The 72,089-nt window shown below is 36.8% G+C and overlaps 1 protein-coding gene across 3 annotated transcripts; it reads right to left on the bottom strand.

The window, feature by feature from the left end:
• Window positions 1-12,177: 12,177 nt before the first annotated feature.
• On the bottom strand, window positions 12,178-41,354 carry VSTM2A (V-set and transmembrane domain containing 2A). 3 transcript variants are annotated; one of them, XM_037837568.1, is made up of 5 exons: window positions 40,638-41,354; window positions 38,648-38,814; window positions 37,286-37,336; window positions 34,011-34,347; window positions 12,178-15,469 (listed from the first exon to the last, which is right to left on the bottom strand). In XM_037837568.1, exons 1-5 carry the CDS (start codon window positions 40,714-40,716, stop codon window positions 15,393-15,395), a joined length of 711 nt encoding a protein of 236 aa, XP_037693496.1. In that variant the 5' UTR covers window positions 40,717-41,354; the 3' UTR covers window positions 12,178-15,392. The 3 variants fall into 3 exon arrangements, with proteins under 3 accessions (XP_037693496.1, XP_037693497.1, XP_037693495.1); XM_037837569.1 differs by having other exon boundaries at window positions 12,178-15,607; window positions 40,638-41,353; XM_037837567.1 differs by having other exon boundaries at window positions 12,178-15,347; window positions 40,638-41,327.
• Between the last annotated feature and the right edge of the window lie 30,735 nt (window positions 41,355-72,089).

Here is a 72,089-nt window from a genome sequence, read left to right on the forward strand (position 1 = left end):
CTATCTTACTATAAGAAGCTGGATATAACCAAAATTGGCCTACCTGACATGTACAGGAGACTACATTTTAACCAATAAGTGACCTATACCTCATTATAATACTAAAAATCACGCCCATCATATTAAGGCCACCATTTTCTTACATATATTTTTTGACTAAGCATGTAATCAATTTGTGTACACTCAATAATTAGATCATCTCTAACTTTGCCATCTCAAGCCATTGAACTCCTAAAACCTGCCCATCTTTTTTTAATGCAATTTTTATTGAGATATAGTCACATACAAGATAATCATCCAAAGCGTCCAATTAAGGGTTCACAGTACCATCATATAGTTGTGCATTCATCACCACTATCAATTTTTGAACATTTTCATTATTCAAAAAAAAAATGAAAATAAGAATAAAATTAAAAATAAAAAGAACTCCAAAAATATCCCATACCCTACTACCCCCCCTATTATTTATTTTTTGTCTTCACTTTCTTACTCATCTGTCCATATACTGGATAAAGGGAGTGTCAGTCTCAAGGTTTTCACAATTACACATCTTCAAGAATCAATACTGGATTGCAGTTCAACAGATTCAGGTATTTCCCTCTAGCTGTTCTAATACACTAAAAACTTAACAAGGATATCTATATAATGCATAAGAATAACCTCCAGAATGATATCTCAACTCTATTTGAAATCCCTCAGTCACCGAAACTTTATTTTGCTTCATTTCTCTTCCCCCTTTTGGTCCAAGAAGGCTTTCTCAATCCTGTGATGCCGGGACCAGGCTCATCCCCAGGTGTCATGTCCCACATTGCCAGGGAGATTTACATCCCTGGGAGTCATGTCCCATGTAGAGGGGAGGGCAGTAAGTCTACCTGCAGAGTTGGCTTAGAATGAGACTGCCCATCTTTTGATACTATAAAACTGCAGGTCAGAGAGACAGATTTTTAGGCTGATAGGCCATCAGAGCTCCTCCTTTGTGCTTAGCAATAAACTCTTTCTCCCTTTGAAATCCTGGTGTCACAGGAATTAGTCATTTGAGTGCATTGGACAGAAAACCCCCTGCTTTTTATCAGTGTGAAAAGTGCTGTTTTTTGTCTATCAATATTTCATCTTTTACCATATCATAGCCACTAATCCTAAAATAGGTCAGTTTACACTCTCATGCTTTTCAGCTGGTAATTATATTACTTCCAAATTACAATAATTGTATTCTTCTCCTCAATTTTGTTTCTTATTTCTGTCTTTTGCACTGGCTAGATCATCAGATCAATGATAAATTGCTAAACAAAAAAATCAGGCAGAACTTCTGGGGAAGACGGCAGAGCAGGGAGAGTCAGAAATCACTCCTCCTCCAAAACAGCTAGTGTACAAGCAGGAACTATCTGAAACAACTGTGCTTGGGCTCTGGAGGCCAGGGGAGCACAGCATGGCATCCAGGGAGGAGCAGGAGAAAGAGGCTAAGAAACTACAGTAAAGAACCGTGAGTATCTTCATTTCATGGCAGCTGCTGACGTCCACCCCCCACTCTTGAGGTGGACTGCCTCACGGTCTGGTCCCTGGCTGGCTTCTGTGAATGGAGAAAGATGTGGAAGTCCTCTTCCACAAGAAAAGGGAGGAGCATGGCTAAGCACTAATCATGGCTTTTGATAGGTGAACTCAGATTGCTGGGTCCTGCTGTGACCGCCTGTTTCAGCCTACCTCACCACGGCCATTGTTTCAACCCTAGCTCCAGTTGGGGTAGAGGCGGTAAGGTTTACAGACACAGTACCTCCTTAGGGCTGTGTGGAAATGTTTGCTGAAGAGCACCATTTTCTGGGCAGGCCAGGAAAGTGCAGCTTAGGAGAGTCACCAAAAAAGCTTCAAGGGTCTTTCCTGACCCTCTTCTGAGGGCTTTTGGAACTGGTGTGTGCCCCCTTGGTGGGTCGCTGGTCCTGTTTAGAATGGGAAATATCGACTTGGGAAAGTCCTCTCTGGGGAGCCCTTACTCCCAGAATTTGCTCTTTAGGCAAAAATAGGTAGAAGCAACAAAAGGAGTATCTATCTATCTATCTATCTATCTATCTATCTATCTATCTATATAGATAGATAGATAGAGGTAATACAAAAACAAATGAACAGATCAATATTCCCAGAGAAGAAGGAGAGGAAATGAAGCTTTCTCCTTGGGGTGAAATAATTGCAAAAATTATGCATCCTTAAAAATTGTACCACATATCCAGGACAAGAATCAGACAAAGAGCTGGAAAATACTGATTATTTAAACACAGGGGACTCTCTAAATGGTTAGAATAATTTGGACCAAGTGTCAAAAAAGAGCCTTAACACAAAGCCAATCAACAACAAAACTGTGGGCAACAAAGAGAAACTGACTTTCATAGTAAACTCATCAAAATAATCAGATGCCTAGACATCAACAAAATATTATAAGCCATACTAAGAAACAAGACAATATGGCTCAGGGTAAGGATAAAATTAAAACTTTGGAGGACACACAGAATATGAAACAACTTATCAATGATGTTCAAACAAATCTAAATCAATTCTAAGTGATGGAAAATATGGCAAAAGAAATAAAGGATATTAAGAAGACACTGGGTGAGCATAAAGAAGAATTTGAAAGCATAAAAAGAAACATCACAGAAATTATGGGATTGAAAGGCAAAATAGAAAAGATTAAGAATACACTAGTGACAAACAACAACAGATTTGAACAGGCAGAAGAAAGAATCAGCAAACTAGAAGACAGGACAATCAAAATCTTACAAACAGAAGAACAAGAGAAAAGAATGGAAAAAATTGAGCAAGGTCTCAAACAAATATGTGCATCATGGGTGTCCCAGAAGAAGAGATGGGAAAAGGGGCAGAAGAATAGTTGAGAAAACAATGGCTGAAAATTTCCCAACTCTTATGAAAGACATAAATATATATGTACAAGAAGCACAACATACTCAAAACAGATAAATCCTAGTGGACCTACCCTAAGACATACTAATCAGAGTGTCAAATGCCAAAGATAACAAGAGAGCTCTGAAAGCAGCAAGAGAAAGGCAATCTGTCACATACAAGAGATCCTCAGTAAGACTAAGTACTGATTTTTTTGTGGTTTGATGTATTTAAAGTACTGAAAAAGAAAATCTGCCAGCCAAGAATTCTTTACCTAGCAAAACTGTCCTTCAAAAATGAGGGAGAGTTTAAAATATTCACAGATAAACAGAAACTGAGAGAGTTCATCAATAAGAGACCTACCCTTCAATGAATACTGAAGGGAGTTTTGCAGGATGAAAGGAAGTGACATGAGAGAGAGGTTTGGAGTAGAGTGTAGAAATGATGGTTATCAGTAACAGTAAATAGGGAGACAAAAATAAAATATGACACACAAAAATAAAAGGATAAAATAATTGAAGTAAGTACTGCTTTAACTAATAACATTGACTGCTAATGGATTAAACTCCTCAAAATAAAAGACACAGATTGGAAGAATGGATAAAAAAAACTATGATCCACATATATGCTGTCTACAAGGGACTCACCTTAGACCGAAAGACACAAATAGGTTGAAAGTGAAGGTTGTGAAAAGATATTCCACACAAACAGTAACCAAATAAGAGCTTAGGTATCTATACCAATATCAGGCAAAATAGAATTTAAATGCAACAAGAAGAAATCACAATCATAAATGTTTATGCACCTAACTACGGTGCCCCAAAATATATGGGGAAAACACTGGCAAACTGAAGGGAGAAATAAATGTCTCTACAATAATAGTTGGAGACTTCAGTACACCACTCTCATCAACAGGTAGAAATCTAGACAGAGAATCAATAAAGAAACAGAAACTTGAATAATATGATAAATGAACTAGATCTAACAGACATATACAAAACATGACTCCCCAAAACAGCAGGATATACATTCTTCTCAAGTGCTCATGGATCATTCTCCAGGTTACACCACGTTTGGTCACAAAACAAGTCTCAATAAATTTTAAAAGACTGAAATTATACAAAGCACTTTCTCTGATCATAATGGAGTGATTTCCATAATGGAAATCAATAACAGGCAGAGAACTGGAAAATTCACAAATATATGGAAGTTAAACAATGCATTCTTAAACGATCAGACGGTCAAAGAAGAAATTATAAGAAAAATCAATAAATATCTTGAGATGAATGAAAACAAGAACACAACATATCAGAACTTATGGGATGCAGTGAAGGCAGTGCTGGGAGGGAAATTAATAGCCCTAAATGTCTACATTAAAAAGAAGAAAGAACTAAAATCAAAGACCTTACTGCACACCTGGAAGAACTAGAAAAAGAGCAGCAAACTAATCCTATAGCAAACAGAAGGAAGGAAATAATGAAGATTAGGGCCCAAATAAATGAAATCAACAATAAAAAACAATAGAGAGAATTAACAAAACCGAAAGTTGGTACTATGAGATCAGTAAATTGACAGACCCTTAGCTAGACTGACAAATTAAAAAAGAGAGAAGACGTAAATAAGTAAAATCAGAAATGAGAGTGGGTTCATTACTATTGACCCCACAGAAATAAAAAGGATCATAAGAGGATACTATGAACATTATGCCAACAAATTAGATAACGTATATGGAATAGACAATTTCCTTGAAAAACATGAAGAACCTACACTGAATCCACAAGAAATAGCAAACCTCAACAGACAATTACAAGCAAAGAGATTAAAACAGTCATCAACAACCTCACAACAAAGAAAAGCCCAGGATCAGATGGTTTCACAGGTATCTTCTACCAACCATTCCAAGAATAAGTAATATCAATATGCTCAAAGTCTTCCAAAAAAGTGTAAGTATGAACAAAAAAGAAAAATCCAGGATCTTGGTTATATTTCTAACCTTAATGATAATGTTTACAATGTTTAAATGTGGTTCGTTGTTATTTTGAGATGGATATCCTTCATCTTATTGAAAAAGTATCCTTCAAATGCAAGTTCACTAAATTTGTGTTTAAAAAGTTTTGAACTTTATCAAATACCATTTGTCATCTACAGAGGTGATCACTAGTTTGTTAACCGTATTACAATCTTGCATTGTCTTATTTCATCTTACACACAGGACTGGGCTCAGTAACTTGGGCTTGCCCTCACTGAGGCTTCTGTGATTACTGCACCTGCTGAGTGCCCAACCTATCAAAAGTAGAAACCAGTGCTGAGTCCGCAATATGATAGTTCTCAAGAGACCAGCAAACCACCTAATAGAAGTTGGTTACATTGGATTCTTTCTATCATGGAGAGAGGGGTCATTAGTTCTGTCTGGCATATGCAGGCATTCTACCTATGGGTTTTCTTCCCTCTGGTAATGATTTCCAGTACCATTATCCTAACATTGACTCTGATTAAGGAACTCATCCCATGGAAGTGTGGTGAAGGGCTCATAGCTATAGAATTCACTCATGTTCTCACATACCCCATCACCTGGAAGCAGGTAGCCTGATAAAATAAATGGAATCACTTACTAAATACTCACTTATACCCTCATTGGTTTCAACACCCAGAAAGAAAGAGGCTCTATGGATATGATTTTAATCATCATCAGATAAGTGGTGCAGCTTTTTTTTTTTTTTTTTTTAGCCGTAATACACGGATGTTGGAGTGGCTCCTCACACTATTATACACAATTGCCTAGTCATGGAAATTTTGTTTTCTGTTCCCTTCAAACTGCTAGTTTGAAGATCTTAGTTTTCAAGGAGGAACTCCTCCAACAGGTAACACAACAATGGTTTCACTGAATTGGAAGTTGAGATTGACACCAGGCTGCTTTGAGCTTTTCGTGCCACTGAAGCTTCTGTATGTCACCAGAGAAATGAACATTATATTCTTGTATAACTTTTAGTGTCTCATCTCTTGTTATAAGTCTTAAAAACTTCTTTGATTTCTTTGTTTTTTTTTCTTAAGTATATCAGAGTTTTGTCCATTGTTATTACTTGTTCAAACAACTGTCTCTTATATTTTGTTCTTTAAGGATTTTCTATTATCTAATTCATGACTTTCTGCTTTTATCTTTATTATTTCTTCTTATATTCTCATTCATTTAAGTGGTAATTTTACCTTCTCAGGTTGAAAATATAATTTATAGAATTTATTTTTTTATAAAACTTTTAAGAGCATCCATCTTTCTCAAATTCAGATTTATGAGCACTGAGAATTGGTCTCATTGTTATTGCTTTATTTCATTTTTGTGAGGCTGAATATTGTAATGTGTGTGGGCTATCCTTGTCTTGAAAAATTGTGATTTTCCCACATGGGATGCACGGTTGCCTGGTGCCCCATCTTTAAAAAAATCTGAGGTGTTTTTCTTTTGCTTACTGATTCAAGTTTTTTTTTTTTTTTTTTTTTTTTTTTTTTAATGTAAGGATATTGATTTTGGCCTATCATTTATGTTGAAGTGTTTTTACCCTTAGTTCATCTTTTGATTTTGAATCTTTACCTACATAAATTTTAAATTTTAGGCTGTCATTTTCTCTTTTCTAACTTAAAATTTATCTCACTTGAATTTTTTTCCAAATACTTAATAAATTATTCTATGGTCACTTATGGAACAATTCTTTACCCAGTAATTTAAAATGCTGACTTTATCACATACTTCCTCATCTACACATTATATATGTACGGATACATACACACATGATTTTGGTTGTCAGGAAATCTGCTGTTAGCTATTTCAAATCAAGTTTTACATGTCCTCTGAATATCTTAAAAAGAAAGGAATTTTCTGGTTACAGAGTCATCCATCTATCAGATTTGAACTTTTCCTTTCATGGATAACTAATTCCTCATGATATTATAATGTGATCTCACGAGTGAGGATTGACAGTATGGAAGGATCAGGGAAACTGAGGGTGCAAACTTTAAATGACAGTTACTTATACCTTCAGGCTCTTCTCAGATGCTTTCTTACTTCTACTGGATGGCCAAATGTTATGAGATGCCTGATTTTATGGCTAACACCAAGTGTTAGGGATTGAATTATGTCCGCCTACCCCCAAAAGACAGGTTCAAATTCTAACCCCCAGTCCATGCGAACTTATTTGTAAAAAGGCTCTCTGAAGATGTCATTAGGTAAGATAAGGTCAGACTAGATTAGGGTGGGCCCTTATTCCAGTATGGCTGCTGTCCATATAAGGAGAGGACATTCAGACACAGACAGAGGGACAGAGACAGAGAGAGAGGAGGGCACGTGATGGAAGCAGAGATTAATTATGCCAAAACAAGCCAAGGAATGCTCCCAGCCACCCAACAGAAGCAGGGGAGAGGCTTGGCAGAATGGCCCTGATGGCACTTTGGTTTTGTACTTCCAGCCTCCAGAACCATGAGGTAGAAAATCCCCATTGTTTAAGCCAACTAGGTGGTGGTAATTGGTTGCAGCAACTCTGGCAAACAAAGACACCAAGTCACATGGATGCACGGTTGCCTGGTGTCCCATCTTTATTTGATCTACCAGGGAGCAGTGGTAAACTGTTTCTTAAAAGTAGAAGAGTTACTTGTTACAGAAGTCATGGCTTTCCTACAAAACTCTGGTAACTTTCACAGTGATCTTCCTGTCAGTATTTTCAGCAGGCCCCATATGGTATCGTGAAAGTTAACCAGAAACTTTGAACACCATCGGACCATGAGGATTATAACGGTCAAAGAGCAGAGCTGCTTTCAGTATCACCAGCACAAGATAAAAATGGCCTTCTCTTTCTCTGGATTACTCTCAAACCTGGCAAACTTCCAGTTCACTCAATGAGTCAAAGCTCTAAACCTGACTGTTGTGTGTATTATTAAGAAATCCAAACAGGCCTATGAAGCATGTGTCTCTTTCTCAGTGTTAGGAAGTTCAAGGCGTTTCCCCATTTTGGAAGGGGTTTTCCAGCATGCTGCAGATACTGATTCAATTTTGCCTATTTTGGAACTTTGTTTAGATGGAATCCTACTGGATGTATTTCTTGATGTCTTTAATTATGATTATCTTTCATCCATAATGTTGTAAGTAGCCCTTATTTGTTCATTCTTTTTGCTGTCCAGTATTCCCTTTTATCAGTATACCATTTATCTATACATTCTACTACTAATGGTCATTGTGTTCTTTCCAATTATGGGATTATTAAATTGCCACTGTGATCATTTTTTTGTATGGTAAATAGATGAGGGTTATTGGGTATCACTGTCTTTTTAAAGGAATAATATTCAAAATATACCAATTAAGTATGTTTGCTACAATTAAAAAAAATCCTTTACCACAGTGAGGAAGGACCTCTCTGTTCTTAGTTTCCTAAGAGTTTTTAAATAAAAAATGGATGCTGGAATTTCATCAAATTCATTTCTTTCATCTCCTGAAATGTAGATATGCTTTTCTATTTTATTCTGTTAGTGGTTCTTGTAGCAGGAACTGTTATGGCCACATAGAGTGGATCTTAGCACTTCAGTGTGTTCAAACAAATTTCTAGCTGTACACATCTGCAGTTCTTTCCCTGAGGGCTGTCTTGGAAGCTACAGAAGGCTGTCCTGCCCCTGCACAGGGCAGGCTTGAAGTGTCTAGGAATTAAATCCCTGACCACCCTCACTCCTCTTTTAGCACCAGATACCCTCAATCAACAACTGGCAGGAATTGGTATTTAAACACTCCAGCGTCTCCTTTGGCGGAGGATTACTCTGAGGTATGTGTTTTATACCATTTGTGGGGTGGAATTACACTCCAGTTTCCCTCAGTGGTAGCTCACTTGAGAATGCACTCTCCTTTATTAACTGTCTTCTCTTCGTCTAACTTCCCCCTCCCCTACTGGTGGTTGCTGCACCTTCCAGTTAAATTAGAATCAAATCCTTGTCTCAGTGCCTGTTTCTGAGGGAATCCAATCTAAAAGAGTTGTACATGATATATTGTTGATTTTTTGTTTGTTTGCTATCTTTAGAGGATATTTGTGCCTATATTCCTGGGTTAAATTGGCCTATAAATGCCTTTCACTGTCATTGTCAGGTTTGCTCTCAAGATGATGCAAGTCTCATAAAATGGGTTGGAGAGACTGCTATATATTTTTCTATTCATTGAAACAGTTTGGGAAAGATTGGAATGATTACTTCCTTGAATGTTTAAAGGGATGTTTAAAGCCATCCGGAGCTCCAGAGTTTTTCTAGAGTTTATCTTATATTTCATTGTGATAGAATAGAAAAGTACCAAATTATTAACTGAATGGCAGGAGCCAGGATCTCTACTAATTTGCTCCAGTAAGTATATTTGGACCACAGCTACAATTACATTCAGCACCTAATTATGCTTATGATCATCCAGAATCAAGGATCACTGCTTCCTGTTCTACCAAAGACAGAGGTAAATTCTTCATGTGTGATTCTGATGATGTCCCTTATTTCTTCAGGGATGAGGCATTGCTTTTTATGACTATTTTGATATGGAGAAGAAACTCTAGGCCCTTCCTACACTAATAGTCACTACTTTACAGGACAGGGAACCAATGTAGAATCTCTTCCATTGCTAAAGGCCTATATTTCAACTGTTTTTTGGTTCTCAATGAGCCAATAATGGACTCAGATCCCCTTAAGTCTTAGACTAGGGCAGTTCAGTGACATTCTGTGACTCCAGGAAATAGTATTAGCTCCTAGCCATTGTCTGATAACACAGCAAGGACTGGGTATTTATCTTTCTTTGATGCACACTCTGGCAAATGGCCTCAGTTCCCTTTTGGGAAGTCTGGGGGTAATAGTCCCAGTGTGCACTTGACATGTTATTTTTGGGACCTCCCTTAGTGGCACCCTGCAATGAAGGGATGCTGAGTCCATGAGCTGACTCTGGTGGTGGAATTGGATGGGTGGCACGTGTGATGACACTGTCATGGCTCAGAACTCTATTTTTAAGAAATGGGGGATTTTTTTAAGGTTATACAAATCAAGTGTGACCTCAAGAAGGTGGCCTTCCTATTTCCTTCCTAGAGACCCCATGATCAGTGAATCATTCAAAACTGGGTTGGAGTGTTCCAATCACCTTTCTGTTGTTTGCTTCCCATTACAATCACCAGCCATGCATTTCCTTCTGGGATGAAATGTCAGTACTTGACCTCTGCCATCACCTATCTCCACTGAAAGTAGAGATCTTGTTTAACCTTCAGTGTCTTCTACTACTTCTCAGGTATTCAAAGACAGCCATGGAGGTGGTCTTCACATATGGTGGCATGTTACTTTACAATGCATTTCTCAAAGTTATGAAGAAGGAACTGTCTTCTGGACCTCATTGGTTGTAACTAGGGGTTGGGGATATCTCAAACATAGCAAGGGATGCAGATGATGACAGGTACAAAGCCAAATCCAAAACACAATGACCACAGTTGTGCACAATACCCTCAGTGCTTCCCCATCCCAGAATAAGTCATGGACTCTTTAGTAGAGTAGAAATAATGCATATTTTCATTGAATCATTTCTAACTTCCCGTTTTTAATAATATAGTCCAATTTTAGAATTCTAATGACTTATTGTTTTATATTATTTATATTCTCATTGTTTTTGCTATTTGTATTATGTTTTGGAATGAAACATAGCTGTGATTTTTTTCAAATTGTAAGCTGCAAAATCAATTTAATGGGCTGTAACAAGCATTACTGAAAAAGAAAGAAAGAGAGCAAAACAGAAAATATTGGAGTGCACTGCATGTTCAAAATAATTTAAGTATGGTTTCACGAAATTTGTTTCCATTTATATACAGTGAAATACAGACAATATTCAAGGATCCTTTAGATTTAACATAACCTAAAAGCTCACGTGGTAGACAAGTTATATTAGACTGCCTATTTTTAAACTCTTATATTTGATTCATCTCTCAGTTGGGGTATATAGGCCTAATTTTCAAGAAAAGTACATACATGCTAGTTTTCTCTGAGCCTTGCCTACTTCAGAATGATTTTTATCTTTAACAATGAAACTGTAACTTAACTGTGTATAAAAGTATTTTATCATGATATTTCCCCCTGTAAACCCTGTACTCTTTTATCCAATGAAGTATGAGATTTTTATTGTTGAGAACTCTGAGATCCGATTTTCTGAAAAAATTTTTTTTTTCGCTATGTGTGTCACGTAGAGTTTTCGCCTCTCTCTACCTTTCTAATTACAGTGTTTTGCCAAGAAGTGTCTATAGGTGCAAGTCTTTTCCTTTGGTCTGTCTGACCTTTCAATTTATTTACTTATGTCTTTATTTCAAACTATATTTACAATTACTGTATCTAGTTTAGTGTTACACTTGAAAAAGTCCCCATTATCTTTCAGTCTTTCTTTTTGCTCTTCAAGATTATCAGTTGTAAATTAGCACAAAAATGTTGAATTTAATTCTCTCCTGCCTACTGTCTCTCTGCAGCTTATGTACAAATGTATAACCTGTTTGAAATGTTTTGCTCCTGAAAGAGTATTGCTTTCAATACAAACAACACAATAAAAGGTAAGAGTGGAGAGAACCTGTATCCTGATTTCAGAAAAACAGTCCACTTTGGGATTTGCACAAACTCTTGTTCCTCTCTGTTCCTCTGTCCTTGTCTTAGTCTTGTCTGATTTCCCCTTGTTTGACTTTCCGTCTCCTCACTCTACCCCTCACTTACTATATTCCTGCCCCGACTCTTTCTAGTCCATGTAGAAGCCTAGATGGGCTTCACTTCTGGAGTTTTGTTCTTTTCTTTACCTGGAAGTCTTTTCTCCCAGATCATCCCTTGACCAATTTCTCGTCATTCAAGATTTGCTTAAATGTCACCCCCTCAGAGCAGCCTTCCCTGATCCTCTTAGTTGCACTCCATTACATCATCTTACTGAATTTTCTTCTTAGAACTTTCCCTTTTATGATATTTTCTTGTTTTGGAATGTGTAATGCCTGTCTCTCCCAATAGAAAGGATAAGACCTTATCTATCTATTTCATTGCTGAAACCCTGAAGTGTTTAACAGTTCTGTGGTGGTTGAGTGCCCCCTTAATCAATGAGAGGCTCTGAAAACAAAAATACTGGGGCTTAGTATTTGAAAATATTTACACACATATTTTGTAGTTCAGTAGCCTCAATTCCAAGAGAACATCATTAGAGTTTATGTACTAATTCAGACAAATTACATTTACCTTTCACAATTTATTTTTTCTTACAGAAATTATCATTAAGTTAAATTTAATAGTTTGTCTTTCATAAAGGATCAATACTAGGACTTTATTTGAATGGCATCTATGTATCTTTTGCAAAATTGTATTTTTAACCATTATCATCCATTCTAAAAATTCAGCAAACATCGCTCCATATCTGTTATTCCATGCTGCATGTCACAAATTTAAAGGAAAAAAAATCTGGTTAAAAATATATATTTTCTTTACCCCCCAAAATATATGTGACCTAATACATTTCCCTAAACATGGTTTGCTTCCAAGAACTTTAAGGCGAATCAGTTTGAAGTTATAATCATCATCTATTCTTAGGTGCTCAAAAACATCTAAGCATTTTTTTTTAGCCCAAGGAATCATAATCAAATCACCTTCAGAGTCAATGAATGTGAAGGAACATCTTCATAAAATAAATACATATATGCAAAAATACACATATAGTTTCAGTGGGTTCACAGACTCCACCAAGTTTATTGAGGAACCCAGATTGAGTTCCTAATATAGACAATTTTTATTAGGTTTTCTTATCATAAGGTGTTCTATTTTGCATTGTTTCATGTGTAAACAATCTGTACGTCTTCAATAAAGTACTGAAGTATCCAATCCAAATTCAGGTAAGCATGGTCTTTCCATCTTTTTACAATTCTCTCTTATAAAAGACATTAATTTAATAACCTTGGAAATCAAGGTTGAGAAGATTAGATGACCTATTTTTCAATCTTTATTCATTCCCATCGTCATGGTTACATACAAAGTTATAGTCCCAGAAGGACACAATATAAGGTGAAAAATCACTAGAAGGCCCCCTTGATATGTTATAGTTTGTCCTGATATTTAAGCTTCCATATTAACTTTTTGAGTTCAGAGCAAAATTGATATTTGCCATGTTCTTTCCCAAAGAGGACAGTGTGTCAGAACCTTGGTAGCACAGTGACAAAGAAGTCTTCAATAAGCTGGACTCTGATACAATGAGTCTAGTGAGAGTTCGTTCCAAACTAGCAGATGTCCTTCACTGCAAGAACGGTAGAGATAGTCGATACAGATACAAGTCTGTCTTGCTTTAGAATCAACCAATCTCAAGACCTGAACTTTGAGTAGAAGCAAGTTACTTGGTGGATTTTTCTCAGTTTGCCTGAATTTGAATCAATATGCTAACTTAACACTTTCAAGTAGGTAATCTTTAAAGTCCAGATGGGCTTGAGGAGTGATATATATCTTATTATTTTATGCATTTTTAAATATTAAATTCAAAAGAAAATAAATTTCTAGGTTAATAAAATAGTGCAATCCAAACCTTTATTTTTCTCATTAGACTGAAATAATAAACCAACCAAACAAGAAAAACATGGGAAACATTTGGCATGAAACATTATTTCTCAGAAAATAATGTCCAAAATATTATGAAAATAAGGACATTCCTCATAACTGAACTGCAGAAAATCAATGCATTTACCTTTGAAAAGCAGGGGTATTCATTGCCTTCAAATCTTCACTTTAGGACCCCAGACTGGGAGCTGATGACCACAAATAGATGCTCTTCTGGTTTTGTAAAAGAAAACAGAAAAATCTCTCTGGAAGGAAAACTTAGGTCATTTCTATTGCAAACCACATGTATTCCATGGTGTGTAAGGAACACAGTAATAATTCTGCCCATCATTCTTTGCCAGAGTAGAAAACAGATTCTAAATAAAATAGTCTGATTTATCATAAAGCCAAAAATAAGAATGGAATACCTAAAATTATAATTCACATAACTAGTGAAAACTAAACACATTATTTTCTTTAGTCAGGGATTTGCAGTCATCTTTTGCATATTACATTTAGCCAACAACCTCATTTTAATTTTTAATTAGGAGACATTAAAATGTAATTAGCAGCAGAAAACAGAATGACCAAGCTACAAAAATTCATAAAGGTCACAGGAAGCAGCATTTTTTTCCAGAGCGGGAAGTGGTTCCATAAATTTAGGGAATCATGGCACCCTCATCATCTTCCCCACATTCATCTTCAAGGCAAATTTTCTAGAAGCAGCATTCCTTTTTGTCAACAATAATAATGATGATAATACAGGAATAACTGTCAAAAGCAGAGAATGTCCATTCTTCAGACTCAAAAGACCCTTGGATCTCAATAAACATCATATATAAAGGGAACATAGCAAATTCCAACACAGCATACACACAAGAAAATTAATTCATTTCAATACAATTTTTAATGTGCATTTTCCAGAAGAAAGCAGAGGGCAACAGAGACCATCTGCAGTTGTCAAACCTGTGGAAATGAAACAGTGCACTACAAAATTCACACAGTACATGAATTATAAATGAGAAACAAATGCTTCCTCAAAAAAAGTTGGTTGGTGGCCAGACATACAGCTATTTATATGCATATATATATTTATATATAATGATAAAAATCAGCTTGCATGAAGGTCATAGTATATCTACTTTGATGTTATATCACACATACTGTAAGCAATTTACAGAATTTGTCAGCTTTGCATATACAGGAATTGCTAAATGAATTAAAATGCATTGAAATATAGAACACTCAAAATGTATTTATAGGAACCTCCCAGAATTAACAGGGATTGGCCATAACCAGTACTTGCCACCATTGAACAAACAATTTAGCAAAAAAATGGAAGAAAAAATCCAAGAAAGAAAGGGAAAATGAAAAGAAAAATCTTTGTTTTGTTATTCCTCGTTTAAAATAACGTTCTCTTTGTTGACTTGCAATGTCGATAATTTTGTTCTTGCCCCAAAGTGGGGGATCTGTTTGACCATAGTTTAAGTTCTGTGTCCTTTCGATATGTGTTTGCTTCCTGGAGACAATGGGTCTTTTAATAGGAAATCCGTTGTATCCATAGTATTTACCCTATTGATGACGTTCAGGCCAACCCCTGAGCAGTCAGTGCGACGCTGCTTTCTTTCAGTTGCCGAAAGAAAAGGGGAAAAAATAGATCTTGCTATAGGAAAATGTCCTATCGCTTCACTCTAATTCTCTTGAAATAAAAGATCGGTGATTTGCCAAAGAAAACATTATCAACAAAACGTGTGATAGCCTCTTCGTCTACGCTTCCGGAACAGGTGCTCCTTGGGTAGTTAATTAGAGTACAGTGGGTGCAGAGTGGTGCTTGAAGTTTAGGGTCAACTTTGCTGTCCGCTCCGTAGATTTTACAGGCGATTTGCTCTTTGCTTTAAGAAGAGAAAGTGATATTGGAAAAAAGTCAGCACTTTAGATTAAAGCAAAGCACCCTTCACAAAGCCACAAACAAGAAGCAGGACAGAAAGTCCATGGCTTGTAGCTATCCTCGCACCTGCGGAAGAAGTTATAAGATATTCGCTCATCTTGAAGATTTCCAATGCTCCTTATTAGGCTGTTTTAAACACATACATATATATATTTAATTAGCTCGCCAGCTTGGCTCTGGTGCTCATGAATGTCTTGGCATGCACTGCAAATAACAACACATACAAAGTATTTCAGTCCCAGGAAGTTGGTCTCTGCTTTGTCTGTTTTCAAACAATGCCATCGCATGGGTGGGAACACTGAGAAGAAGAAATCCAGACACCTTTCCCTCAAGGAATTCCTTGAGGATCATACCCTCTAGTTATCTGGTTGTTCTTATATTTGTACCTGGAAACACATCCCCTGTTTTACTACTGCATAAGCATAAAACCACAGGAGATTTAACAAAACTGAGAACAGCAGGCTTTATCTAGAACACATTCTAGGGTGAGTGAGTTTGGACATTTACTTTTAGAGTCAGATTTTTCTTAATGGGTTTCCTTGAAATCTGAGGAAATATTAGTGCTATCAAAAATTTGAAATTTCAAAAGGGCTCCAGGACTATGTAAGAGAGAGCACAAAATTGCATTTTGCTTCATATATTTTACCCGATAAGCTCATAGCTACAAATGACATATTAACTACTTTTATCCGTGAGAAGACAAAAACGTGATGAGCCTCAACATATTTCTCTTTTTTTCCCATTGGAGGAAAGTTGGAAGGGTTTGAAGAGGGTAAGGATGAGGTAATTCAATCTTTTGAATATTTCAGCTAAATCCATGTTTGTGCCCACACTAGCAGTGAGAAAAATTGAGGTAAATACACATGCTCTCAGAAAGTCACTATTCAATAAATATTTGGGGGGTCTAAAGTGGTCATATAGTAGACTCATGTTACTGGTTTTCCATTAGGTTACTTCAGTGTTGTCATTGATTTGTCTTTGTTTGGTAGGTGAACTCTATGTTTAAAACACTAACAACTGAAGACCCAGAAGTTTAGCGGTGGGTCTGTGGAGAGTTTTCCTTCATTCAAGTCCTATGTCAAGTTTCAAAAATGCAAAAAGGAATGTGCAGTCTAAGCGCAACTCTAAGTACAGAGATCAAGCAAGGAAAATATATATGATCTATATAGAATCACTAGCTTTCCAAATTTCAAATATTCTCACAAAATGTGTTCGTGTTATCTTTCAGAGAGAGGTACGTCAACACAAGTGATTATTTTGTGGAAAAAAAGAAAGAAAATAAATAATGACATGGCTCCCCCACATAGCCAATGTTACACGTTTCAACATAAAAGTCTCATATTGAATAAAATTTCTAAAGGAATAAAGCTAGATAAATGATTCACTTTTTGAAAAAGATATTTTTTGAGATAATGGTTTCCTTTTTAGTTTTGCCAATTAGTCCCAATTTGCTGAAACCACACTGTTAAATATGCTAACCCTTTCTCAATTAATCAGACCTTCAGGGAAACTGCCTGATCCCCTCATCCCTATAAGATATTAAAGCAAAACCTACTTCATTTTTGAAACATTTCTTATCATACTTTGCCCAGCATGTGCAAGTTAAAGCAAACTTTACATGAGTATTGTAATTGGAAATAAATCAAATTATATACTATAGACATTGAAAATTAGAGTATTTTAAGGCTACTAAAAATTTGAACTGCCTTCAGATGTGCAAGGTACCATTTACACTATTCTGAATATAAAAATATTGTTTATGAAACATGCTGTAATTAATGGCCTATTCTATAGAACCTTTTTTTTTTCTTTTCTTTTTTTTTTGTAAAAAGCAAACCTTGACCTCTCATCATGTTCTATTCTCATTTTGACATATAGAAACATTTGACTTTTTTGAAATGAGATCCAGAATTGCAGCCAGGGATCCTAAGAGTTCTAATTTTCTCTGCTGCTACTCACTTTTGAGATGCCAAATAAGATATGCCTTTCTTCTCTGTTTTCCAAAATGAACACAACTGTTCATGTATTATTGTTTCATTTTTTTTTCATATTAGTATGCCAGACATTGTGCTGGAATAGGATCACCTATTTTTTAAAATTTGGTTTCTTTTGCTCTATGTCCAGGCCAAGCAGGATACAGCCTGCATTTAAGTAATTCTTGCCTTCAAAAGACATGCTATTCATTCTACCTGTTCCCACCAGCTAGCTGCAATCTCTCCTTTGAACTTCAGTAGGATTTTTTTTTTTTTTGCCTCTCCTACAGTCTTAACATGGCCTACACTGACTTGTAATTAATTATATTCACATCTTATTTCACTGATTAAATCCTTTATGAAAGGCAAGGAGTGAAATTTTAGAAATTTGTTTTTATTACTCTCAGTGTCGAGAAGAAAGACTTGAGAGATTCTAAACTTTTGCTCCCAACATAAAATACCCTGTAAAGAAGAAAGGAAGATGTTATTATCTCAATTATGGGCAGAAAATATTGTGCAGGCAGCATGCTGAGATGAAGAGTGGCCTAATAGAACTCAGAATGCTGTTTCATGACACCTCTCTACTTCCATTTAGTAATGATGCCTTTCATTTGTTTTTATGCTTACAGTTTTTTATAGCACGCTTTCATGCATAATTCCCTGTGTCTTTCTTTGTGAGGTAAAGGAGGTATATTCTCCATTTTGCAAATGGCAAAATCTAAGAAGTCTACTAGAAGTCTAAGTAGTGCAGAAGTTTAGCTTCCATCTCTCATTCTCTATTCCAACCCCTTTTCTACCTGAAGCAATATCTTACACTGGTATCTCTTTCATTATGATGAAGACAAACAAGTACTACTCAAGAGAGTGCTTGACAAATTAGAGTGTGACCAAGGAGAAACAGTTAAAAAGCCTCCAGTATATCATGTTCAATATAATTGAGACTAACAGGAGATGCCATCTATTTCTTAAAAACAAACCAAATTAAAAAAACAACAACGAAGAACAAACAAAAAAACAGTACTTGAGACCTTGGCATACTCAGCAATTAAACCAAAGGTGGTATGCCATTCTAGTGTTTTCTTTATTTTGCTGGGTGTAACAGCTATGCTTCTGCCGTACTATCAAAATCATTGCTGTGGAGAGTTGAGCACCCCATCTTGCCTGCCTCATTGTAATTGAACCCAACAGCAGCAACACTCGAATGTCCACCCCCCTTCCCATCTCCTTGCCCCTCTCATCAATCCCCCAGAAGGAAGGACTTAGCTCCTTTTTAGCACCTTCCTTTTTAGACTGTTGCACCAGTACCACCAGTTCTTCCCTGACCTACAATCATCTGACTGGAAGACGCTTAGAAGATTTAACAACACTGCATTCTTCTTCTCACTCACGTTAATCTACAATTAATCTGAAATGTCTTGGGCAGCTGCTATGTAGCAGGCAGTATGCACCGGGCACTCTGAATTCCTTGTCTCAGTTAAGCCACTTAGCAACCCCGTGGGTTAAATATTGTGATCTTCCTTTTACAGATCAGCAAACTGTAACTCAATGACATGAAGTAACTCACCCCAGGTTACCTGGGCACAAGATAATAAAGTTAAGGTACAGAAATGAACAAACAGTGATGTGTCAACATAAAACATGGACCTGCTTCTTTCTGAAATTCACTCAGGCAATCTATGCTGCTCCGATTTCCCCACATCTGATAAATCAAGACGTGAAGCTATTATTTGATTGTATATTAATCTTTTCAGAGCAAAGGCACTGGATACAACATACTTAAAAATATATATATTTTATATAAGACTTCTCTTTTCCCCAACTCTGTACTTAGAAATATTTGATATGAAAACATCATCGGTATCTTAGTTTTCCTAAACATTAAGTTTATTTTGCTCTTTAAAGTATACCAAATGCATGCTAAACATAATCATATTTGAACTTTTCATATCAGAGATTCTTAGACCTTAAAGGTTTCTCAGAATTCACTTAAATATTTGAGTGAGAGGTAGCTCCACCACTATTCTGAGACATCCCTCATCCTGGCAAGAAGTTCTTTTTTTCCAAGCTTTAGATTGCAAATTTGACAGCCTGGGACCAGGAAGGGGTAAGGTGTTTATTTAAAGTGCCTCCTTTAGTTGGTGACAGGGAAGGAATAACAACCTGATGTCTTGGCTGCCCAGAAAAAAAAAAAAAAAAATCAGAAGAGGATACAGGTATTTAATTCAAAGAATCTTAAAGAAGGAGTAGTGGCAAATACACCCAATTTAGCCCATCTGAATTTTACCAGCTCTTCAGATATCCACTTCCTCTTAGCTTTGAATATTTTCTGATGGGTTGATTTCCTATGTGAGTTGGTTGAGCTTTGGGCAATATTCTTTGGTTAGGGAAACTCTCGGCAACTTTAGGCAAGATTCTCAATAGGTTTTTCTATTCTTGCTTGAGTATCCAGCAGAACTCAAAAAGGAGCAAGGGAAAAAAAGAAAGAAAACAATTTCTTGCCTGCTGTGGCTCCACGGTCTGACTCCAGATTCTTTATTTTGAAAAATTGAATATTGGTGATGCTTATCCTATGACAAACCTAAAAACGGAAACACTCCAATAGTAAAAAGAGGCCACTGTCAAATAATTTTTGTCTGTGAAAAGGACAAGGTTATAAAGTATCGAGAGCCCATTACAGCCTTCAGAGCAGCACAGCCTGCTTTGACATACATCTCTTTTATTACAAATGTTGGCTTTAAGAAATGAAAATAGCTGTGTGAAAATTTGAGCAAGCTTTTAATGCAACTTTTATTCAGGTTTGCACATACTAAATCTAAATCACTATATAAGGGGAAAGGTCAAATAATAGGATGATTCTATCCTATAATTTTTTGAGAAGGATATCTTTTTATTAGAATTCTCAGGATCCAGTGCCGATTTCTTCCAGAAATCCATTTTTTAAAAGAAATGTGTTTCACTTTGTCCTAACACATAAATAGCCCATTTTATTGTGCCCTGGCATGCTGTTTGAATTTTCTTTACAGCTTTCCTTTAGTCAGCAAATTTATGGCTCCATTCTAGTCCTCTTACTGTAGCTATGGGAAAAAAGTGCAGTTTCCCACAGACAAAAGGTCTAAATGACAAGATGCAATGGTGATACCCCAATCATCACAGAATGTTCCAGACTCCTGTCCTGCTTTCTCACAGTCAGTTGTTGCATCCTTTCAGGGATTCTACCTTCTAACATCACCAAAGAATGGGTACGTAGGGGTAACACTGCCTGCCCCTGTTGAGGCCACAAGTGCATTTTTAAAACAGCCCATTTTCATGAACTCACTCATCCAAGTTGAGTGCAGACATGTTGATAAACATGAGCACAGCAGCTAATATTTTTGAACACTTATTATTTCTTTGCCTCTGACGATGATCCCATGAGATTATTATAATTATGTTATTGATGAGGGAACTGAAGCCAAGTAAACTTGTGATTTGTTCAAGTTTACTCAGCTCGTAGGCAGTGCAACTGAGATTCAAGTTCGGTTCTATGTGACTCTAGAACTAAGATGGGCTAAATTAATTTGTATCATGGTTTTATCTGGTGATTTTTCATACCTGAAGACTCTATACTTTCCCAATTCTGCCTATTTGAAAATATACAGAAAGATGAGTAGCTCTGACAAATTGGGAGGGAGAGAAATCTAAATTTGGCGGAAAAAAATTAATACTGAAATATTTTCAAAGAAATGAGGTTTTACTACCACATGTATTTAATACCTGCTTTAATACATAAATAAGCATAATTTATAATTAGCACTACCTTACTGTTATATAAGTAAATGCTGCTAAAGTGCTTGAAGCTATTCATGAAGTTTACATATGTCTCCTGCACGTGTTTTCATTATTAATTAGCAAACTCTTTGTTCATAATGCAAAGATAGATGTTACTCTAGACCTCCTTTAAATGATAACAAATTCTAGAAGCACACACATGTGGTTTTGTTGCACTGACAATGCTAATGCCAGTTGGGGGGTGGAATAGAGGAAAATATGAGGACAATTGGTGACAATGAAGATGGCCTCCCATGGCATGTGTCCCAGAGCATGCTGGGACAGTTTGCACTGAATTAGGGAGCGGATACAGAGTGGATCAGAGTATTAGTGATTAATAAGTGAAGTGGCAAGAGAAAGGCACTACGATGATTCCTGAGTAAAGGAAGTGGGGGTGGTGGTTGTGAGTGTGGCTGAATATTTGAGCAATTGCTCACTAATTGGTGAAATAAAAAATATCATTACCTTCCCACACTCTTTTCGTAATATAGAGCCCCATGCCCAACACCATCAGAGAAAAATCCCTCACCAAATAAGGAAAAACATCTCATATTTTTAAGGAAATGACAGCCGAGACTCTCAAAGTCAGAAAAATAGAAGGAAAAGAAAGAATAGGAAAGAAACATAACTGTGATTAAGTTATTTCAATTCCTGTGTATCTTCTATTTTCTTTTATAAACTGAAAAGTATTTTATTAGAACTCTGTACTTTCTGTGCTAATTTTCTATACACCTAAGTCTGTTCTAAAATAAAGTTATTCAAAATACAAATTAAAGATACCACCATAATTTGTAAGTAATTTGCCTAAATTAAAAAAAATTAATTACTGTTCAGCAGCGTTTGCTTTTGAGGAAAAAATATTTGAGGACCTAATGCCAATAGGACATACAAAATCGTCAATTACGTGGCCTCGGAAAACACACTTGTTTTAACATAAGGAAAATGTCTTAAGATTTTACGTATGTATTTTCCACGTTTGAATAAACAGATATCCTCGTTTTTTTAATCTAGCTCTTTCAAAATTATCTCAATTAGAATGTTTTATAAATTATCTTCACAACAGAAACTATCTTCTAACCCATCAGAATTAAGTAATTAACAGGTATTTAAAGCAAGATAAATATCCTACTTACCAAGGCATGCAAATAAAGTGAGAGAATCAAACATCCTAGAAATAATTTGTTTATTAAATATCATTTAAAATAAATTAATATTCCTGTTGTCATGGGTATGTGATAAGCATGGCCCAAGTGTTATCTTCCAATCCTCTCTGTTCATTAACACATAGGTAGTCTGGATGGTTATCTTAAAGACTGAACAAATTACATAAAAATTCATGTATATTCTTAGCACTGTTATTAGCTTCATAAACACTTTGCACTACACATAGACCAAAACATATTTTTTAATCCCTAAACATTTATTGAACTCTAATTACATGCCAGACACACTACTAGGTGCTACAATTAGACCTGAGGTACCAAAACACAATTTGTGTCTTCAAAACACTTAAAATATTTTTAAGTTATTTGAAGTAAAGTGAGTTTTTAAATCCTAAAGTTTGTCTCTATTTAGTGGTTGTGATTCCACTGCATGCTCCCTAAATGTTGCAGTTTCAAATAAGTTAGTTATAATGTTAGGAGAAGCGAGAAAATTGCACAAAAATCTGTTTAATTTAGAAAAATAAAAAAATAAAATATTCAGTTTATTGCTAAAGTAGATGTGGCTAAGGATGTCTCTATAACATAAGACATCCAAGCAAAACAAGAAAAATATTTACCTTGTAGTAGACTCCCTCATTGAATAGTGCTTGCTACCTCCTTTATATTTTGAAATTTGGAGTACCTGACTGCATTATTTAGTCTTCAGTAAAATTCATATTTGTGTATAAAATAAAATTTCCTAATTTCATTTCAGCGTTCTTATTTTTATTTTCTCAATAGCTCCATAGTTGTCAGCTTCACAGAACAAGAAATTTGATCATAATTCCAAGCTTTCACAATTTGCTTTAATTTAAACAGTATGGGTTTAACTTGTTTTGGGTCTATTTTATATAGAGAGATGGGAATCTGAATCCAAGCAAAAATGTTCTCTCCAATTTTTTTGAATTATGTGAAACATAATTCTTCTTTATAAATCTTCCTGTGCATTGATTTTTCTTGACATTGCCAAATGATTGCACCCTTGCTCATCACTTTGATCCCCTAGGAACTGGGGTCTCCATGGGTCATACTACTGAGAGGAAAAATGGTTGTACGACATGGCATTTATGGAGTTTATATGCACTTGATTTATTTAATAGACATAAATGTACCAAGAACACATGCATTATGTTTAGAAAAACAAGAAGAACAATTTGATGGCCAGTTCTCCATCCACCCTTAATTTCAGTGCTACTAGCCATTTCTGAGCACACCACTTTCATACTAGTACTCTGTGTGTCTATATAATGGGTATGTGTGTGTACATATATGTGAATAGGTAAGGTAGGTATGTATGCTTTTGTATATATTTTTAATTTTTCATGAGCTCCTTAACTGCACAAGGCCATTATTTTACATTGCCTTTCTTTGCTTATTACCTGTGTTTATTTTATGTTTGCTAATTTATTTTCTCTCTCATGAACTGTCTGACCTTTTTCCAAATTTGGGACATTTCAAGAAATGTCCTTTTTTTCTTATAACAAAAGTAATAAATTATCACCATATATATTTTATAAGTAAATTAAAACAATCAAAAATTAAAAGTTATCCTTAGTTTGAGCTCTGATGTACCTTTTTCATATATTTCTTCTTGTCAGTTTTTCTATGCACATAATCACCTCAGACTGATTTAAAGTTTTATATGCTATACTTTTTCACATTATATTACGTATTGAGTCTTTTCTAATGTCATTAAACATTTTTTGAAAACATGATCCTAGAAGCTGTTTAATGTTCATAGTATGGATTTAATGCATCCATTAGGCAACTTCTCTACCCTTGGGCATTTGATTATTTCCAGTTATTTGAAGAACTCTGTGATAAACATACCCGTTCATGGTTTAGGGTCTGCTTCACTACTGATCTCCTTGGAATTTCCTCTCAAAAGGAGAATTTTAGAGACAAATGGACTGCACAATCTAAAGCCCTGTGCCTGATCTTTCCTGCCAGATTTTCCTGCAGAAGAGAAGTAACACTTCACCATGCAACATGATAATATAGTAGAATGCCCGATTCACTGTAACCTTGCTGACAGTGAATGCTTTTCTAAACACATGCATTATGTTTAGAAAAACAAAAAGAATAATTTGATGTTGTTGATTTAAAAAATCTTTACCAAGATTATTTTTGTCAAGTTAAAAAAGATTTAAAGATTTTGACTGGGATTTCACAAACTCTATAAATACTTCCAAAAAAAAAAATAAAAAAACCCAACAAACCTACAATACCAAGACTGGCCATCCAAAAAGATACCATGTCTACTCATTTGCCCAAACCTGAACTCTGTCAAAAAAGTGTTCTAACGGTCTTCGTATTTGTTCCAATTATTTGTTATTTTCTTATTTTTTTAAACCTGGATGTTTTATACCTTCTTGTTGCTACTGAGGATTATATCTTTTGCTCCAAATATTTTCTATTTACTCATTGCTGTCATACAAAGAATTGATTTAATACTTACACCTTTAACTAATATTTATCCAAATTACACAACCACTTTTCATGGTGATTTGGAGTGAGTTACACAATCATAGCATCCGTAAATACTGACATTTTCCCCATTTTTCCTAAGTATTAGACACACATTATTTTTTCCTTTTCTGTTGCTTTACTTTTTACATTCAATTAAACAAATAAATTATTTATAGCAAAATGTTATTTTCAGTCTTGAATTATTTTATAACTTGAAACTTCCAAAAGCCTCAGGACTCTGATTTTATGCTAGTCTTCCTATATTTTTCCTTTCTGTTAAAATCTTTAATTAGTCAGAGTTTATTTGGCTATATATTTTAAATTGTGATACAATGTTTCCTTCTGGCATTTATCGATTAAATAAATCCTTCTTTCATTTTATTTTTGAATTCACCATTTAGTATATTATTTTATATGATTTTGGAGTTTTCCTGGATTCCTTTTTGTTTTCTTTAATCATACTCATATCTGTATTCTTCTATTATCTTCTTAAATCATAGTTGTTTAAAAATACATCTTAATATCTCGTAGTCAAAGAGAAGAGACCTAGCAATTGCTGAGCTTGCATCATGTGTCAGGTTTACTCTGCTAGATAATTAAAATGCATTATCTCATTTAGAGCTGAAAATAATCCTTGGGAGATAAGTATTACTATCTCGGTTTTATAAATAAGAAAATTTTGTGAGCAGTTCACTCAAAGTAACAAGCTAATAGAGAGTGAATCTAGGACAAAAATCTGTATCATCTACTACCACAAAATATGTCATTTTTATTATAGGTTGCTATTCCCATCTTATTTTCCTCTCCTTTTAAAACTTTTAGACAATAGTTTCACTTATTTATGTCTCCAGATGCATTTATAATTATTTTACAATTTTAAAAATTCAGAGGGTCTTTTCTGAAAGCTTGAATTTAATTAAGATGTCAGCCAGTTTGTATAATTATGGATCCCAAATATATATTGTTTCTTCAAGCCACACAGTTCAACTTCTCAAAAATCTTTTGGAATTTTATTGTACTTTGCAATGGGGATCTAGGTATAACCTTGGGCAAGACGTCTGCTGGTTGATATGGCACAGGAACAATTATCTTAAATTACTGGCATTGTGACAGGGGAAAAAAGAAAGCTCTGAAATGTTACACAGTAGGACATGAGCCAGGAATGAAGCCCCAGTCTCCCTTCTCCAACTCGTCACCTACACACACCCAACAAGGAAACTGTTGGCCCAATAGAACCAGTGGTACAGATACTTTCCTCTCATAACTCCTTTGCTGATAACAATAGCAAAATATAAGAACATGTAATAATATTCATATGAACACCAACCATACAGCTAGCAATTACCATTTATTGAGGGCTTATAAATATTATTTCATTTAATCCTCAAAACTGAGAAGCATACTCTAGTTTCCATTAAACAAATGAGAGAAACAAGACATACAGCTATGGGGGTTGGAGATCGGATGTGAGCCCAAATCTTCTTCCTTAACCTCCTTGCATTGTCTCTCCTGGTGATGAGGGACAGAGGCAGGAAGTGTACTGAGTGTCCTCCCCATTCATTTCTGTTCATTTCTGCCCCTTTCACAGCTGAAATGAAGGCAGTGGTGTTGGGGTACCGTTGGCAGAAGCCATCCTTGGGAGAAGGAGCCTAGCCTTTCTCTTCTCTTTTTACCTGACAGAGTTAAGTCTTTCTAGTGACCTCCCCACCATTTGGCCTTCGATCCAGAAGCTGTTCCTATGACTGCTTCCGGAGGTCATAAGTACTGTGACAGAGATTGAGACAAGAGCTTCAAACACTGGAGAAGTCTGCTTTGTGTCTCCTCAATTTCATGTCCTGGTAGTCACAAGTGAACTTGTGACTTTAACTTGGCCAACTTTAACTTGGCCAGCCATGGGTTGAAGAGCCTATCCCAGTCCTTATAGGCCTTGCTTTTACAGGTCCAGCTAGTTACTGAATTTCAATATGTAAGGAAATATGGCTTGCAGGAGAATTTAATCAGTGTGGACTCTTAATCTGCATAATTCCAGTCCAAACACAGCTCTTGCAGATTCCCTGGCCTGTATTATCCAAGTCATTGCCTCAAATCTATTTTTCATCTTATTCATAGATAGTTGATTTACATAGTAGCCATTTAACTCATAGAATTACAATGATCAAATTAATTTAGCTTTTGTAAGCAGCCAAGTCGGATCATTTAAACCAAAATCAACATTAAGGGCTGAATTATATGATTGGCTCTCTACCTCAATGCAGTGCATGGTTTACTCATATATTAAATCACAAAACAATTTTTCTGCAAGACTCTCAGCCCAGGTACACATTTCCCTCTTCCTGCCAGCTTTGAAATTCTGTTTTAAGATCATTTCTGCTAAATCTGTCCCCCTTTGGAAGTCTGCCATGTTTATCAGCAGCAAAGGAACTTCGGTGAGCTCTTGGCTTCCAGCAGCTGTAGCAGCAGCTGCTTCCCAACGCCCAGGTTAACATCATGGTGAAAATACAATAATCATATTTTGGAGTTCAGAGAATCAGCATTCCTGCTGAGCATCTACAGACTCCACACATGGAAACAACTAGCACCATAACTGCAGCCACTTTTCTTACAAATACCAGCTGCTGGTCACAGGAGTGAGGTAGCTTAGCAAAAGTCTGTCCCAATAGTGGAAAAAACAGCAAAAGAACAGAGTTTCTAAAAAGCATTTTGCAGCATCTGGCACATACACACACACACACACACACACACACACACACACACACACAGAAGCAAATACAGATCTCTCAGTATATGACACAAAAGTCTTCTCACCCATTAAAACTTTTTAAAGCTAATGATTCTCACAATTGGCTGCACATAAAATTTTGCATTTCTAGTTCTGCACTCAGAGAGCCTTATTCAGCAGGTGCTGGATGGGTTGTGGAATATGGTTTTTTACCAAGCACCCTGGTGTGTCTGGCATAGGAAGTCTGCAGGACACACTTTAAGAAACACTATTTAAGAGCCTGGATCAGTTTTGGAATAACGGCAAAATGACATATTTATGAAACAATTAACCATGCACAATTTTACCCTATCCCTGTGATCCTGGAAAAGAGCGAAGGTTAGGAAATCCCCTCATCCTTTGTGGTCCAGACGATAACTTACAACAAAGAACCACCTTCCCCCATGACTTTGATAAGACTACTGTTGCCCCCCACTCTCAACACACACCTTGCTAATCTATGGCAAGGCCAGACAGAGTCCCTTCAAATTCTTCATCTCATAAATGATTAGTTGAACTGCTTGTCCCCCACTGATCTATGGGAACAAAATGCATGTTAACCAAACTTTGGTTAAGATTTTCTTCTCCCCGCCCCCCAGAACCTGAACTTTAGCTCACCCCCAGCTCCTCCTTAAGGGCCCCACGTGGAAAACAGACCAGCTTCAGCATAAAACAGTCTCTGACCCATTACAATCATCATCATGCCTCCCTTCCATCCCACTTCCCCACTTCCCCACATCAGGTTCTCTACTGCTTTGTTCATTCTTCTGTATAAAAGAAAAATCCTTTTTGCCTAATCCTTGAGCAACTTGCAGCTCTTATGGTCATAGTGGTCTCCCAACTGCAATAATCCCCTTCCCCTTATTCCAATAGTGCCTTTTCCTCCCTTGTGATAAGCCTTTTGAATAAAGTCTTTCCTTGCCAAGTCTGGATATGTTTTTTGTTTGATGGTATAATTACAATAAAAAGAAGACAAAAACAAACAAACAAAAATACTGTCCCTCCTCCCTTTTCCTCCCCTCACCCAAACACTGCTGAGCTCTACTGTTCTCTAGGCACTTAAGCAGATCCCAGAGAAGCAAATGTAAGTTGTAATAATATTTGTAGCCAAGAAGGTATAGTTTGGGTGATCAATAGTCATGGTTTCCGTGAGTCTAAGGTGTTTCCCAGGATGTGGGACTTGCAGTGTTAAAACCAGAAAGTCTTGGAAAAATTATTACAAAACAAGGCCTGGTCAGGGCTTCAAAGTAAGTGTAAATAAACCTTGGTGGAACAACCAATTCTAACTAAGACAAAAGAGGAAAGCTTTATGACAAAATTTGCATTTGAGTAAGAATTCCACAAATGGGAAAAGACCCACACAAAGAAAACAACATTTGCAAAGCCGTAGAGCCATGCAAATACCTGAAATCTTTCGTGCAATCCCCAGCAGGAAAATAATGTGTGCGGATTTGGAACTCAGGAGAAACCGGCTGAAAATTAGACTAAAAATGTTAGTGGTGGTGCTTTGCAACTAACAGTGATGTAATACTTGCTCTGATGTACTTGGCTGCTTGTATTAGAATTGAAACTGGAGATAGGAAAACTGTTAAGAGCTGTGTGAATCGTTGAGGAAGTGAAGAGGGTCTATATTAAGAATAAGCCAGTATTGGTAGAATGGAACAGATGCAGTTTTTCAAGGATACTTTGAAGAGACTGTCAGTAGCAATAAATGACTAATGCAGTGTGACAACTGACAGAGGGAGAGGAGATGAGAGCATTTTCAAGGTCTCCTCAAGACCAGCAATTGTGATGAAATTATTAAAAGAGTTTGGGTACTCAGGAGGAAGAACATTTCTTTTTGGTGAGAAAGCTAAGACAGAAAATTCAATTTTCCATATTTGAGTTTTAGGTGACTGATGTGGGTATCTATTGCTGTGAAATATACCATCCCCAAACTTAGAGACTTAAAACAACTTACTATTAGCTCTCAACGTTTCTGCAATAACGGCTGGGCTCACCTGGGCTGTGTTTCCTTAAGATCTCTCATGCTGCAGTGAGATGGCAGCTAAAGCTGAAGTTAAATGAAGACTGGAATAGGCTGGATGTGCAAGACGGTGTCTTCCCCCACATGCCTAGTGTCTTGACTTGGGTTTCCCATGGCTAAGTGGCCTCAAGGTTGTGGGTTTCCCACAGCTAAGTGGCCACTCCTTATATGATGGCTGGCTTCCAAGCAGCCATGTCAGAAGCTGCCAGTCCTTTGACAGTCTAGGTCTGGGACGGGCATGGTATCATTTATGTCATACCCTGTTGGTCAAAGTGGTCACAGGCCAGCCCAGGTTCAAGGGGAAGCAGCATGGCTCCACATCTCAGTTGGTGGAGTGTCAGCAAATGTGCAACCAACTGTAACCTGCCATCCGGCTTGTGGGGAAAATATGGGAAGACATTTCAGAGACAGAGCAAACCCTGGTCTGGATCTCCACAGAGAAACCAGAGTTAGAAACATGAATGGGAAGTTTTCCACAGAAAAGCTAACAAACCGTGGAGGTAGATGAGATGAAGGAATTGAAAGTGGGAAAAGAACTACATTTAAGAGGAATTTTAAGAGGGGAAGCCAACAAAGGAGAGAGAACAAATGCTAATAGTCAATAAATAGGGAACTAGCTTGAGAAATCAAGAGAGGCAAGAGCATCAAGAAGTGATCTGTGGATAAATGCTGTAGAAAAACTGAAAAGAAAGGTATAAGAGAGAAACAGAATTGGTAGTTTAGGAAACATCAGTGACTTGCAAGAGATCATTTCTGGTAGGACCGATAAAAGAAAGATTGCAAAGGACTGCAAAGAATATTAGACAAAAATATCTGAAAGGAGAGGAGAGAGAGTGAGCACTCAGTGTCCTATTAGTAATGGTGGCTGGAGGCAGTGAGTGTACACCTTCCTGAGAAATCTGTCTCTGAAAACAAGGCAGAGGGTTTGAAGCAGGAAGCTGTAGTCACAATTCTGTGTGCCTGTGTGTAAGTGCATGTTTGTAAGGTGTGTGGTGGAGGATAAGTAGAAAAGGAGAGAATGGAGGCAGAGAAGACAACAGCAGGACTGATAAAAGTGGTATATGGATGAGATGTTTGGCTTCTGAATGGATTAGGGATCCTGGATGAGTCAGGAGGAAGCAAGCTGAGAATGGCTTAGTATATTGAGATCTTCAGGGGATGTAGTGGAAGGAAGTTGAAGGGGGAATTAAGCTACTACATCCAGAAGCGATCCTGTGGTTTCCAGCATCCAGCCCTTCTCCTTTCTGACAGGTCTTTCTTCCCCTTCTTTGCTTAAATGAACTCCCCCAAACTTTTAAGTCCCTTTTTTCCAGATGGTCTCTCTGATTCTACCAGTGAGAATCACGAATTCTAGACTCCTAAGAATTTCTCCAGAATGTTTTTCAAACTTCTAATTTCATGTATCGCTTTCCCCATACATAATATTCATTGGGATTTTCTCTTCCTTGCTAAGCTTCTTGTATTGGAGGAAAAAACCCAACAACATTAAATTTAAAAAGGGTTTTGATGGTCATGGGTACAAAAAACTGGGAACAGTCAAAAGAATGGGCAATGAAGAACTCTTAAGGAATTGCCAAAGCCAAGGTTTATCTCTTTGCTTTGTCTTTCTTCATTATTGTGGTTGGAATTGGTTATTACCAAATGAAGGTAGAATTAAAAGACTTTAAAAATAGTTGTTGTAAAGATACAAAAAAAAAAAAAAAGGTTTCAAGCAGCAGGAACAGTCACATGCTCATTAACTTTTGGGAAAATATTTGGGAAAAATATGGGAGAGTGGTATAAAATAATAGATAAATCTTTCTCTTATCTTGTAATATGTAGATGGTAATAGACTATCACTTTCATCATTTTTTTTTAGTATAACATTCTGCCTCAGAAAATGATTAAATTGATTGCATGATAAGATGAAGAATATATGTGTAACTAAATGTAAAAGTTATTTTCATCTAATACTTTTCCTTTGTAGAGACACAGAAAAATAATTAAGAGTTGAGTGTGTCTGTATAAATAATTTAGTCAACTAAGTCAAAGATTATGAGGAAAATAAAGGCAAGATAGACAAGCTTTTTTTAACAAGGGGGCTGATATTACAGTGCCATATAAGCCATATATGAAGCTTATTTCATATCAATTTACAACATAGGTAAAAGGCTAGCATAGCTCTTGGCCTGTAAAACCAAGATTTTAATTTCTGTGTCTTAACCATGTCTTGCCCCTTAACAGGATAAGAAAAGTAAGATGCATGATAAGTGGAATTTACAAATGTCTTGTTTTGTCACAAACTAAAATTGAAACTCCTGGAGGAGAGGAAGTATGTCTTCCATTTTTGTGTCACTGTGTCTGGCAATAAGAGGGCCTTGAAGGGATAGAGAGGTGCATAAATGAATGAATGAATGAAGCATAAGTATTGAAATAAGCTTTATTTGACGATAACCTGAAAAACTGTAAAGCAAAATTAGAAGTTATATTTTTGAAGGTATATAAAATATTTTCCAGTATTAACTGGTAGAAATAATAGAAACTAAATATATTGAGATATTTCAAATTAATGTTTGCTCTAAGCATATCTATTTTAGTGGAAAAGGTTTTTAATGCATATAGGCTTCCATGAGTCAGCATTCCCTTTCTCCTTTCACTCTCAACTAGAAAAATCAGTTTTGTACCTAAGAGCCAGTGATTTTTATTTGAAAATAGTTAGATTTCCAGAATTTACCATTTAGCTCCAATCCCAGAACTAAGAAAGGGATACCAATGTTTTAGAGTACATTATGTAATGCAAAAAAATAAAGAAAAATTCATAGAAATAAATAGAACATTTCAGCTTATGCTTAGAATCCTTCATTTGGAATATGTGATTTCTTGGATCATATTCCATGGAATGGATTTATGATACCTAGCTTGCAATATTCTTTTTAGGTTAATAATTTCACTCACATGATTTGATGTCTCCAATTAGGTCTTAAATAGTCTGCTTAGGCTACTCTGTAATTTTGCATGTTGGGTCTGGCTTCTTTTGGTAGTATGAATGGGAAGGGGGTCATTATCAAATGGTTACAAAAATTATATATATATATATATATATATATATATATATATATATATATATGCTGGTTTTGTCCCTTAATTTGGGAAACAAAATGAAATGATAAAGAGGAAAAAAAGAGAAAGCCACTCAAATTGGGCTTCAGAAAGCCTAAGGTATCTAACCATCAGATTCACATAAAGGCATACAGCAATAGTTACTCACCTACATTTAACCCTCAGTGCAAACCCAAGCTGCAAGCCCTACAAATCATATCCATAAATACATGCAGCATATGAAGGAAACCTAATTTGGCATACATTATTTAAGAAGCACTGTTCTCAAGCACGAAATTAAAAACTTGCCTCCTTCAGGGATCACTCTGATGAAGTGACTAGATTTATTAATTTAGTAGCTGAAGAGACCTTGAATACTAGCAATATAATTTTCTATTTCCAATAGCGATATCACTAACTCTTCACTGATGAAATGTAAAGGCAAAAAGTTAAGGAAGGATCATTAAATATTTTTTTTCTGCTCCTTGTCTCCTATAATATCACATCAAGCATTCGACAAAAAGCACAGAATGGCAACAGGGCTGTGCAGGGTACTGCATTCCAAGAAGGCATTTATCCTACATCAAGGTTAAAATTTCAATGAGTTTCCATTGGCTCAATGAATGCATAAATTAATGCTATTCAGAGAAGCTTTAACTTGCACAGCTGACTTAGGAAGCGTGTGACTAAGCTTCTAAATTGGCATCGAAGGCATATTTACAGGAGTTGCCTTATCTCTGCACCACTTATTTCCTTTCATCCCCCACTCACTTCCTCCCATTATCATCATCACTCTCATCACATGCAGCTGAAGTTTCTCCTTCAAAATCAAAAGCCCTTGGAGAACAGCCCTGCTGAAAGCTATGGGTCACCAAAAAGGTGGCTGATATGGCATGTCTCTTTCATTTACATTTTGATTAAGTGACAGCCTCTTAATTTGGGTCATTACTGATACATAAATCTGTAGTGAAAATGAACATGCATTTTTAACGTAACCATTTTTTTACATGATTTATTGTTCTTATAATGTGTAAATACAGAAAAAATAAAAAAGTCCAGCTCTTAAATCTCCTAGATACGAAGCACAGCTAGTGATTAATTTGGCAAACTCACATCCTCTGTGGAGGCTGGCCTCAGGCTCTCGATGGCTCATATCTCTTTAGTATTATTTCAACTGAACTACGTCTCAGATTTCAAAGACCGTCCTACATAAATCTGTCTACTCTATTTGACTGATCTTCCTGTGGAGGATTTGTGAGTGGTAAAAGGAAAGGCTCAAAATGGTTTTCCATACCTGATTGTGGACTTTGTTTGGGGATTTTGGCTACCACTTGAGGGCTGGAGGTGGAGTGGGTTCGCTGGCTGGCAGAGCTGTGGATGCTGCTGGGGAGGGCGGCTGAGATATTCTTGCGGGGCTTCGCGTCTTGCAGCCACATGGGCGAGGCTTCGAAAGCCTGCATCCTCCGGGCGTGGCTGTTGGCACTGACTTTCAGATAAGCCTGGGCCTTGTGTTCTTGAAGCTCTCCGTAATTGGCATCGGTCACCCTGCACTCATATAAGCCTTCATCCTTTTTCCTCACTTTGGAAATCTGAAGCTTGTGGGAGATGTCATTGCCTTGGACTTTCACTGTCTGAAAATTGCAGGTTAAGGAAAAAAAAAAAGAAAGAGCTGCATCAATTAACTTGTTCACGTTCTTTGACCTGAGCTAGCTCATGTTTGAAAATTAAGGAGTATTAATGGGCTCAAGGCCACCATCAGGGAGTCTTTTATTTTCTGGACAGTCAAGTCAGAAGATCTTAATTATCCTATTCTACGACCAACTGTATTCACAGAATCAAGGGATGATTCGTTCAAACCAGCCAGCCCCAGATTCAATTGGCCATGTGGTCCCCATTTCCCAGATTCCAGAGCAGCACTGTCATTTTCTCTTGGGATTGGCCTCTGCTTGGTTGGATCAGTTGAATGAAACACAAGCGTAATGAGGCCATGTCTGTAGTTTATGAAACATCTTTAACTCACTGTAGGCTACAGACCAAGCTCCTCAACTTGCAAAGATCACAAAGTATTTTGTGGGTCATGATGAAGATTAGATGAAGATGTAGTTTTATTCCCTCATTGGGAAGACTACTAGGGGTGCTGAAAATGTGGCCTTTAATATTAAAAATTTTTCATCTCAAAATTTTTGGTGTAGTCTTGCCCATAATCATGGGGTAGCTCATGCTTAAGGTGCAGATATCACTTGATGTCTTACGGATGAGAAATGCCTTCCTGTCATCATTGTGACTCTTGGGAAGTGGAACTTAGAGTATCATCAAATGAACACTAATTTGGCTTGCAAAATTGAAATTGATCCTTTTATTTATTCTAGTAATTTTTATCCCAGCTTAACAGCAAGATCATACATATGTGTGTGTGTGTGTGTGTGTGTGTGTGTGTGTGTATATATATATATATATATATATATATATATGCCTGTATATGTATATATATCCATAAAGATTTTTTGCAGAATAGTTAACTTTGATATACATCATACACTATCCATGACTGAAAGATTGGTGGATTCTATAGGACATGTATGAGTTAACAATTTAGATGGTTTTGAAAGATAGAGAAAAGAAGTAAATACGGCAGAAAGGTGTTCTATTCCTGGCCATAACACTTTCAAATGGCCATAAATGTTTAAGAAAACTTGGGAAATGTTCATCTGCTTTTTACATGTAGAGAGTTAGGTGCAAATAAACATTTTTCATCATTTGAACCTTAACCATAAATAAATAAATATATGCAAAATTGTCAGTATACTACAAAAATAATGGAAATTAGCAGATTTTAGTATATTATCAGTTGAATCTCCTAATAAAGTTTGAGGTAGAGTATTTCAATTATTATTATCCCATTTCACAGTTGAATAAATGGAGGTGAGGGGTTTGGGTCAGTGATTCTCAATATTAGCTACCATTAGAATCCCTTGGCGAGCTTTTTACAAACCCTTTCACTTGGGTTAATGCAGAACCTTTCATTCTACATCTCTAAGGTTTGGACTCAGAGAACTTTTTCTGAAAGCTCTCCCAGAAATTCTAAGTTTATAACTGCTGGCTCAGGAGATAACGTCCAACATCACATAATGAGTGAACTGGGAGCAAAGTACTTTCCACCTCAGTTTGTGTCTAGAATGCTTTTCATTCAGTAGATTTTATGAACTGTTGGTTTAGATAATACCATTAGCAGGTGTGTGCATGACTGTGTGCCTGATTTTGTGCATCTGTAGGTCAGGATGTGTGAGGCCATTTTTTGCTTTTAGTCTTTAGGGACTATGGGCACAGGTGAAGGGAGAAAGATGAATAGGCAACAAGCAATCTATCCAATTTATGTCTATATGAAAAATGAAATATTTGAGAAAACTTTATTCTTAACAATTGATCTAACCAATACAGCTTTTCTGGCATTGTCTGAAAATAACAGTTTCTGTGACATCAGAACAATTGAAATAGAAATGTTCTAAAAACTTGGTGCCTTTACGAATATAAATTGGAGTTTCTGGCTTTTAATAGCCAATTTTATTTGATTTCTTCTTCCCATGTTGAGATTATATTTAGATTGTTGAATTTGATTCTTTAAGTACAATATATTTTCAACTTTTTTGCATGATGTAACCTGATTGTATACCACCTTGTGCTATTGGAAGAGCTTCAAAATAAAGTTCCTTTTATAAATGCAAGTCATTGCATTTTCAGATTCCTAAAAAAATAGTAAATTTGTGCTTAGCAGATCATATCCTTTTTATTACATAGCTACTTCATTTCTAGTAATGGGAACTTGTTTACTAATTATTAGCAAGTTAAGCAGTTTTATTAATATAAAGTGAGTCTATGTGGCTTCATTTGAGGCCTAGTTTAAAAAAAAAGACATTTTTTTCAATTGCATACTAAATTATTTAAAGTAATGACCACTAGAGTAAAAATAGATCTCTGTATTTTCAATAGCATGACTTTCCAACCGTGTTTTTGTATTTATATCGGCATATGATTTTTAACCTGGGAGTCAGAAATACAAGTCTTTTATTGGGGATTGTGAGTGACATTCAAAAATGAGTTGTTTTCCTTAGAGTATCAACTTCCTGTTGGATGCTTCAACATTTTCTGCTTAGTAAGATTTTTGTATGTTAATATTTTGCTTACAATTAAAGAATAATTTTGTAATTTTGAAAGGATAGTAGCATTGCAGCCCAGTACCCTTGCAGTTATGTAACTGTTAAAAAGAACAAAGAATAAAAGTGTCACACAACCAATTTGGATGGTAAAGTGATTCTCTAGCTCACTGTTCAAATATTTATGAGATTAAAATCTATAATTTAATTGTGTGGACCCTAAATTTGCTTCAAGTTTTATATAATCAATGAGACTCTCCCTGCGTTTGCAAAGTTGTCTCTCTCGGGGACAAAAAATTAGAGATAACTTAAAAGATTTTTAGAAATCTGTAATTCACTGACGAATTTTCACCATGGGCCTTCCTGGCAGCTGACTATGGAACCGCGCCCCCTGTCGTCTGTCGCTGTGACTACTCACACTGATCTTGGTCCCGTCGTTGTCTGGGTCTCTCTCGGGTAAGAGCTCCACCTGTAGGAGAAGGATACAAACGTTCAAGCGGGACCCCGGACGGTTCCCCAGACTATCGGAGTTCGGGACCCAGGAGCAGCGTCGTGCCGAACCTGCCAGGCGAGACGCAAGCCCTGTTGTTGTTCTAACATTTCATTTGAGGTGATTAAGAAAAGAGAAGGAAAAGGAGGATTTCTACCTCCTCCACTCGGTAGCCAGCCTTAAAGGGCAGCTCTCTTTCGGTGGCCATCCCTCCCGTAGCTGCATGGTGGCAGCCGCGACTGTGCCATCTCCAGCCCGCGGCCGCCTCCAGCTGCGAGCGCGGGACGCTGCGCCCTAGCGCGGCCAGACCCCGGGTGCAGAGCGGCACTTCCCCACCTTTCCACACATTCGGATCCGTAAAGGACGAATGGTTCCCGGGAGGAGTAAGGAAGTAAGGAAGAGGGGGCCGGGGTGTGAGTGGTTGTTAAGTTTTCGGGGAACGAGTTGCTGCAGCTTTGCCCCAGAGGCGCCCAGGTGCCTTCCTCTTCCCGGGTAGATTTTCTCCTACCGATTTTCTTTTTCTAGCCCTGACTTCCACAGCCTCTTTTTCTCAACTGTCTCCTACTGTCTCCTTCTCTGCTGCGATCCTCTTTTCCTGCCTCCCCTTTCTTCCCGCTGTTTCCCTTGTTCTCTTTCCCTCGTTGCTCTCCTCTCCCTCTTTTTGTCCCCTCCTCCCCTTGTCTTTCTCCTCTCCCACCCCTTCCCCCCACTGTCTCCACCCTCCTTCCCCATTTCTCAAATCGCCCTCCTGTTGTCCCCTCCCTTTGCTCCCCTCCCTTCTCTCTCCTCCTCCCTTGCGCGCGCGCGTGCCGACTTGCTTTCTCCCCCTCTCCCTCTCTCTCCCCTCTCTCTTCTCCCTCTCTCCCCTCTCTCTTCTCCCTCTCTCCATTTCCATCAATCTCTTCTCTGCAAACAGCAGACATGAGGAACTGGCCGAGAAGGGGGGATGGGGACTCCCCTCCTACACCCCAGCGTCCCTGAAAGGGGACGGGTGTCCCGGGATGTATCAATTCAGCTGTGCCATCCTAGGCATCTTTATAATGATCAATACTAAGAGAAGGAGACTCTTCCCTGTATAACCGGGAAAGATTCAACAATTTGACTTCCTCCTTGGTTTTATCTGGAGTCACCGTGACAAGTTCAGCTTCACCCTAAGAGAGCCAAGAGGGATCCCCCCAAGGGCACCCAGGTACCATCTTGGGCTCCAGGCTTCTGGCTAGATGCCCAGAAGACTAGGAGAGTGAATACGGTAGACACAGGGGGAGTTGAGGACGCTGCGAACTCCGCTACCTGCGCGCCTGCCACCTCGGTCCCGGGCTCCAGGTCCTCGGGCCCTCGCAGGAACCACCACTGGATCTCTAGGTACACCGAGGCAGAGCCGCTTTGAAAGGCGCAGGACATCTCCACATTCTGTCCCTCGGTCGCCGTCACGTTCCGCGGAAACTCGGTGAATTTTGCTGCAAAACAAAAATGCATCCTTTTGGAACGTCTGCATCACTCTTGCCAGCGTCTCTTTCCTTCAGAGCTTGCTGCATTTTATCTTGGACTTGGGGGAAAAAAACAACAAAAACCCCTCTGTCATCCCGACTTTGCCTCACTCCCAACCCCACTTCCTTTGACTCTTTCCTATCTTATTTTTGGTATCATGCCTAAATCACTTTGTTGCTGATCAAGTCCAGATAATGGAAAGGTTAATGAGCTTGCCAATAATTCCTCTCTGTTAACCAGGCTGCTCAGTTAGATCCAAATACCAATTCCTTTTGTCAGATTGCAGTATTCCTCCAAACTTAAAGGATTCAGTGCAGTACGATTTAGACAGCCTGTCGAGTTGATATATAAAAAGAGCCTCTTGCCTCTAAGTTTCTAAACAATCTATGACTAATCGAATGCTTCTTGCAATAGAAAGTGGGTCATGATTAATCTGTCAAAATGCACATTCCTGATATATCAAAACAATTATTAGTAATTGTAATTCAAAGCCTAGAGCACAGAAACAACTTGTACACTTTCTAAGCTGTGTATATTTCTTTCTTTCCAAACTAACATTCATATTTGTTCCCATCAAGCCATGTATCTTAAATTGCTATACATTGTAGGTTGCCACAATCAGACTTCTGGGCTTAGTACAGATTACAGATTATTTTGAAGTCACTACAGATATGTTTCTCAGTCTTTTCATTACCAACCTTGCCACTGATGGTTGTCAAGATTCATGGAAGCATAGTGAAACTCGCAAGAATAAAACATCCCCTTCCTCCCAAAGGCATTTCTTTAACATGCAGTGCTTTGGATAGCTGTTCTTATCTTGTTTAAGGGACACTTTGCAAAGAGCTGACAATTACGTAAAAGTAGTCTTGGAGAGATTTGTAGCTGATGGAAGTGCATACCTACAATGAACATTTATGTAGAGGAAGATTGAGGGAACTGAGGGACTGATTTAGGGTGGATGCACTTTACTCCCACTTTTTAGACACACACTATCAATGCCTCTTTTCAAAATTTTATGAAATTCAAGAATGAGCTCTATTGAAATGGCACTGTATCTGTACTCAAAGGAGCTAGGAGGTGTTAAGGAGGTATTCTAATCTGAAAAGGACTTTTCTGTTCAAGCTGGAAGGAGAATGGCATTTCTGCTTGCAGAGGTGATGCAGTCTTCTGGCAGCAAGAATGTGATCTGTTCACAGTGCTGAAATGATCACTGCAGCCTGCGAAGTCCTGAAACAACTGGATTCAGCAGGGCTGCTGCTGCTTGGAGTGCAAGTCGTGCCTTTTTCATGGGTCCTCAGAGGAGTCTGTTCTTTGATAAACACACATGCAAGTGAAGTCACACAGACCCAGAAAAGGGTAACTCTAAACCCATCTGCCTACATGGAGAAGGAAGACTGTCAATTGAGAGACCCCTGTCTCCAACCCTGTATTTGTTTGCGATGATTATGTATGCATGAGTGGTTACCCTATGCACACACAGAGATAGAAGGCATGCACACACACATACACAGAACCCCATGCCCGGTGTTTGTGCTCACCGAGGAACCCACTTCATTGTCTGGCACCAACTAGGTTTGCTTTTAAAGCTAGGTTGTCTACAATTTAATAAACTTTTTAAAAAATGCCCAACAGAACACTATTCATAGAACCTAAAACCCACTGCCACTGGCTAGGAATTTCAATACATCTGTCTGGCTATTCTTTGAATGTAGGGAACACACACACACACTCACACACACACACATACACACGCCACAAGCAAATGTATATTTGCCAGTGAGTACAGACTTACCTTGAGAAGAAAGCCCTTGCTGTACATATAAAATGGAAAAGAAAACAAATCCAACATACGCCAAAAAGATCCCCATCATTCCAGAAGGGGTGGGGGGAGTCACATCAGTGTACCCAACAGCCAAAAAGCCCTAAAAGAAAGGAATGCAAATGTGTCAGCAGGCTAGGTCTCAGAGCCTTGGGCGCGACACTGAAAACATCCTGCTTGTCGCTTGGCCAGAGCTCGCTTTGGGGAAAAGGGATTGCAGTTCGCAATGGTTAAAAACCAGCTGGCTCGGATTCTGTGAGGCTTCAAGTCCAGACCCAGGCTTGAAACGCTGGGAAGTGCCTTCGCTGCTTCGCTGCCTGCTTTCAGCTACCTGGCAGCTCGTCCAACGTCAGCCCGCTGCTCCGGCTTGCGTGATCACTGCCCTCCCTAAACACCAAGCCGGCTCGGGAAGTGGGGAGTGGGCAAGAGGGGCGGGCTGGAGGACTTCGCCGGGCTCGCCGCGCCGCAACTTTTCCCTCTAATGGCTGCGATGATGCCTTTAACTCTCCGCGCGCTGGACAGCTCCCCACCTGCGGGGAACTCGGGCCCTGCAGCCCACAGAAGGGAGAAGGCTAAGGCGGCTCGGTCTATGTTTTCCGCCCGGAGAGCAGGAGCATTTATTTTTTTCCAATTGGATTTTTTTTCTCCATCAATTGAATCTTTTTTGCCTGGGCGGATCGGATCACTCGGTGCTTAGGAGGCCGATACAGTTGTAGGATTGCGGCGTTTTCTGGGGGCTAGGAAGGAGAGATTTGAGGAGGCAGTTGGGACCTTGTTGCAAACGAAGGGAGGAATGGGTTGAGATGAAAGAGATAGCTTGGGGCGATGAAAACAGTCATTTGAGAGGAATGTCGCTTAACCAGTTATTAACTGCTCTAACTAGAATGATCACATGCTATTATTTCACACGAATTTATTGCCGAACAGCCTCCAGTGGAAGATAAGCAGTTCATGCAGGCACCACATCACTGAAACTGACTAATGGAAAAGAGAAAAAGTACAAAAAGTCACGTACTGAGAGAATTTTCCAGAGAAAAACCTCGCCATACTGTGTTTGCTTTTTTTTTTTTTTTTTTTTTTACCATATGCCCTTCTACCCTCCCTGCCTACATTTCACATGTATTTTGGGAGTGGGGGAGGGGTTCTAAATACCATTAAGGTCTTCCTTACAGGATTTTTGTTTTATTATTTTGCTTTTCTTTTGCATGATACAAAAATTATGCAATGCTCCCTGGGATTACATGAATAAGGGACATAGTTCAGGAGCAAAAGGTACACTTACAGTAAGTCTTATAATTTGGAAGAAATTTTGTTACCTGCCCCAAGAAGGCTTGATAATACATTTTATTTCACAGTAAGAAACCAAGCAGCAGTACATATCCCTTTAAAGACTCTGTCCTCTTGGAGGCTAAACATTAGTCAGTAAATTTAAATCTTTTTAACAAAATTAAAATCATTTGCCATCTTAACAGGGTACCAACTATTTTATTCCCATTATTATTTCCAGACAACTATGCTGCAAATCCTCAGTGTTATTTGGAAAGATGAGTCGGTCTTAATAAAGCTGCCAGGAAATCAATGCAATATATGTATTTTCATTTACAGATAAACAATTTGTAGTTGGCTAATGCCTTCCCTGGTCAGAAAAAATTAACGTGAACATAGCTGTTGTCTTTTTAAATCACTTACCCTTCTACTGCAGCAGCAACTTGAAACATCAGAAAACCAAGACATGAGAGATTACATAACAATATTGTTTATTTCCTGAAGACATATTTTTTTTTCCATCATGGGTAGAGAGAGAATATGAGATTTGGAGAGTCATGGAGTATATTTTACATCTCTTCCTTTTTAAGCCAACCAGATTCTTTAACTTCCAGTATTCAGCAAAGGATTTTGAAGTTTGTCATTCCAAGAACAGAAATCCTTTTATGCCCAAACTCTGTCTCTTGGAGAATGTGTTCAGAACACAAAAGCACAATGCAAGTTAATGCCTCTACCTCTTGCTAAACTTTACTTGGAACAACAACAATGACAACAAAACTTTGCATGTATTAGAGCTTCAGAGGTTAATAATCTCTGGCCTTAAATTTTATGCCTGATAGGATATTCTCAATGTTTACCACAAGGTTTTAGGTTTATTTCAACATTTAGCATAAACATAAGTTTAATACATCATGAAAATGACCTGACTCCAAGGTTGTCTGTTGTTAGAACAGTTTTCAATATAAAGGAAAGAGGGCATCTGTTTCAAGCAAGAGATGCTCTGAATTAACTTGAAAAAGCATTTCAACTGCTTTTAAGGGGAACCAGATCAACACAACTGCAAAAATATAACACAAATAAGTTTAAAAGTGTGAACAATACAGTGTGAGAAAAGCTTTTATGGGATAAATCATCAAACTACTTTAAATAGAAAATTATAGGCAGTTAAGCTACCAAAAGCAAAAGAAAGACAAAATTGGAAAGAATTTATGTTCTTTTTTTTAATGAAAAATGCATTTTCATTTTATGAAAAATGCATGGTAAATATTTTGTTTTCAGTTTTGCCAGTAGTGGACCAAATATTTTTTCTGAAGTATCTGTTATATCATCTACAGAACTGTAAGTAGTGCTGGTAAACACATTTGCATTACCTCCTATATAGATTTTGCCTTATTAAAGACAAAATGTATCTAAATTAAAAGTTTAAAATGCTAAGAAAATTTAGTTAAAAAGTAAATATATCCAGTATATCAAATGACCGAGTTCTGGTATTAGTTATATCCCATTATTTTCATAAGTTCCTACAAAATAATATATTCTTCTATAAAACTGGCAATAAATTACCTGGAAAGACAACTTGTCTGCATCTGGATATGGGAGAAATGTCTCCTGTCCATATCTCCTTCCTGCAAAAGATTGCTGAGGCTTTATCCTATAAAAATGACTACAATTCTCTTCTTCAAAAAGAAATACCTATTTAAGAACCAGTGTTTCAAAAACAAAATCCTACCATCTCATCTTTTGTTTGTTTTCTTGCCCTCTGAATTAGCTTTTGGTCATTATTTTGTTATTTTAAATGTAGACATCTGTATCACAGCTATTCCCCCCCTAAAACTCATAAATAAGAATACTTATCTGAATATGCTCCTAACTTCTCAGGCATAATTCAGTAAGTTTGAGTATATTCCATTGCCTTCCTCTGGTGTCTTATTTAGACTGAATTTTTTTTCTTCTTTTTGTATATTCAAACTTATTTAACTTTCTCTTTCAAACACGCTGTTCCATTATGGTGCCTGCAGTGCTTTACATAAGCTTTCAAAATCATTATCAATTCAGTCAAGAGTTAAACTGGAGAAGGGGGTCTTTATGTTCTGTGGTTACAGACTACATCATCCTTTCCTCTCAAGAGGGCTGTGGGGAATATTTGCATCTTGAAATGGATGGGGATTGCTATATTTCACCCCCATAAGGTAGGAAAGGATGGTTTTCCACATCACACTTTCATAATCTGTCCTAAATTGAGGCCAAAGTGCCAAATGTAAACTTAAAAAAATTCTGAATTATTGGAAGGCACAAAATTAGGTATTTTTCTAGAAATAGCCTTTATTAGAAAAGCATTTAAAGAAAGAATTGGAAGATAATCCTTACAGATCTAAAGGGCTAAGCTACATTTCTTCACCTCCTTACAGGCATATCACCTAGTTGGATAAGCTGCAAATGCTTTTCCGTCAATGCATCTGGGGATGCCTCCTAAGATGTTGCAGAATCCTTTCTTTGGGGCTGCTCAAAACTGTGTATAGGAGACAAAATTTCAGGAGATTGAGGAAAATTTTCATCCACAACTTCATTCCTTGGTTAATTTTTCTCATCTGGGGAAATAAAAAGTAGGATTTGGAAAGCCTTTTGGTGGCAATAAAAAATCCACAGAGGAGCTCTAATGTATCTGAGGAAAATAAGAGTCCAGGAGAAGGCCACTAACTTTTATCAACCACGGATAACCTTTTAAAATTTTATTTCAATTGAATTATACAAGTCAATGCTGGGGCCATGCTGGGTTTACTGGGCTCCTCTACATGTTACAATTTCAAAGATATTATAGAGACAAGGACACATGACAACAGCAGAAGAAACACATAAATAATATCTCTTTCTGGATACGTTTAGATAAACTTTTCAGAAAATGAATGAATTTCAGAACTGGAAGCAGAGCTTAGGAAACAATGAATTCAAACTGCTTATTCTACTGATGAGGAACTAGGGGCTGCTAGTTAGAACCAATTAGTTATGTTCCTCAAACAAATCAACATATTATTTCCTCAAGATTTTATGATCTCAAGTGCTTAGAATGAAGGGTAGAGGATTAAGTATTTTAAGGCAAGCATACAAAAGTTGTTGCTCAAGCCCTTAGTTCTACTAATTTTACTGAAAAAGCGGCCACTGAAAAAATTAGTTACACCAGGACTCTCCTAGAGACACCGGTAAACAAGTCACCTGAAATTCTAGACCCTGAGATACTCGTTTAATCCCTTCAACACACAGCGTGTTGTCATATATCTTGGGTTTCATAAAGTAAACTATCATTGAGAATAACTGGTGGTCACTGGAAGTGGTCAAACATGTTAAATAGCCAGGTGGCCTGTATGGACTCTAACGGCCCACTATGTGGCTACTGTTCATTTCAATCTTCCAAATAGCATTTCTCTCTTGATCTTTTCCTTTTGTACATGATTGAAATGTAAATTACTTAGATCTGGCTTTTATTCTGTGGAACTCTTTGTAACTTTGTAACTGAAGTTCACAAAGTTAGAACTCAAATTATTCATGAGGTCATGTTATGTCATTTTAAAACTGTAATGTCTGGCCTAGATGCGACCTCTAGAAACGGTGAAGGGAAGCTTAGCATTTTCTGTAGAAAGTTAATATCACAGACTGCTTAGATGCCTTCCACACACTCACAGACCCCTACCTTCAGTTTTTTTCCTCTTTTGAGAAATTAAAATAGGCCCATGATCAAATATAAGTTGTGTCTGCCTATGGCCCAGGACCCGACTTAATTTTTCATTAGCAAAAAAGTTAACATGAGGATTATTTTTCCCTCTCTTTGATGCTTTGTAGTAGGAAAGGCTGAGGATGTTGTAGCTGAATCTACTATCTCAGGAACCTTTCTTCTTGTTCAAAATTATTATGCAGCTGAAGCTCTGGATTTGTTCTATTATTCATTAATTTCAATATATGCCTTTCTAGTTAAAAAATCCTGTGGGTTTGATTATAGATGAATAGCTACCTTCTACATCTATTTTTGTGCAACAGATAATTATTTGGGGAAAGAAAATGAAAATACAAGAAAAGTAGCAATTTTTAGTAGAGTCTATAATTTCCAAGCTTGTTCATGGTTCTATGCCTATATTTAAAATTTGAATGAAAGTAAATAATAACTTATAATAATGCTGTTGAAAATCTTTCAAGAAACACAAAGCAATTTATAAACATTTAAATAATCTTACATTTTTAAGTATATGTGTTTCCTAATTAAAAGTAGTTTTTGAGTCTTGAAGACTTGGGTTCAAGTTTTCCTTCGGTATTTATTGTCTCTACATCTTCAAGCAAATGACTTAACCATCCTACACCTCACTCAGTTTTTTGTAAATAAGAATTGCTGTCTAATATGATTTGCAAGAATAAAGTGAGATAATGCTTGTGAATTCCTTATCACAGTGGCAGGTGTGCAATATGTGTTAAATAAAAGCCAACTGTTATTTTTGTCATTTATCTCTAACTCATGCTGTCTTTGACTCACGAATCTGAGGTTTTATGAAACTCAGACCAAAGGAAAAGGAAAGTCTCACTCAACCTTTTAGTGATTTTATTTGGGAAGACTGTGTAGGAGTATTTGGAGCCTCTCCAGAGGGAAATTGTGATGAACTAAAATCTGTTAGTCTTGGAGGAATAACGAACTGAGTATTTGAGAGGAGAATTAGAGTTAGGTCAAAGCAAGAAGACTGAATAAATAATAGAACCTTGAGACTGCTATTTATAGATGTATATGAGACGGATGCCAAGGCAACAGACCGAGTCTGGTATTTGATTTAACCTTGTTCTAACAAGGATGTATATTTGGGAAGGGGCTTTGGTATGACTCCAGGATGTATGGAGCCCCTTTACCCCCAAGTAAACCAAGATAAGCATGTTAACCCATGACTATTAAGTGACTTTGGAGAGTAATGAAAGCAATTGAAGTTACTCTGGTTGTATTAGTTAGGAGTCAAAGACCTAGAGAAGGGAACCTAGCTATCATAAAATCTTGATAGACTCAGTGAACTTATTAGAATTCCAAGGCATTTAAGGGAGTATTCTAGGTTGGAAAATGTATGGTGGCCACACTGGGATGGTTCTGGTTCATGCCAGTTATCTCACCATAAATTGCTTTCAGAGGTGGCACCCTTTGGATGATAAATGAACCAGTCACCATAGTTAAAGAGGAATATAAAATCCTCAGATCCAGCATCAAGTTCAGGATCATGAATAGGTCACTTGTGAAGTACAAAGTGAAGTGCCCTTTAAAATTCCTTTAAATGCTCAGGGTTTAGTTGGGATGCTATCTCAAGTTGGACGAAAGAAAATTTTGATCCTAAGTCAGTGTTCTAAATTCAGAGTGTAGGAGTCAGCTCACATTTTCTTTGGAGAGACCCACAGGCCCTGTGTGAGTAGCCCCTGATGGCAGGGCTGAATCATCAGTCTTGGTAATTGCTAAGAAGGAGCAAAAAGGCTCCTTTTTTTCAGGGAAGCACAGATTCAGGGGACTATACTTAGGAAAAATGCTTTGCAATTTAAGAAGGTGAAAACAAAAAACTAAAGAGGTCTTCAGAAATTCCTGGGTGTTTTCCTGCATCTGGAGGGCTTGATTCCTAACTATGAAAGGCATGTTCTATTTCTTCTCCTGCAATTTATTGAGATATAGTCATATACCATACAGTCATTCAACATGTACAATCAGTTGTTCACAGTATCATCATATAGTTGTGCATTTGTCACCACAATCAATTTTTGAACACTTTCATTTCTCCAAAAAATAATAAAAATAAAAATAATTAAAATAAAAGTAAAAAAGAATACCCAAAACATCCCATCATCCCATGCCCTCTATTATTCATTTACTTTTCTGTCCCCATTTTTCTACTCATCTGTCCGTACACTGGATAAGGGGAGTGTGAGCCACAAGGTTTTCACAATTACATGGTCACAAAGTGTAAACTATATGGGTATATAATCATCTTCAAGAATCAAGGCTACTGGATTGTAGTTCAATAGTTTCAGATATTTCCTTCTAGCTATTCTAATACACTAAAAACTAAGAAGGGATATCTATATAATGCATAAGAATAATCTCCAGAATGACCTCTCGACTCCATTTGAAATCTCTCAGCCACTGAAGCTTTATTTTTTTCCATTTCTCTTCCCCCTTTTGGTCAATAAGGCCTTCTCAACCCTACAATACCAGGTCCAGACTCATCCGCGTTAGTCATGTCCCACATTGCCAGGGAGATTTACACCCTTGGGAATCATGTCCCACATAGGAGGGAGGGCAGCAAGTCCATCTGCTAAGTTGGCTTACAGAGACAGGCTACATCTGAGCAACAAAAGAGGTTCTCTGGGGATGACCCTTAGGCACAATTATAAGTAGGCTTAGCCTCTCCTTTTTGCAGTAACAAGCTTCATAGGGGCAAACCCCAAGATTGAGGTCTTGGTCTACTAAATTGGTAGCTGCCAATGCTTGTGAGAATATCAGTAATTTCACAGCTGGGTAAGTTTAAAAATATTTCCACATTTTTCCCAGTCCTTCAAGGGGGCTTTGCAAATACATTTTTATTCTCTGCCCAAATTACTCTGGGATGTAATGGGGCTTCACACTAACCCGTACAAACAAACCAGATCTCACTCCATATTCAAGGTTCCATATAATTATGGTGCGTGAATAAACTGACCATATAAGTTAAGTTATATAGTGTGCTACAGAAAATATAGATTGTCCACCAAATAAACATCTCTTCCTTTGGTCTCACACAGAACTTGAAGTTTTAATGCATAGTCAATATCATTCTTTGCCCTTTAGTCTGATTTACCTTAGTTTTAAACAAGTCCATTTCATTCATATCGCTAATTGAAGTCTGATCGCTTTTTCAGCTTCTCTAACATTTGCTGTTTGGGGTAATGCTGACATTCATAGCTGTCAAACTCTGGCTCTGAGTTTCAGGTATTACACAGATACCCGATGTTACAGGGACTGATCAGGTTATACACAAGCAGCTCAGCAGCTCAGAATTTAGAAATAACTGTTACAACTCAGGAATAGATGTAACAGCTGTAAGAGCCTACAATCTAGGAACCATTACAGTAAGTCTTCCCCTGATAACCTATGCTCTCAGATTCAATTCTCAGAGCATGCACATTATGGTTAGACCATATTAGTGAAGTGTTAATTGTTTGCCTTTTCATTTCTGGATTACTTCTCTTAACATACTATCCACAAGGTCCACGTACCTAGTTGCATATTTCACAACTTCATTCCTTCTTGTAGCTGCTCAATATTCCATTGTAGTACATACACCACAGTTCACCATTCTGTTCATCAGTCGATGTACCCTCAGGCCACCTCCATCCATTGCGAATCATGAATACTGCTGCTATAAACACCAGTGTGCAAATGTCTATTCATGTCCTGGCTCTCAGTTCTTCCAAGTACATACCCAATAATGGGGTATAGGACCACGTGGCAACCCCATACTTAGCTTCCTATGGAACCAACACACTGCCCTCCAGATGGGCTGCACCATTCTACTTCCCCACCAACAGTGGTTAGGTACATCCCTTTCTCCATATTTTCTCCAACACTTGTATCCCTCTGTTTATTTTTGAAACATTCCATCCTAAGTAAACAATTAGTGGTTCCCAGTATGATCAAATAGTTATGCATTCAGCAGCGTAATCTATATGAGGACATTTCCATTTCTTGCACAAAGAAAGAGGGAGAGGAGAAAAAAGAAAAAAAAATGCCAAAAATAAAGTAAAATAAAATAAAAAGTTCAGACAACACCACCACCACCAAGAATCCCATACCCCTCCCTTATATCCCCCTCATATAGACCTTTGTCTTTGGTATATTGCCCATGTTACAATTAATGGAGGCGTATTACAATTTTACTGTAAACTATAGACTTTAGTTTGCATTGATTGTATTTTTTCCCCAATACCACCCCATTCTTAACACCTTGCAAAGTTGACATTCATTTAAAACATTTTACATTCATGTAAAAACATTCTTGTATTTGTACATTTAATCACCATCACTGACTACTCTAGGTTTCACTAAGTTACACAGTCTCAGTCTTTATCTTCTATCTTTCCTTCTTGTATCATACATGCCCCTAGCCTTCCTCTTTCAACCGCACTCACACTCATCTTTGTTCATAGTACTTACAGTATTGTGCTACCATCACACAGTATGGTGCTATCCATTTCTGTATCTGTACAATAAATCCTGTTGAACATTCTATACTCCTTCTGCCTCAAATGCCCAGTCTCTATCCTCTTTCTATCTCCTGATAACCTGGATCCTCAACTTCTCTCTCAGAGTTTGCTCATTAATGTTAGTTCATATTAGTAAGACTATACAGTATTTGTCCTTTTGTTTCTGGCTAATTTCACTCAACATAATGTTCCTGAGGTTCACCCACATTCTCGTATGCTTCATGACTTTATTCTGTCTCATAGCTGTGTAATATTACATCATATGCATATACCACAGTTTGTTTACCCACATACACTTTGAAAGACATTTGGGCTGTTTCCATCTCTTGTCAATAGTGAATAATGCTGCTATAAACATTGGTGTGCAAATGTCTGTTCTTATCCCTGCCTTCATTTCCTCTGAATATATACCTAGTAATGGGATTGCTGAATCATAAGGCAATTCTATACTTTTCTTCCTGAGGAACCAACACACTGCCTTCCAGAATGGTTGCACCATTCAACATTCCCACCAACAGTGAATAAGTGTGCCTCTTTCTCCGCATCCTCTCCAGTACTTCTTATTTTCTGTTTTTTTTTTTTTTTTTTTTGTTGTTGTTGTTAATGGCCATTTTAGTAGAAGCGAGATGATATCTCATTGTGGTTTTGATTTGCATTTCCCTAATAGCCAGTGAAGTTGAGCATCTTTTCATATTTTTTGAGCCATTTTGTGTTTCCTTTTCAGAAAAATGTTTGTCCACATCTTTTGCCCATTTGTTAATTGTGTTGTTTGTCTTTTTGTTGTTGAGTTATAGGATCTCTTTATATATTCTGGATATTTACCCCTTATCTGATATGTGGTTTCCAAATATTGTCTCCCATTGGGGAGGCTGCCTTTTTACTTCTCTGATACACCTTTGGTGCACAAAAGTGTTCAATTTTGAGGAGATCCCATTTTTTATTTCTTCTTTCACTGCTTGCCCTTTGGGTGTAAGGTCTAGGAAACCACCTCCCATCACAAGATCTTTAAGATATTGTCCTACATTTTCTTGTAAAAGTTTTATGGTCTTAGCTCTAATGTTTAGGTCTTTGATCCATTTCAAGTTGATTTTTGTATAAGGTGTGAGATAGGAGTACTCTTTCATTTTTTTGGATATGGATATCCAGTTCTCCAAACACCATTTATTGAACAGGCTGCTCTGTCCTAGTTGCATTTGCTTGTCCACCTTATCAAAGATCAATTGTCCATAGATGAGAGGGTCTATTTCTGAACATTCAATTCAATTCCATGGGTCAGTATATCTATCTTTATGCCAGTACCATGCTGTTTTGACCCCTGTAACTTTGGAATGTGGTTTAAAGTCAGGTAGTGTGAGACATCCCACTTCATTCCTCTTCTCAAGATATATTTGGCTTTTCAGGGCACTCTGCACTTCCAAGTAAATTTAGTTATTGGCTTTCTTATTTCTACAAAGTATGTTGTTGGGATTTTAATTGGTATTGCATTCAATCTATAAAACAATTTAGGTAGAATTGACATCTTAACTATAGTCTTCCAATCCATGAACACAGTATGTCATTCCATTTATTTAGGTCTTCCTTGATTTCTTTTATCAATTTCTTATAGTTTTATGTGTATAGGTCTTTTGTGGTCTTGGTTAAATTTATTCCTAAATATTTGATTTGTTTGGTTGTATTGTAAATGGACTTTTTTTCTTGATTTCCTCCTCATATTGCTCATTAGTGGTGTAGAGAAACACTACTGATTTTTGCATGTTGGTCTTGTACCCTGCCAGTTTGCTTTATTTCATTTATTAGCTCTAGTAAATTTGCTGTCGATTTTTCAGGATTTTCTATCTATAGGATCATGCCATCTGCAAGGAGTGAAAGTTTTACTTCTTCCTCTCCAAGTTGGATGTCTTTAATTTCTTTTTCTTGCCCAATTGTTCTAGCTAGAACTTCCAGCACAATGTTGAATGACAATTGTGACAGTGGGCATCCTTGTCTTGTTCCTGATCTTAGACAGAAAGCTTTCAGTCTTTCCCCATTGAATATGATGCTAGCTGTGGGTTTTTCATAGATTGCCTTTATCATACTGATGAAGGTCCCTTCTATTCCCATCCTTTTGAATGTTTTCATCAAGAAAGGATGTTGAATTTTGTCAAATGCCTTTTCTGCAACAATTGAGATGATCATGTGGTTTTACTGCTTTGATTTACTGATGTGGTATATTACATTAATTGATTCTCTTGTGTTGTACCACCTTGCATACCAGGAATAAATCTCACTTGGTCATGTTTTCTAAGTCTTTTAATGTGCTGCTGGATTTGATTTGTGAGTATTTTGTTGAAGAATTTTGCATCTGTATTCATCAAGGAGATTGGTCTATAATTTTCTTTTCTTTTTTTTTTTTTTTTTTGTAGTATCATTGTCTGGCTTTGGTATTAGGGTGATGTTGGCTTCATAGAATGAGGTTGGTAGCTTTCCATCCTCTTAATTTTTTTTGATGTATTTGAGCAGCATGCTTTCTTGAGTGCATAGTAGAATTCACACTTGAAGCCATTTGGTCCTGGACTTTTCTTTTTTGGGAGCTTTTTGATGACTGATTCAACCTCTTTACTTGTGATTGGTTTGTTGAGGTTGTCTGTTTCTTCTCAGGTCAATATTTGGTTGTTAATACTTTTCTAGGAAGTTGTCTATTTCATCTAAGCTGTTTAGTTCATTAGTATATAGTTGTTCATAGGCTCCTTTCATTATCTCCTTTATTTCTTCAGGGTCAGTGGTTATGTCTCTTTTCCTATTTCTGATTTTATTTATTTGACCCCTCTTTTTTATTTGTTAGCCTAGTTAAGGTTCCAATGATGTTATTGATTTTCTCGAAGAACCAGTTTCTGGTTTTGATGATTCTTTCTATTGTTTTCATGTTCTCAGTTTCATTTATTTCTGCTCTAATCTTTGTTATTTCTTTCCCTCTGTTTGCTCTGGCATTAGTTTGCTATTCGTTCTGTAGTTCCTCTAGATGAACAGTTGATTCCTCAATTTTTGCTTTTTCTACTTTTTTGATATAGGCATTGAGGGCAATAAATTTCCCTCTCAGCACCACCTTTGCTGCATCCCCAAGGTTTTGATATGTTGTATTTTCATTTTCATTTGCCTCAAGGTATTTACTAATTTCTCTTGTAATTTCTTCCTTGACCCTTCAAATCCCTTCCTTGACCTTTCAAATTCAACCTATTTTTGCCCTTGTGTCTAAAGTGAGTCTCTTGTAGACAGCATATAGATGGGTCCTGGTTTTCAGTCTATTCTACCAGTCTATGTCTTTTTATTAGGGAGTTTAATCCAATAACATTTCATGTTATTACTTTAAGGGTAGTACTTTCATCTATCATTTTGTCTTTTGGATTTTATATGTCCTACCATTTTTTCTTTCTTTCCTTTTACCCTTCTTGATAGTCTTCATTCTATACTCTTCTCCAAACCTTTCTTTCTTGTTGTTTAAGAGTTTGTTTTTTAGCATCCATATATTTGTGAATTTTCCTGCCTTTCACATGTTATTGACTTCCAACTTCATTCCATTATTATCAGAGAAAGTGTTCCGTGTAATATCTTCATTTTTAAATTTATTGAGACTTGCTTTGTCATCCAACATGTAGTCTATCCTATAGAATGATCCATGGGCACTTGAGGAAAACATGTATCCTGCTGTTGTGGGGTGCAGTGTTCTACAAATGTCAAGTCTAGTTCATGTATTGTATTATTCAACATTTCTGTTTCCTTATTGATCCTCTGTCTATATGTCCATTGATGAGAGCAGTGTATTGAAGTCTCCAACGATTATTGTAGAGGTGTCTACCTCCCCCTTCAGTGTGGTCAGTGTGTGACTCATGTATTCTGGGGGACTCTGGCTTGGTGCATAGATATTTATGATTGTTATGTCTTCTTGATGAATTGTCCCTTGTATTAATATATAGTGTCCTACTTTGTCTCTTTCAGTTGTTTTACATTTGAAGTCTAATTTGTCTGTTAGTATAGCCACACCTGTTCTTCCGGTTTTTGTTTGCATGAAATGTCTTTTTCCAGCCTTTCAAATTCAACCTATTTTTGCCCTTGTGTCTAAAGTGAGTCTCTTGTAGACAGCATATAGATGGGTTCTGGTTTTCAGTCTATTCTACCAGTCTATGTCTTTTTATTAGGGAGTTTAATCCAATAACATTTCATGTTATTACTTTAAGGGTAGTACTTTCATCTATCATTTTGTCTTTTGGATTTTATATGTCCTACCATTTTTTCTTTCTTTCCTTTTACCCTTCTTGATAGTCTTTATTCTATACTCTTCTCCAAACCTTTCTTTCTTGTCTTTCTCTATCAGCCTATAGCACTCCCTTGACATTTCTTACAAAGCAGGTTTTCTCACAAACTTTTTCAGTGGCTGTCTGAAAATATTTTAAATTCTCCCTCATTTTTTTTCAACAGAGTATATATTTATTTCTCATTTACGTGAAGTCCAAATGGTGATTTGGGGTAGTGTTGAGAAGATCTATGTGATTCCCATTCAATTCATTCTGTCTTAACTTATGGTTGTCATCATCAACCTCTGGCTCCCAAGGTCACCCTGAGTTTAATCTCCACTTCAGACCAATAAGGAATGAGAAGTCAGGGAGAACCATGTGGGTGTGTTTTGCAGGCCAGACCTGGAAGTAATGAACACCACTTGTGCCCATATTCCACCAGTCAGAGTTCAAGTCACGTGGGCCCACCCATACCAAATGGAGGCTGAGAAATATAGGGTAACTGTGTGCCCAAGAGAAAAAAGTGGACATTTGTGAGGACATAGCCAGTCTCTGTTATACAGTGTTTCTCCCATGTGTGAGTTCTCTAATGTTTGCTGAGCTGTGACTTCTGGCAGAAGGTTTTCCCATACTCATTGCATTCACAGGGCTTCTCCTATGTGTGAGTATTCTGATGCACAGTGAGGGTTGACTTCTGGTAAAAAGGTTTCTGACATTCTTTACATTCATAAGGCTTCTCCTCTATGTGAATTCTTTGATGTTTATTGAGGGTTGACTTCTCACAGAAGGTGTTCTCACATTCACTACATTCATAAGGTGTTCTAGCTTGTTAATGCTGCTGTTACGCAAAACACCAGAAATGGATTGGCTTTTATAAAGAGGGTTTATTTGGTTACTGCGGGACACTGATTACGTGCTTCAACTTGGCGGGCCTGGGCTGGGGGACCTGATCAGCCCCTGGGGAGGGTGGTGGGCACGGGCGACAGCGCCCTCCGCAGCCCCCCGGGCCTGGGAAAGTGAGGCCGGAGGCAGGACCCATTTCCTCACCCAAAATAACACTGTTAGGGGAGGCTTGCCGGGGGGAACCGCCTTTTCCCCACCCCCTTATCTTGCCCGGACACTCCCCGTTGCCAGTGCAACTCCCATCACCACCAGTGCGCATACATTGTTGCCAGACACCGTTACCGGAGCAACTCTCGCCCCTTTTCAATCAACCTCTGCGCCCTCTCAGAACCAATCCAAGCCTTTAACCTCTACAGCTACCCCGCCCTCTAAACGCCCGATATAAGCTTGTACTCTCCCCTAATAAACTCTCTCTTGGTTTCTTCACCCTAAAAAGAAACGTGTCCCGCCTGTTCCTTTCTCGCCGCCCTCCATACTTTGCACGCCACCCCGCCGGGGACCTGGCCAAGTCCCCCGCCTCGCCCTCGCCTCCGGGAAAGATCCCCCGCCGCCGGTACCCTCCAAGCAATCCTGAGAGCCTAGGATTTAGCAACCGGCCGCCACCCCCCCCGACGAATCAACTGCGACCGCAGGTTACAAAGTTGCAGTCTTAAGGCCATAAAGTGTCCAAGGTAAGCCATCAACAATAGGGTATCTTCACTGAAGGATGGCCGGTGGCATCCAGAAAACCTCTTTAGCTGGGAAGGCATGTGGCTGGCATCTGCTTGCTCCCAGGTTGCGTTTCAAAAATGGGATTCTCCAAAATGTCAGTGTCAGCCTTCAGTGGCTGTCTTCAAAATGTCTCTTTATGCTGCAGCACTACTGAACTCTTTCTTTCTGAGCTTTTATAGGGCTCCAGTGATTTAATTAAGACCCACACTGAATGTATGGGGCAACACCTCCATGGAAATAATATAATCACAGGTATTACCAACAGTTTGGTGGGTGACATCTCCATGGAAACAACCTAATCCAAAGATTCCAACCTAATCAGCACTAATACATCTGCCCCCACAAGAATGCATTAAAGAACATGGCATTTTTGGGGGACATAATACATTCAAACCAGCACATAAGTTTTCTCCCCTGGGTGAACTCTCTGATGCACAGTGAGCTTTGACTTCCAGTAGAAAGTCTTCCCACATTTGTTGCATTCATAGGGTCTCTCCCCTGTGTGGTTTCTAAGGTGTACAGTGAGCCTTGGCTTCACACAAGGCTTTTCCACATTCATTACATTTATTAGATATCTCTCTTTTGTGAGTTCTGTGATGTACAGTTCAGGCTGGCCTATGGCTGAAGGATGTCCCACATTCCTGACATTCTTAGGGCTTCTCTCCTGTGTAAATTCTCTGGTGTGCAGTGAGGACTGACCTCGTGTGGAAGGTTTTACCAAACTCATTGCATTCATGAGGTTTCTCCCCTTTGTGAGTTCTCTGATGTGTGGTGATAGCTGACTTCTGGTAGTAAGTTCTGCCACATTCATTGCATCCATAGAGTTTCTCTCCCATGTGGATTCTCTGATGAACAATTAGGTCTGACTTATGGCAGAAGGATGTCTCACAGTCATTACAGGCATAGGGTTTCTCTCCTGTATGTGTTCTCTGATGTACTATAAGGTTGATTTGCCAGTGAAGGTTTTCCCACATTTGATACATTTAAAGGATTTCTCCCCTGTTTGTGCTTTTTGATGTTGAGTGATCTTAGACTTTTTGCAGAAAGTTTTCCCACATATAGTACATTCAAAACTTTTTTTCCTCCAGAGTGAGTTCTCTGAAACTGAATGAGGTGTAATTTCTTGCTGAAATTGTCCTCACTGATTATGTTTATGGTGTTTTATCATCAAATGAGCTCTACAAGGATTAAAGAGTGTTGGTTTCTCACAAAAATTTTTCCCATATTCATTGCATTTATAGTGATTCTCTCCTACCTGAGTTTTCTCTTGAACAATGAGAGCTGACATATTGCAGGTTTTTCCATATTTATTAGATTTACTGGTTTTCTCTTCTATAGGAGCTCTTGTGCAGGTCAAGAATATTGCCTCCCTATTGAAGGCCTTCCCTCATCTGCTATGTTCAAAAGTTTGAATATTCTGATGATGATTAAACTGTTCACTCTGTCTGAGGGATTTCCCATTTAGATTAAGGCCATAAGGTTTCTCTCCAGCATGCATCTGATCATGGTTAATAGGGAGAAGCAAGTTCTTACACACATTAAACTCCCCAGGCCTCATTCCTGAATAGTTTCCATTACTTGTAATCAATTTTGAAATATGATTTGAACTCATTCCACAGGTTACTTTACTTAAAGATTTGAAAAGAGTTGTACTCAAATTAAATGTTTTTCCTAATTCAGCTTTCTTGATTGATGTTTCGTTGGTGGTGATCACAACTTGCCAAAAATGTTTACCTTGATTTTCCTGACTCTTCTCCATTAGGTCATTCACTTTCTGGACATCTGGGAGGCTCTGGCTGGAGAGTTCTTCTAATGTCTAAGGCTCTGGTCCTTGCTCCAACCTGAAGATCAACTCAGATTTGGGAATACAAAACCCTGTGATTTATTCAGTTTCTGTTGATCTTGGAAACATGTAGAAAACTCTGAAAGTATAGCTGGGAGAGCATGCAAATGGAATGTGGAGCAACATGAGAGAACTGGCTTGGCTTACAGCTACTAGATTCTCCTGCCAAAAACTCTCTACACATTAGCTGGAAAAGAAAAGAAAGTCTCCTTCTCTTCCAAAAGTTGGTCTAAACCTTCCAGTATCAGGCAGTCTTTGATAGCCCCTAAATGAGTTAATATTGCCCATATCTTGTTCACTCTGAACAGCAGGATAAGTAACTGGTTCTGGCCGTTCAAACTTCTGCCTCTGCTCTGAAGCTCTAAGGAGTGGTTTCAGATCAGAGTGGTATTTTTTCTGGTAGGATTTCCATTCCTGGGGCCTCCTTCTTCACACTTCAAAACAGTTTCACATTACAGATGAATAAGCATGAAGAAGGTTAATAACTTTGCCCAGGATCCATCAGTGACAGATCGGGAATCTGAATTCAGGTCTCAGGTTTCCACACTCATGTCTGCAGACCAGCTGCCTTCTACCCAATTTACAGCAATTCTGAAACTGCAACTCAGGTCCAGGCCACCCAGGACCCACACCTTCTGCTCTCATCTCATGGTGGGCCCCACCTTCTCCCCTTCCTCAAATCCAATGGCTGCAAGGCTTCACTTCTGTGGCTGCTGCACACTCAGGGGGCACCACACCCACCCCCATAGCTCACAGGTGCAGAGGTGGGAGCATGTCTCCCTCACTTTTGAAGGACAGTCTTGCCAGATATAGAATTCTTGGTTGGTAATTTTTCTCTTTTAGTATCTTTCTGCTGAGAAATCTGCACAGAGTCTTACTGAACTGTCCTTGTATGTGATGGATCACTTTTCTATTGCTGCTTTCAGAATTCTCTTTGTCTTTGACGTTTGACAATCTTATTATTAAGAGTCTTGGAGTAGGTCTATTCAGATCTCTGCTGTTTTGGGTACATTGCACTTCTTGGATCTGTAATTTTATGTCTTTCATAAGAGATGGGACATTTTTGGCAATTATTTCCTCCATTATTCTTTCTGCCCTTTTTCCCTTCTCTTCCCTTTCTGAAACACCCATAACATGTATATTCATGTGCTTCCTGTTTTCATTCAATTCTCTAAGATTCTGCTTATATGTTTCCATTCTTTTCCCTATCTGTTCCTTTGTGTGTAGGATTTCAGATGTCCTGTCCTCTAGTTTGCTAATCCTTTCTTCTGCCTCTTCAAATCTGCTGTTGTAAGTTTCTATTAGGTTTTTCATGTCTTCTATTGTGTCTTGCATTCCCATAAGTTCTGCCGTTTGTTTTTTCAGACTTTCAAGTTCTTCCTTATGCTTGCCTAATGTCTTCTTTATATCCTTAATCTCTTTTGCCCTATCTTCCCTCAGCTTGTTGATTGATTTTTGATTTGATTTAGCATGTTTGTTTGAACATCTTTATCTAATTGTTTTAACTCCTGTATCTCATTTAAAGTGTTAGTCTGTTCCTTTGACTGGGCCATATCTTCATTTTACCTAGTGTGACTTGTAATTTTTTGTTGGTGTCTAGGCATCTTGTTTCCTTGATTAGTTTATTCTAGAGGTCATTTTAACACTTTTACCTTTGGTGTTCTTGTTGTTTAGGTTTGTTCCTTATCTTTCTTTGTGTGTTCAGTTCAACTTATAGACCTCTAACATAGGTTCTGTTTAACTGATCAGAATTTTTTAGTTCTTGTTATTCTGAGTCTTGCCCTGCCGATATAGCTTTCTCACCAGACAGTTGTCAGATTAGCTCAGCTCTCCCTAGACTCCCCCCAAAACCAGAAACCTGTAGCAACCTGCCTCTTGGGGGTAGGCACTGGAAACCACAGCAAGTTCTCTGTGTATGGGTAAAACAAGTCTGCTGGCTACCAGTGGTGCTCCATTTTTCACTGGCTAGCAAGCCCTTTGTTTGTTTTAGAACACTGCTTTATCTGTTGGGCTGTCCATATTTGTCAACTTAAATGAGGGTGGGTTCTCCTGCAGGGGATGTAGTAGAGATTCTGAGAAATCCTAAAATTCCCTTGTGTTTTCTGGTCTACCCAGCAAATGGCACTGTTCAGTGATGTAATCATCCTCAGAAGGTGTTTACCTTTGAGTCTGAGGCTGTGTCTGACCAGGCATGGCTGAATTAATTTCACCATTTTGACCATATTCTTAGTCGATTTTTTAAAATTCAGTTTTATTGAGATATATTCATATATTATACAATCACCCACACTGTACAATCAATTGTTCATAGTATGATCAAATAGTTGTGCATTCCTCACCACAATTTTTGAACATTTTCATTACTCCAAAAAATACAAATAAGAATAAAAATAAAAGTAAAAAAGAACACACAAAACATCCCATCCCCCTATACCCCCCATTATTAATTTAATTTTTGCCCCCATTTTTCTGCTCATCTGTCCATACACTGGATAAAGGGAGTGTGAGTCACAAGGTTTTCAAAATCACATGGTCACACTGTGTAAGCTAGATAGTTATACAATCATCTTCAAGAATCAAGGCTACTGGGTTGCAGTTCAATAGTGTCAAGTAGTTCCTTTGAACTATTCTAATACACTAAAAACTAAAAATAGGTATCTATATAGCACATAAGAATAGCTCCAGAATGACCTCTTGATTCCACTTGAAATCTCTCAGCCATTGAAGCTTTATTTGTTTCATTTCTCTACCCACTTTGGTCAAGAAGTTTTCTCAATCCCACAATGCTGGGTCCAGGCTTATCCCCAGGAGTCATGTCCCACATTTCCATGGAGATTTACACCCTTGGGAGTCATGTCCCATGTAGGGGGAAGGGTCATGAGTTCACCTGCAGGGTTAGCTTAGAGAGAGAGGTCATGTCTGAGCAACAGAAGAGGTTCTCTGGGGATCACTCTTAGGCACAATTATAAGTAGGCTTAACCTCTCCTTTACAGCAAGAAGCTTCATAAGGGAAAGCCTCAAGATCAAGGGCTCGGTGTAGGCCATCTTTAAATCCAAGTTTTAGTCACCTAACCAAGCAAACTCTTAGAACCATTTTCAATATCTCATGCTGGCATAGTAAATCCTGAATCTCATTTAGTGAATCATTTTGGAAAATTAATAAAAATTTGATAAAATTAAATATCTATTAATGATTATTATTTTAAAAAATATCTTCACAAACTAGAAATATAAGAGAACTTCCTGATGATGATAGAAGACATCAATTAAATACCCATAACAAAGATTTTATTTAATAGTGAAATTTTAATGTGTTCCTCTGAGATTGGGGCTTAGACAAAGATATCCACAATCTTCAGTACCACTCAACATTGTACTGAAGGTACTTGTTCATGCATTAAATCAGGAAAAATAAATAGCATATGTGAGGATCAAAAAGGGTGAAATAAAACTGTCAATATTTGTAGTTGATATGATTATATATCTAGCAAATACAAAATCTACAGAAAAATTGTCAGAATTTATAAGCGAATTTTGAAAACTTGCTGGACATGAAGTCCATATGTCATATCAGTGGTATTTCCATATCTTATCAACAAATATTAGACTTGTAAAATTATTTTAAATATATAACTTACAATAGAATAAAGTTATCAAATAAAATTAATGAAAGGAATATATTTGATGAAAGTAGTGTTAGATCTCTAGAAAATTATAAACAAGTTGAGAGAAATAAAAGAAGGCCTAAATAAAATCAGGCATTCCCATATTTATTGGTTAGAAGGCAAATTAATGTAGGTAATTATGCAATTCCAATCAAAACCTTAAGAGATTATTTGTATAGTTGACAAGCTGTTTTGAATTTCTCTTGGAAATACAAAAGGTCAAGGATAAGCAATGATACTATTGTAAAAGAAGAAGAGATATAAAAATTTGGTCTACTGAATATCAAGACTCAGTGTAAAGGACTAACACATTGTCATAATAGCATGAGGCTAGACAAACGGACAAATACAATTAAAATAGATAATCTAAAATCTCTATGTATATATGAACTTCTACATATGACAAATGCAAGATTACAAGTAAATGGACAAAGATCTTTTCTATAAATGGTTCTTGTTAATTAGATGATTGCATGGATAAAAAGTGAAATGTAATTACTAACTTACACTATACAGGAAAAAAATTCTGGGAGATTATGATCTAAAAGTGAAGACAAAAATATGTAAGTTTACAGAAGATAATATAGGAGGAAAAATCCTCTTGATTTTTATATAGGGAAAGACTGTATATCCAAATGTTCAAAAAGCACCAGACATAAAGGAAATTTTAATTTCATTAAAATTAAGAACATCAGTTCACTAAAAAAAACTATTAATTGAGGAAGTATGAAAGAGAATGTAATAGGGGATTGGGACACGTAAAAACAACAAAGAGCTCATATCCAGAGCTTATTGAAGAAAGGACACCCTATTTTTTTTTTTTTTCAATGTTCAGAAGACTTAACATACACTTCACAAAAGAGGGTATCTAAAAGGCCAATAAATATATGAAGAGATGTTCAATCTTTAGTGGTAAATTTAATGCAAATTAAAAGCACAATGAAATGACCATTACACCCCCATTAGAATAGCTAAAATTCAAAGCTTGTATTTCCAACTTTTGGCCTGGATGTCAAACAATATAGGAATGCTCATGCAATTTTGTGGGAGTACTATCAAATTAGTGCTACCACTTTGGAACACAATTTGACATATCTATCAAGTATAAGATGCATTTAACACTATGATCTATAATTCTACTCCTAGGTATATATACAATATGAATGTGCATATATGTGGGCTACGAGACTTGTTCAAGAAAATGCACAGCAGCATTAACTTTAATAGCTCAAAACTGGAAATAAACCAGATGTTCATCTACAGTAGAATAGGTAAATAAATTGTGATGTAGTCATATAATGGTATATCAACCACAAAGAAAAATTAAACTACAGCTGTAGAAAACAAAATGGATACTTCCTACAAAGGTTTTTAAGCACAAGAAATCAGAAATGGAATAATACATACTGAATGATAGTATCCAATAAAACTTAAAAAAAAAATAAACAGAGATCTATACTATGGTACTAGAGGTCAAGACTGAGAAGGGAGAAGGGGCGTTGTGTGAGCAAAAGCTCAAAGGAGACTGGTTATATTCTATTTCTTGACTTATATGTGTGTTTTCTCTGTGATAATTTGTTGATTTGGACTTTTTTTTTCTGCAGTGTTTTTTAAATAAAAAGTTAAATGTCAAGAACTTCAAAACCAACACCATGAACAGTAGCACCGTTAAACATCCATTCTCACCAGCCTCAAATGGGCCCTATGGGATGCCTGTAAATCTATTCTTTTCACATTGCTAGTAATAACTCTATTGTTTTCCTAGTTGGTTCACTCCACATTCTCCAGGCTACTATTTCAAACTTTTGCTGGCTTTCTTAACCTTCAACCTTTATGCTGTGCTAATACCCATTATTCCTACTCCAAATATTAAATAGAAGCTCTCAGAGTAAAAGCTCATCCAACTTTCCATCACCAAATACACAAACTTACCTGCAGGGTTGAAGTTAATTAATTAGGGGGGACAGGTTTATCAGTTTGAATTAAATTATGCTCAGAGTGATGAAAATCTTAAAAAATACTGAAGTACATTTATCTGTCATGTAAACAATATCTGGTGGTCAATGTTCAGGGTTCATCTGACAGCCCACCCTTTGAAGCCTCAGAGAGGTAGGGTCTGGCCCTTTTCTCAAGATGCCACATCGACTTTCAGGCAGCAGGACAGCAGAAAGGAAAGGACAAAAGACAAACACAAAGACGGACAGTCTTGTGACAGTCATCTCTTAAGAACAATGCACATTCCTCTAGTCTGTTTTTCAGTTTTTCTGATTCCCTACAGTTAATTCCACACAGACCCTGTTAGAGTTACATTATTTCTCCAGACAATCCTCAAGTTCAAGTCAAGTTTAAAGTGGCTTAAGCTGCCTCTCTCTCCCAATTGCAATGCATCTTGTCCATGAGAAACTCTATGAAGTGTAGTCAGTTTCGATGCCACCCACACGTCCATTGCAGCAGGGTCTGTCTTTATTGGGTCTAAAATATATCCACTTTTCCTCACTACCTAATCCAGTGTAATCTGGATTTTGCCGACAAAAATTCACTGAAATTTATTTTACCAAGGTCACTAAAAAGCTTCCTTGCAAAATAAGCCCAATGGGCATTTTTTCAAGTATTATCTAATTTGATGTCTCAACATCATTTAACCCTGATGGCCACCCCAAGATTCTCAGTTTCTTCCCTTTATTTCTGAACATCACGTATTTCCGATCTTTTTTGCTCCCGTTACTTTGGATGTCTTCATAATCCTTTTTGCAAGTTCCTTTTTTTGTGTCTTCTATTAAATGCCAGTGCTACTAAGAATTCAATCCTATGCTGCCCTATTTTCATTCTCTACCCAAAGCTTGACAATATCAGCCAGTTAGATTTAAGTTACTTTATCGGTAACTCCCAGACCTATATCTTTAGTGCAAACTTCTCTCCTGAGATCTAGGACCATCTGACTACTGAAAATATCCACTCCCAGGCACACGAACTCAACATGTCAAGGATTTATGTGGGTATCTTCTCCCCAAACCTGTGCTTATTTTACTGTTTGCTAACTCAGCAATGCCATTATACTGTAACTCCTTTTACAATGCTGAGAGTTGAAAGTTATCTTGCTTCCTTCTCTCTCTCTCTCGCCATCTCTCTCTCTCTCTGTTCCAATCCCTGAATCAAAATGAGTCAAGTCCTGCTGATTTTACCAGGTTATTATTTCTTGACTATCTCCTCTTATCTTCAATACCAGGTCACTATGATTTCTTATCTGTATTAAAACACTACCTATCAACTTGATTCTCTACTTTCACTCTTGCTGTGTTCCATGTCTTTACACTGCAGTAATAGGTTCTTGTAAAAATGCAAATATGAATTTATTATTATTTCAACATTATCATTACAAAAAATGTTTGAGTGCTTTCATGACCAGGTCCCTGTCTATCTTTTTAGCTTACCTCTTGCCACTGGCACATTTGAATTGTATGCTCCCTTTTCATATCTTGTAAAAAAGTATGCTTTGTAAGCACATGGGCTGTTTTCTCTCCCTGAATAGCACTTCTGATACACCCACCCCTTCCATTTGTAGTTTTCGCTTGGATGACTCTAAAAAATCATAAAGATAAAACTTGAATATTCCTTCAGGAAACCTTCCCTGATCCTTCATTATGAGAATACACCTGTTCTGTGGTTACAAATCACCTTGAATTTCTTTTATAAAACTTGCTGTATTTTTTTGGTAATTGCTTCTTTAGTTTGCTATTTATCCTGGCAACCCATTAGCTAGATGTGTGTGGAATTGGAGCTATTTTGCTGAAAGTTTTTTCTTTAGGGCCTAGGTCAGTAATTGGTAGTAAAAAAAAAAGTTGCCCCTAGGAAGGGGCATTGAATACTGCACAATAAAAAAAAATGAATATTTAGAAGCTGATGGTGTTTTTTACTCAATACCTAGACAATTGCTGAGACAAACAATTGCTCATTTAATTATGAAACTGGTCTAAATCTGTTGTTCTATTTTAGAAATATTTTAGAATATGTATCCACCTGAGTGAATAAAAGAAAGGAAAAGACAAAGGTGCAAAGACATTCAAATGGAGAAAGGATAGATTTTTCAGCAAATGGTGCTGAATAATTGGATGTACATATATAAAATAATGAACCTAGGTATACACTATATCATTTACAAAAATTAACTAAAGAAGCAGCATAGATATAAAAGTAAAATGCAAAACTATAAAACTTGTAGATGAAAACATAGGAGAAAATCTATACAACTTTGAGTTTTGTGATGATTTTTTAGATACAATGACAAAAGCACAATCCATTAAAAATAGGTAAGTTGGACTTCATTAAATCTAAAAACTTTGTTTCTGTGGAAGACACTGTTACGTGAATGAATAGACAAACTGCAGACTTGTAGAAAATATTTGCACAACACATACTGATAAAGGACTTGTTTCCAAAATATACAAATACCTCTCAAAACTCAATAATACTAAGAACTCTTAAAAGTCAACAAGGAACCAGACAATTAAAATACAGGCAAAAGGATCTGAAAAGAGGCTTTACCAAAGATGACATATCCATGGCAAATAAGCTTATGAAAAGACACCCAACATCATTTGTCATTAGAGAAATGCAAACAAGAACAATGAGATACTACTACATATCTATTAGAATGGCTAAAATCCAAAAGACTGACAAAGACAACTGCTGGTGAGGATGTAAAGTAAGAGAAAATGTCATTCATTGCTGGTTGGAATGCGATATGGTACAGACACTTTGGAAGACAGTTTGGTGGATTTTTACAAAGCTAATAATTACCTTCCTATACAATCCAGCAATTGTACTCCTTGGTATTTAACCAACTCATTTGAAAACTTATGTCTACCCCCAAATCAGTATGCAAATGTGATACCATCAGTTTTATTCATAATAACTGGAACTGACCGAGATGTCCTTCAGTAAGTGAATGGATAAATAAACTGTGATCCATCCATACAACAGAATACTTTTCAGCAATAAAAAGGAATGAACTATAATCCTTGCAATAACATGGATGAATCTTAACTATATATTACTAAATGAAAGAAGAGATCCTGAAAAGACTACGTTGTGCATGATTCCAATTATGTGACATTTTGTAAAAAGATAAGTGGTTGCCAGGGGTTCAGAGACCTGGTGGGTGGTGGTGGGAGGGTTGAATAGGTGAAGCACAGGAGATTTGTTAGGGACAGTGAAACTATTCTGTATGATACTGGAATGGTGGTTACATAATATTATTTATTTCTGAAAACCCATAGAACTTTGTAGCATGAAAGCTGAACCTTAATGTAGGCAAATTGAAAAATCATTTAGGACTTGGGGATCACAGGATGGAATGTAGACAGTGGCAAAACAATCTAACTTTATTTAAAATGTATGAAACAATCTTACTTCATTGGGAGGGGGAAAGGTGGTGACCTAAGTAACTTTGGAAATGAGGGGAATCTGTGAGACCAAAAGGAAAAAGAAATGATTATAAGAACCGTTCTCTAATTGATAGTTGTTTCTTATGAGGATAAGGGTTAACAGTTCTATAACCATTATACATGTATACTGGAATTAAACAAGTAAATAGATGACACATGGTGTGAACCAGGCTTCTCACTGTTGGAGTAGGAGGCTTCACACAAGTAAGGGGAGCAGGCTGGAATGATACATGTGGCAATGGATTAGAGTTGGAGACAACCAAATGAACTCATGTTTAACTTAATGTGGAAACAGTTGGTTACAATTAGAAATAGTTCATAGAAATGTGTATACATGGGTTAAAAGATACAGTACGTATATTTCCTTATTGTATCAGTCAACAGATTTCTGAGTGTTGATCATGTACCCCACCAGGTTGCTGAATTCATTTATTAGTTCTAGGAGCTTTGTTGTGGATTTTTCAGGGTTTTCGGTACATGGGATCAACGTCATCTACAAATAGGTTGTTTCCCCTGTCTTCCTTTCCAAGTTGGATGCCTTTTATATCTTTTCTTGCCTGATTGCTCTGGCTAGAATTTCCAGTACAATGTTGAATAACAGTGGAGACAGTGATGTCCTTGTCTTATTCCTGATGTTAGAAGGAAGGCTTTGTCTTTCACCATTGAGTTCGATGTTAGCTGTGGGTTTTTCATATCGCAGCTTGCTCCCCCTTTTTTTTTTTTATCTCATCTATAATCTAGTTTTTAAAATCTTACATATATATTCTTCAATTTGTAATTTAATTTGATTGCAGAGTATAAGCTATCTAAAATTTGCTTTTTTCTATTGTTTATCTCTCAAGTCCTATATTCTTTTGTGAGCCAGAATTTTTGTGTGGTATCAATAGTTTTCTCCAAGTTTCCCCATAGATGTCTCCAAGGTTTTTTTTTTTTTCCCGCTAGGTTTTGCTTATTCAATTTGTATTTGGAGACGTCTATTCAGACAGAGTTGTCCCACAATGGTATGTGTGTTTTCTTAATGGTTTACTTAGGGCTGATTTATTTATGTTATTCAGAGTCTGAGACTCAGTCAGACTTCTTGTTACATGTACTCTGTGTGCTATGTATTTTTAGAGCATATTATAATGCTAGATAAGTAATTATTTAATTTGTTTAATATTGTTCTTTTGTACTGGACTATAAGATCCAAGAGGACATTGATCACATATGTCTTTTTTACCACTCTATTCATAGCACCTAACTCAATGGCCACAGTAGAATAAATATTATTTTTTGAATGAATGCATGTGAGAAATGGATGGGCAATTGAGATCAATGGAAATCCCAGATTCACAGTATTTGGTAAAGCCAATGTTCTAATAAAAGGTAAACTATTTCAGATATATATTCCCTGGAAATATTTTAAGTGATTATTCTTTTGGTTAATAAAACTTAAATATTGTAGATTGTAATACTGTGTCATTAGTCAATTTATAGAACAAATTGGTCTTAATTTAATTCACTTTTGTTCTTCTCTATAACTTTTGAGTTTATTTTTCTTTCATTGGGTTGGATGTAAGTCATATAAAATTCAGTTATTTTTGTGTGCAATAAAATTGATGAGATTTTTTCCTAGTATGTATATGGTATGGATGTATAGCACTATAAATTGTAATATTGGGCTACTCTTAACAGTTTCAGATTATTGGAACATGTAAATTATCTCAATACCTCAAAAGAAGTACTTCAGTAGTCTTCACAGGGGATTGACCACAAACTGGAGAGAACTATGTAGTTTTCTTTTTTTTATGACTTTGTTTTACTTGGAAAACTTCATTATCTTGACAATAATGGATTAGAAATACCTGTACTTGTTTTGGGGATGTGCAGAAGTAATGAGAATATAATACTGCAATTGGGAAAGTAACAAAAAATAGCAAAAAAAAATACCAACTTGTAATTTAACATTTCTTGATTGAGTTCTCAAAGTGGGATTTCACTGACTTTTGTTTTTGATTTTTGAAATGTCAAAAATATTGTCATAATTAGTGGGGGTTACAAAACTGGTACAACTATTTTTTATGAAACTTTTCATTAGAGTTCTCCATGAATTTCCACATTATTGGGATATATTTTGGGTTCTGTTGTTTATTTATTTTGTTATTTTTGAGTACTTTGGACAGTACTAAGATGAAATATATGTGTGTGTAATAAAGAATCTGAAAAAATGAGTGAGAATAGTTGCTAGCCAATGCTTCCTGAGTGATCCAAAAACAAATGGTTCTGATGTTAGGCATTTGTTGAAATATAAAATATAATTGATATCTATAGATAGATAGATATCATGATAAAGACACTACATGCCAAAACACACAGATATTTTAAAGCTGTACCGAAAGGCACATTTTTGTACTTAAATGCTTCTCTTAATAATCAGGAAAATGAAAAAAATAAAAAATCAATCATTCAATTTAAAAAGTTTTAAAAATAAAACTTCACAAAAGTAAGTGGAGGGATAGAATATTAAAGGCAGAAATTACTGAGTTAGAATATAGAAAAATATAATAATTATAATCCAGACCTAGTTCTTTTTTATTTGCTTTTTTCAATTTACATTTTTAATGATAAAATATTCCAAAGTAGAAAATCCAGAAAACAATAATAAAAGCAATGACATATTTATCAGCAAAACATGACAGTTTACCATATTTGTTTCAATTCTTGCTTCTATTTTTCAAACACCATAGATAGAGTTAAAAGCTCTCACACCTCCATCCCTTCTCCATTTTTATCTTTCATGAATTAACCTCTATTCTGAGGCTATAATTTTTATTCATTTTAATATATTTTAATTCATTTTAATATGTTTCCTGCATATGTATGTACCCATAACAATATGGATTTCATTGTTGTTTATAAAATTATTTAAATAGTATTATATTGAATATCTCTTTTCACAATATAAAGTAGAAAAGAGAGCCAATACTGATTTTAACTCTCTTGAGATGGTTAGATTGAATGGATATTACTGATTGATAAATTAAATGCCTAAAAGTTTAACAGTGATTCTCTTTGAGTGCTTGAGTTTAATGATGACTCTGTTTTGCTAATGTATTTTCTAATCTTCTATGATAAAATTTATAGCTTTCACAATTAAAATGTTCTATACATGCATATATGTATGAAAATAATATGCATAAATCTATGCAAAAAAAGAAAAACTAATGCTATAGAGCATTTTGTTTGAAATTACAAATTAAAAAAATGGACTCAAAGAAAAGGAAAAACCTTGAATAACCATGGAAGAAATACTGAAAAATCAATGATGGTTACCTAGTGTATCTTTCTTCCTCTCTGTCCTTCTTCTCTTTGGAGACCTCGGCAACTAAGAGCCAGAAATTTTTTATTGTAGAGCATAGGAAAAAGCTGGAAATTCATTTGTCGAAGCTAAACTAAATCTTGCATCAATCTAATCTGACAGTATAATTATAAATGTAATAATTACAAAATTTTGCAATTGAATTACAATAATTACTCATCAGATTATTTCACCAATGGAGGATATAATGGAAGGAAAAACTACCTTTCATGGAGTTTGTAATACAATGTCCTTAAAATGGACCCTGACTCTTGGAGGGAATTATTTCGAAAGCAGGATCAGGATAAGGACATGCAGGAATCAAATAAGGGGTTGTTTGATATCTTTGGAAGGTTTTACTTTAAGCAATAATATAAAGAACAGAACAGAACATATATAACTGTTGGATAGATTTCATGGGAACTATTCAGATTATACCAAGCTAAACATTTTCCTCAGAGACAGCCTGCAGGGAAAAGTTCTGTCTTGATTATTGTAAATCTTTATTGTCTCTTTCATGTCTACTTTCATCTCTTCATAGTGCATGATCTGCTGTGGTAAACTATATTGGTAGAATTTTGTGAGTTTATGATCAGTGCTGCTTTCATATATCCTGCTATCAAATTTATTAATTTTGAAAACATTTTATAATTTCTTTTTTTAATTGTTAGCAATCAAGTGAGAATTTTTAACTTTGCAAAAACATATTTTATAGGTTCTATGCAATATTAACATTTACCTCATATTTGATGCTGGAAGGTAAGAGCAGGATGCTTTTCAGCAGTGTTTTTTTTTTTTTTTTTTTTCAGTAGGGGCTGCATAATACAATATAACACAAAGATAACAATATCCTCTGCGTTCTCTAAAACACAACCATTCTGTAAAGAGCCAACTATTGTTTGACATGGTAATGACAGTGAACTGAAGTGGGAGGGAAATTTAAGTGACTCTGTGTGTTCAGAGGGGCTTGTACTATTAAAATGTTGCAGAAGATTTTTCCTGTTCACTTTTCCAAGGTTTTTGCAATGTTTGGAAAGTTTTAAAAGTACTCATACAGGGTAGACAATAATAAGGAAAGGACTAATATTTTAATTTCTAGGGTAAAAATAAAATAAAATGAAATAAAATATCTAAAAGTAGGTAAAATGAATAATAATTAATCAAAATAAGGCAAGAAAGGTGGAATAAGGGAACACAGAACAAACAGAACAATTAAAAAGCAAAGAGAAGGATGGTAGACACAAAACTGACTATTATCAGTAATTACATTATTAGTAAGTAGACTAAAAATTCCACTTAGAAGACAAAAATTTTCAGAATAGATATTAAAAAGTGAGCATGATCTAACTACTGTTGTTCACAAGTAGAGACATATGTTAAATGCATGAAAGATTAAAATTGAAAGACAGAAAAAAGAGAAAATGGAAAGGACACAAAATCCATGGTCTGTATATATTAACATCATAAAAATTAGACTTTAGAGTAAAGTGTTCTTAGAAGTAAAGAAGTAAGAATTCTTAGAAGTAAAGTGGTGGGTTTTATATATATGGTTTATATATATTATAATAATTGAAGTGTCAATTTAATTAGAAGATATAAAAATCATAATTTTTTATGCATTTAATGATATCTAAATATATACAACAAAATGACAGAAAAAGGAGAAATAGATAAATCCAGACTTAAAGTTAGAGATTTGAAAATATCACTCATTAACAGAACAAGCAATCTCAAAATCAGTAAA

This window comes from Choloepus didactylus, chromosome 5, assembly GCF_015220235.1.
Source record: "Choloepus didactylus isolate mChoDid1 chromosome 5, mChoDid1.pri, whole genome shotgun sequence".
Taxonomy (NCBI): Eukaryota; Metazoa; Chordata; class Mammalia; order Pilosa; family Megalonychidae; genus Choloepus; species Choloepus didactylus.

Bases quoted from the DNA above. Each gene is read 5' to 3' on its own strand.
- VSTM2A (XM_037837567.1), bottom strand. From the start codon at position 40,716: ATGATGGGGATCTTTTTGGCGTATGTTGGATTTGTTTTCTTTTCCATT. The intron at 34,348-37,285 runs GTGAGTAGTCAC...TGCAATTTTCAG, and splicing joins ACGACGGGACCAAGATCAGT to ACAGTGAAAGTCCAAGGCAA. The intron at 15,348-34,010 runs GTATGGAAAACC...CTCTTCTTAAAG, and splicing joins CAAACAAAGTCCACAATCAG to CAAAGAGCAAATCGCCTGTA.